Consider the following 72,089-nt stretch of genomic DNA (forward strand, 5'->3'; position numbering starts at 1 on the left):
GAACGTGAACTGAACGTGCTGTATTAATGCCTGATGAACGTTACTGTGAGCTCATTCATTCTGGTGTCTGTGAACGGCACGCTCTCTCAGGTTAACTTCGTTCAATAGGGTGCCAGATTTCTATAGAGCCTTCCAGGCGAAAATCCGGCTAAAACACACCTTAAACGGGTCTTAATATGTAGCGGAAAAACACCCAATCTGGCAACACCAGCCACCAGTGTCGCACCGCCGTCCGCCGCATGCGTGACGCATGATCAAAAAAAAAAACAGCAAACGACAGCAGCATGTAGCAAGAAGGCGTATGATCATTTGAAAGAATTTTATGATGTTTATGACAAGGTCGGTGAGAATGGGAGACAAAGCATTAAAGCAACAATGGGGAAATGCTGTCCCCTCAATGCTAATGTAAACCCTGGTTGGATAAGGATTCAAAATTGGATATGAAGATGAAATCTGACGCATAGCTTCATTGTTAAAACTGATAAAATAATTGTTGTCTGTGATTCTATATGGGCTGTAGCAATAATTTTGAAAAATGATAGCTCGCAGCAACGTATGGAAAAAAAGAACTATGAACTAGTTCATTTTTGGAACTGTGAACTTTAGTTCAAAATTTTGTAGTTTGAACTATGAACTGAACTAGTTCATTTTAAAATTTGTGAATTGAACTTTGAACTAGTTCATGTAGAAAGTGAACTTTCCCAACACTGAAAGTAATTCAGTCAAGAGCAGTGAGTGACTTTCATTTTGTTCAAACTGTGATTTGTATTTGTTCGTTCAGGTGCAGGAGGGACTTCGAGGAGAACTTCGCAGAAGAGAGCTCGGTTCAGTGTCGCTGTCCGTGACACGCGGCTCTCTCTCTCTCTCTCTCGTGCGCACCGAACACAGCGCGCGAGTTACCATCCACTCTGTTCAGCTTTTCCGCATCTTGTTTTTGGATGCTTTAATGTTCAAATCGACAAGCGGTAAAGCTTAAAAACACGTGAAAAAGATAAGCTTTCGTGACGATGCGCAGCAGTGGCCCGTCAACTGTCCTGAGCATCTTTTTAGGCTGGCCTCAGTCAGTCAGTTATATAAAATATCAAGGTGAAAGTCATCATAGCTTTCTTAGTGTAGACCCAGCTCCCAACCCAACTTTGAGAATAGATTAACTATTATATTTTTTTTATCGCCCGATAAGAGTCTCATGTTAACACAGCACGTTAACGCCGATAACGGCCCACCACTAATATATATATATATATATATATATATATATATATATATATATATATATATATATATATATATATATATATATATATATTTATTCCGTAACTGAAATAAAATATATAAATATTAGAAGAAAAACTTAGAAAATGTTTCCTTGGCAAAATACAATAAGTGTAAGCTAAAGTACTGCAATTGATAAAAACTGAAATTAAAAAAATATATATTACATATAATATAAAATAAAAATAAAAACTTATACAGTTGGCTAAAGTACATGCAATTGCTAAAATTTTAATTAAATATAAAAGTAAAAGATAATAAAAAATATTAATGCTACAAATAGTATATAAATGAAACTAAAATAAGTCAAAAATGTCATCATGTCATAATGTGTGGCTTAAAGTTTGTTTAAATTTTATTTATTTTTTTTATAACCACAAACTAACATTTTCAGATCATTGCAGGAATATTTCTTTGCAAAAGCCTAATAGAAACTATAGAACATAAAGAATGTTGTCTTTAGGTTATTTTTAGGTTTACTTTTTGTCAATAACGAACTAACATTAAACGAGCAACAGGAAATGTTGTTGGACTCTTGCTTATTTTGTTTTGTTTCTGCACCGTAAGGAAGCTCCGCCTACAGTGAAATCGCATTGGTTCAAAACTACGCTCCACATACAGTAGTGATGAAACAAAAGTAGCGACGAATCTTTTATCATTTTGTATTGTGATGTACATCTGAGTGAAACGGATTTACGGAGTAGAAAAATTCTTGAGTGGGGACTTGGTTCTGTCTATCAGATTTTGATTGGATGGTGGATCTGAACGTGAGCTTGCCGTTGACTGTAAGAAAGGGGCGGGTTTTATGCACACTAAATGACTGGAGAAGTCCACGTTTGACCACAAGATGAATAATAATGAGGTCCAAAAACAATTCTAATTAAAACATGCACAAATAAAGGTTCACAGTACAACCTTATGCAACATTTTCGCTCTCAGTTTGAAAACAAATTAGATTACTTTGTTGATGTTTAACCTCACTTAGTGAATGCATACTCCAAAGTTATTTAAGAGGTTTGTCACCCAAATCCTTTGATTTCAGGCAAACAAACGTCATAAAGTGCTAAAGAAACACTTCTTAAAGAAAAGCCAACTGTCAAGCATTGAAGGCAAGTATGCAGTCTTCCTCTCAGTATCACACTTTGTACATGTGACTCAAATTAAACCATTGATCTGTGTGATAGGCTTTACATGGAGCATGTATCTGTGTTAATGGATAAAGATGTTTGCTGCAGCGCATCACACAGTGGCAAACTTGTGGCTTCCCATGATTGATTCTTTATCACTGTACTGTTGTCATGTTTGCTTTCCTCCTAGACAGACAGCATGCTTCATGAAGTGAGAAAATCAATGAAGACGGACCGCTTACCTGTTGTGGAGGTGTCGACACGCAGATGCTGCAAGTTTGAGTCAGCTATCCACCGTCCTGCGTGTGAACAGCAAGAGTGACGGTAGGATTCCTGTTGGATGTGACAGCACAATAATAACAAGAAGCGAGGATCCCGAGCGGATCAGTCCTCCTGCGGCAGGCAGCTAGTGGAGCGCAGAAAACACACTTTGCATGCTGCCGTTAGGTCATGCTCAAAGTATGTCTGTGCAATGTTCTGCAAGCTCAGGGAAACCACATCCTCTGACATACCTCCTGTATCCTGCCGTCTATCTCTCGCGTACGGTCTTGCTCTCTCTGACTGTCTGAGATGACAGACCGAGCTGACCCAGACAGTTCTCTCCCCCGCCCTGTCTCTCTGCTTCTTCAGAAGACACAGTTCCTGCCCACCGACTGAAGAATCCAACTGAGGAGAAGGAGGAGGTGCTGAGTACTAGAGAGAGAGAGAGAGAGAGAGAGAGAGAGAGAGAGAGAAGGGAAGGGAGACCAATAAAAGGGAGAACCAGAGAGTGGGAGCAGATATTTTAGAAATTACAGGGACATAATAAAGCAATGACAAGTGCTCAGCATACGTGAGGACTGAAAGAGCAAAAGAATGAAAAGAGATCTCTCTATCTCAGTTGTTTCTCAAAGACCACAATGAGATGAAATGGAGAGTAAATTCGTTTTAAATCTACAGACCTTTATGCTGTTATTTTGTGACATGCTTCTTTTTTTAATTAATTGTTTTAAATAAAATAATATCTTACAATATTACTAATTTTATTGTATTTTTGATCACAAATGCAGCCTTGGTGATAATAAAATGCTTGAAAAATTATATATATATATATATATATATATATATATATATATATATATATATATATATATATATATATATATATATATATATATATTTTTTATATATATATATATATATATATATATATATATATATATATATATATATATATATATATATATATATTGTTACGTCCCCAGAGTTCTGGGTTCGTTTTATAATTATTTTGTTCAGGTATTTTGTGGTTTGTGTATGTTTTTGTTTTTTTTACCAGGTAAGATGACTTCTGTGATTTGTTCCGGCAGCTGATTGGTGGTTAAATGGCTGATTGGGACTTGGAACTCCACCCACTCATCAGTGGCTGCAGCAGGCTGGGCTCTTTAAAAAGCTCAGTCTTGGATGAGTTTGGTGTCTCTGTTCCTGTTTTAGGTTTGGTTTGTACCCTGTGCGTGTTTTGGTTTTCTGACTTGATTTTTGCTTGAAATGTTTGAGAATAGGTTTAAACAAATCTGTGTGTTAGTAAATCTAACTTGTGTTACATTTTTTTTTTTTGTAACTTGTAGTTGCAGACCAGAGCACATGTGTGTTTGGTTTCTGACAACTTTGATTTTAATTATGAGAATAGTTTTAAACTATTTCTGTGTGTTAGTAAATCTAACTTGTGTTCCTTGATTGGAACTTGTAGTAGCAGGACAGAGCACTTGTGTTTGTGGATTCTTATAATTTGTATTAACTTGGTTTTTCTTTTCTTTGTGTTATAGGGAGTTTGGGAGTAGATTTGGAGCAACCCCGGGGTATACATGTATCACCCGTAGGTATATTTCTGTCTAGAAACACCAGCTAGACCTGGGCGGACCACCAGATGTAAGTTTGGTTAAGGCACCTTGATCGTGTGCCAGATAGGGATTGTATTTATGTGTGCTTTAGTATAGGTTAGGGGTGGGGTCCTTTTTGTTTATTTCTTTGCTTTGGTCCGTCCAGTCCTCCCCTTTTCCCAGGATATTGTTTATTATTTATAATATATGGTTTATTTACAATATTACCGTGCTTAAGTAAAGCTTTGTTTTATACGGTATTTGGTGTTTGTGTCCTTTTCTCACACCGCAACTCCATACCTCCTTTGTTGGCATCGGTGGGCCCGAGCAGTGGGTTGTCAGAACCCCCTCCCTTTGGGGAGCTAGAACCTAACATGTACATATATTAGGGGGGGGCCCCGACTAAGGATTTTCATAGTCGAATTGGAATTTTCGAATCTTGCTGATATTCGACTGATAGTCGAATCATATGTTTGGGGGCGGGGCAAAATACATTGAGTCAAGTCAGACTTTCGACAATCATAATTACTGATGTTAACACACAGGGAAAATATGCAACAAATGCCTTGCAGATACAAACGGGGTGAATAATCATTTCGTGTTTTGATTAACACTAAACGTCAGCGAAACCCTAACAATTCACAATTTTTACAATAGTGCTCTCATTATAAAGTGAGCCTATATGAGTAGTAGTTATTAATGTTCTGCATTTCTGTTTTGAGCTGCGCGCGCTGAAGATGACCAGTAGAGTGACGCATTTGATAGCACGTTTTTAATCAATGGGATTAAATTCATAATTTCATGTAGAATACGCTTCGTTATTTATACAACATAGCGTTAATATTAGGACTTCCCATGATAGGCTATCTGCAAAAAGAGCCCTTAATGCAAATGAACATATCTGCGTGGCTCTTTATGAACTCCTTTTGAGGGCGCCTTCACGAAACAATGTGCAGAAACACGGCGGCTAAACTCTTAAAAATTCACAGAGTTTTATTATAATGGTGTTCTCGTCTGGATGTGACAGTCCAGTCATAGTTTTTAATATTCTGCTTTGTTGTTTGTCCTGCTCGCGCTGTGCACTGAAGAGATAATCACCGTAGTACTACAATGAAGCGCTTGACTCAACCAAACTCATTTTATATCAGGTAAATAATCTATTCACAATGTATATACACGCGTACCCTACCTGTTAGAAAAAATCCAGTCTCTGCCCGTGTCAGTTTGAGTCTTGGTAAAGTTTTAAATCCCTGCCGCCAAAAATGCTCCTCTGTCGGTCACGGATTATGGAAAGTGAAACATAAATCTATAGGGGTGGTTGGATTTATTCACTCACTTTAAAATATTTATTTGAAGTTTCTTTCTTTTCAGATTCTTATTCACGGCTTTATCATAACATGCTATATATTAACTTATTGGGAGAAAACCGCAAGTTCTATGTGAAATCAGACATTTGAGTGTTCACATATAGACAGAATGGCATAATCATAACTGAATAATATTCGACTGTGAGATTGGTGGTCGAAACAGGCTCCTCGAATCGAAGCATCGAATCGTCGACTATTTGGGGTCACCCCTAATATATATATATATATATATATATATATATATATATATATATATATATATATATATATATAGATACACACACACACACACACACACACAAAGAGTGTTGGGGAAAGTTATTTTTAAAAGAAATGCAATATTGCGCTACTCCCTTAAAAAGTAACTTGTGTTTAGTTATTTTTATGGAAATTAATGCATTGTTGCTTCTGTGCTCTTAAATCGTTTTTTTTAATAGGCTCATTCCTTCACATTTGGTTTGAAAGGGCTTTTACATTTGCCAATATTAGAATTATATACATAAGTAATAAGTTCTATATATAAATTCTATTTTTGCACCAAATGTCAAATGAATAATCCTCAGGTTGGAGGACATGTAAATTCACATCTGTATGGTAGAGGGCGCAAATCTTTTAGCTATGCAGCTATTGTGGATTGCATGAAGAATAGGATGCAGGAGAAGAAAGTTCAACACTTTTCAGCAAAAATAAATAAATAAAATAAAAAAAGGGAAACGCAATTTTTTTGTTGTTTTGATTTGATTTGAATTGATTTCTGTCAACACAGGGGCAGGAGAGCTGTCAGTCGATAAATGGGAAAACAAAGTACTGTATTCTTACTGTATGAAAACACTTTTAAGAGTTTTATGAGAAACAAAGCTGGCTCCAGTGAAACGTAACTGAGGACTGTCTCCTGAGCAATGAAAGAGTGACCTCTGAGTGCTGCCTTTCTCCTCTGAGGAGGTTTTGTGGCGGTGGCTCGTTCAAGGCGGAGAGGGTCTGTGTCTGCCGCCCCCAGTAGAGAGATGTATTTTTCATAAACCCCAGACGTGGCCCCCTATGGCTGTGAATCCATTATTCAGACCAGTCTGAGAGAGAGGGGACAGATTAAAAACACAATGGCCTTGTCCGAATCACACATAATCACTGTAATTTCATCCATAAAACGATAAAAATTACACACCAGCGTTTCATCAGAAGATCAAGTGTTTTAATGGGAAATATTGTCTTTAAGGCACCCGGGATGATTGACGTTCCTGTTTCAAAGGCTGTTGATAGTGATTTTATGCACAGCAGAGGACACAACTGACCCTAGGACACAAATTAATGACATGAGCCAAGATGAAAGAATATGAATCTTTCTGAAACAGGAAATCCTTGTGATGCCTGTCCTTATCTCAAGTACAGTCGCTGATAGCAACTCATCATGAGGTATGAGGTGTTTTTATGTATATTTGGGGTGGTGTTGGCGCAGTGGACAAGGCACATGCCTTTGGTGTGAGAGACATGGGTTCGAATCCACTGTGAGACATCAATGTGTCCCTGAGCAAGACGCCTAACCCCTAGTTGCTCCAGAGGTGTGCGACCTCTGACATATATATATATATATATATATATAGCAATTGTGAGTTGCTTTGGATAAAAGCATAAGCTAAATGAATAAATGTAAATATTCATGGATAAACAATATGTATGTAATATATATATTTCCATAGGTATATATATATATATATATATATATATATATATATATATATATATATATATATATATGAACAATGGTAATTTTGGTAATATATATATTGAGTAAATTTTTGCCACATTTCTAGGTCACTAATCAAAGCAAATTATCACGTGATGAAACATTTTGTACTAATTCGATTTCGCACCACACCGTGCTTCAAAAAACAAAACAAAACAAAACACATCTCTTTCACTGAAGCTTGAAGAGGAAGGAGAGATGGTGGAAAATGAGATCTCCCACTGTGTAATTACCATTGCGTTTATTGCGAACTAATCACTGCGTAATCTCTGTGAAAATAAAGATCACTGAACACTTCACTAACTGCATTGTGAGAGGAAAACAAAAAGTGTGCAGTGCAGCAGAAGACGAGTAAACGCTGCTCCTTCCACAGCGCTGAAGCACTCACTGGACCATAACAACCATTACACACAGAAGACACCCACTGCATGACCTCTAATGGCATTTTGTCTGATGCTGAGGTCATCTGAACCCATATTTCAGACAGTCTCATAAATCAGCCAGTGTTTTGAGGCATCTCGCTGATAAATGTCTTCCAAAACCAAAATGTCAATGGATGATACAGTTCATTAACATTAAAGTTTTAGTTTTTTAGATTAATAAATAGTTTCATAATATAAATTGTTAGTAAATATTGCATAAAAATTGAGACTAGCAACATCAGCCTCACATCAGCAATCAGCCACCTTGCTTTTTTAGTTAACAGCTTTGAAAACCACTGAAATGACAGATCGCTTTGAAATCCAAAAGAAGTAAGGGTTGTGTAGAGCACAAAACATTAAAACCTTTTAATTCGTATTGATTTTAAAGCTATATATAAACATAACTCTCAGTGTAAGACATCCTGAAGAAAGTTTGTGTCTGTGAAATCCTGATATTGGTGCCACTGCGCCTCCTACTGGTCAGACTGTCCTGTGTCGTTTAAACTCGGTTTAAAACAAACTTTTTGCAAAACTCTAAACACAGTTCTATACATTACATTCGTCATTCAAAACGAACAGCTTTTTTGTTTCATTTGGGAAACACTACCATTTAAATGCCACACTTATTTATTGATGACATGCACCCAGTGTTCATGTGTGAAAACACTTACACATAATTTGTTCACTAGAAAATCAAAACACACACACGGTTGTTTTCGTGAAAAGTGGGTTCATCCCATAGGCATAATGGTTTTATACTGTACAAACTGTATATTCTCTGGCCCTACACCAACCCTACACCTAACCCTAACCCTCACAGGAAACTTTGTGCATTTTTACTTTCTCAAAAAAACTCATTCTGTGTGATTTATAAGCGTTTTGAAAAATAGGGACATGGGTTATGTCCTCATAAGTCACCCTCTCCTTGTAATACATGTGTCATACCCATGTCATTATACAGAGGTGTGTCCTGATATGTCACAAAAACATGCACGTATGATTATATGTGTGTAAAAAACACACTCAGTGAATATGCATACAAGCCAATTCAGAAAGTCAACTTTATTTCAAAAGTGCTTTATATAACAGATTGTTTCACATCAGCTTCACAATAGTTTCAGTGTCATTATATAGCTCAAGTCAGTTCAGTATTGATTCAGGTCTGTTGCATAACTGTGTAAAATACATCTTACACACAGTACTTTATATACTTTGTATGTATGTGCGAGTATATGACAAACTCCTGTGCACTCCACTGCACTCTGAACAGGCAAAAGACACACGGGAGTAGTGTTCTACATTTTTCTAATTTGTGTGTAGTTTGGAACGTATGCGGCTAATTATTTTATTCTTGTGTGTAGCGTTAATACGCTTAAATTATGGAGTTCAAATAGTTTTGAATGAAGTGTTTTCTTTTGCAAGATATGTGTTACGTTTTGCGTGTTATGTGTGTGTTTTGTGGTTTTGTGTGTAGAGTTTTGAGTTTTTTTGCAAAAACCTGGTATGCGTAGCACCTGCTACCTTATTTATTTTAATGCTCACACAGTGATCAGTGGCAGCTGAATGCAGTCATCACATGCCAATGTGCTTTGGCTCATTTAGTTACACTCGAAGTAGATCACAATTCGACAGACACAACGTGACTCGTAGAGACCGACTGAAAGGGAACTTCTTTCTTGTAAAACATACCCCAGTACTCTGTTTTATTTACTTTGAAAAAAATATTTTTACAGTGTATAAATCACATGTAAATATATATATAACATATTACAAACGCATTTCATAATTATATGGCTCATTGTAAATGATTTGCCTTTACCAGTCATCTTAATATTGCGCCTGAACGTTGTGATCTTTATGGCAGATTTGCACAGCCTGCTGTAAATATGTAATATATCATTCAGCGATTGTATTTACTACCTGCAGGAATATAAACCTGACACTCCTTCTGCAGAAGGGTCAAGCCATCAAATACATCAAATGATCATGTTAAGACAAGGGAATGAATAGTTAAACTTATATCTAAAGGTCTACAATGATGTAAAAAGATTTAAATGCTTTGAAAGGCGGCCAGATTACATCCTATTGCATTATAACCCTGTGAAAAACCACAGTAAAAGCCCTGGAGACACAGCTGATATGACAGAATGTTTTAAGCTTTAATGATTTTTATCTGATGTAACTTTAATGTATCTGTTTGTTAATTAACCAGGTCAAATGGACAGTCATTTTGCAAGTAAGACTGAAACTGGTGTCAAAAATCCCTTGTTTGCTTGATGAAAATACACAATAGCAAATGTCACACTGTAATAGTTTGCATGCCTGAGGGTGATTGAGTGAAAGTAAAGTCTACAGTTTCTATGTAATTCTGCCTATTATAGCCCTCTATAAGAAGACTGATGTGTTTTCTTTAACTATACGCTCTGGTCCATTGCCACGTTGTCTATTCGATTTATCATTGTTGCTTTGTTTGCCGGTTATTTGGATATCTCGGCTCATTCTTCTGTGGGTTAATTCACTGTGTTCTTTAAACTAAACCTAGACCCTCGTGTTTACACTCGCATGTTTGCTTCTGCCTCTCAGGTTTTGTATTGTTTTGTGAACATATTGCTCAAGTGGTGTCACATGTCACTGCAGACAAGGGAACATGTTCCTGAGATCATTAAGATGCTGGGAATATAAAAGGAAATAGTGGGGGAGTAACATCTCAGACTCCTATACTCAGGTGGGAAGGTGAGGAGCAGAATTAATAATGCAGATCAGTTTGTTATAAATGATATCATTTTAGCCATAAGCAAGCAAAATAAAAAAGCCTACAAAATTTAAATTTGAGTTTCTGCTTAACATTTTAACAATGATTGAAGTGTATTAGTATCTGTTGTGTATATTTAAAAGTATTCTAAATAATTTTTTTCTACTTACAGTATTTTTACAATTTATATTTTAAATTCTGAATGTATTTGTCTGAAAAAAGGACTACAAAGTGAGCTTTCAAACTTGAAATCTTAGCTTCTTTTTGACATTTTTTCTCTTATGCTTGTGTAAAATTATTATTTTAATTTATAAATTATATTTTAAATGAATTTTCTTATAATTTATATTTGACATTGAAAAAATCTTAATAAGTTTTTAAATTTAAAAAATATTGTAATTATTATTATTATTACAATTTATGATATTTGAAATTGTGTTTTATAATATTTTAAATTATGTGTGTGTGTGTGTGTGTGTGTATGTATGCATGTACCTACACCTGTTTTTAAATAATATTTTTAAATCATACATTTTTACTTTTGTTTATTTATTTTAAAATGCTGCCTTTGCAATCTGCTGGACAGAAGAACGCAACATGTTTGCAGTAACAGTTTGTATCCTGGGATTGCTCCATTTGAGCGCTGCCTGCAACTTGGTGAGTTTGAATTTAATACATTTTTTATTTATGATACTTATAACAGAGTTTTAACATTTGAACACATTTGACTAAATATATGTTTCTAATGATTTAAAAAATTAAAGGCTTCTGTTTAAATGCTTGGAATGAGTTCTGTAGTCAAATATATATAAACCATGAACATTTATTATAGATGTGGTTTTGATATCAACAAGCAATAATAATAATAATCTTTCATATTTGTCTCTTTTCATGTGGTGGGATTTCCAGCCAGGTGACATATATTACCATATTGCCTATTATAAATTTGGTTAATATGCATCATCTGAAAATGCTTCATACTGACTGTTTTGCTTTTGACTCTCACAGGCGTCTGTACAGACCTGACTTCTGTTCAGCAGGAGATCGTGGATCTACACAACGCCTACCGAAGGGCTGTGGAGCCGACTGCCAGCAACATGCTGAAAATGGTAAATCACACTTTTACATTTTAATCATGCATCATACATCAAAAATGTTTTGTGTCATTTGTAGCGTTGGAGCGATGCAGTGGCAGAGTCAGCTCAAGGCTGGATTGATCAGTGTAACATGACACATGGACCACCGAGCAGCCGCCTGATTGACAGTATGTTACACAGTTACAGTCAGTACTTTTATCTGTAGCACACTTTTCATAGTACATACTGTCCTGAGCAGCTTTAAAAACAATAGTGTTTATAAAACCCTCAAACAGCAAGCCAAAGAACAAACCCTGAAGTACTTCAATATTGAAATACTTTAATATTTAGAATTTTTAATGCAAAGATAGCTTTTATGTATGTGTGTGTTTTTGTGTTTTAAATTGTACCTGTATAAATATTCTGCAGCAGGTCACTAATCTAATGGAAACCCATTACTGGCAAAAAATTAAATTAAATTAAGACTTCAAAAAAAAATTCAAATTTTAATTGTGAGAATTGCAATATATGAGAAAAAAATCTTGTGATACGAGTACAGTGACAGTTTTTACAAATATATTTTGAGGGCACAGCATATGCAACCAATTAATTAGAAAACAGAAGATTTCTTTCATCAACTCACATGCATATAGACCTAATATTTATACATGAGGATTGTGCAAGTGTGTGTTGACATGCTGACTAGTACATATAGATGAAGGAGGAAATGACAGTGTGTGTCACAGTCACATGCAGTGCATTCTAGATGAGTGATTCTCAGTGGGTTTCACTTCACGATTTGATACTGGATCAACCATTACACCACCAGAGTTTATTACTCGACACTGTAAGAAACATTTACTGAAAAACAGAAAAGTTTATAATGCATACTTCAAAATACAGGTAAAAACACTTCTGAAAATCAATACAGAAAATTCCTTTGTATTAACATTGTACATCAGGGCCTATTTTTTATAGGCTTTGGTGTACAAAATCATAAAAAAACTAAAAAACACATAAATTAATCTCTGCAACCAGCCTGCAGAGGCCACCAGATGCAGTGCTGAAATTCTCTCATCGAATGTTTTCTCTCTAATGGACAGGATATGAAATGGGTGAAAATCTCTTCAAGGGCTCTGCGCTTTATTCATGGACTGATGTGATAAATGCCTGGCACAGCGAAGTCAACAATTATGAATATCCCACCGGATCCACCAACGGTCAGCCGATTGGACATTACACACAGGTGATTATTTACAAAAATGAGAATTCTGTCATCATTTACTCACCCTCATGGTCTTTCAAACCTGTAAGATTTACTTTCTTCTGCTGAACACACACACACACACACACAAAGGATATTTAAAAAAAAATGTTGATAACCAAACAAGTCGCTGGTATCCATTGACTTCCATAGTAGGGAAAAATACCATGGAAACCAATGGCTACCAGCAACTGTTCGGTTTCTATTTCTGTGCCACATATGCACCGCCTAGTTAAAAGGAAGTACACTTTAACATACTTTTAAAAAGACGGCTACTTATTACAAAAAAATTATAATAATAATTTAAAAGAATATACTTGAGTGCAAACTGAATATAATGTTTTGGACCCTTAATTGCATGTTATTTACAATTAAATGAAAATGTATAATAGTTCTATTTAGTCAGTCATGTAACAAGAAGAGGAGTAGTATGAGAAGTAGGGCCCTTGATATAATTCTATTGTCTTTGAAATATGATTAAAGTGCACTGCTGAATGTATTGACAAGCATCTATGGTAATTAAAATATACATTAATGTAATGAAAATAATGCAACTTGTATGTCATGTATTTAAATATATTTGCAATTACACATTTGTAACAATGAAGATGCAGTTTAGTACATTTACTCTACTGTACCTTACACGTGAGGTTTAGTACAGTGAACACATCAAAAAGTATATTTTTTAAAGCATGCCAAAACATTATTAAAACATGATTTAAAAGGTAAAGTATTTTTTTCTATTTGTTAAAGGGTACTTAAAGCTGTTAAGAAACAGGCATGAAAGTGTACTCTTAAGTATTATTTCTTCTGTAAGTAGCTTTTTTTTTTTTTTTTTTTTGAAAATACACTTTTAAGATGTGTATAACAACCAGTACAATTAAGCACACTTATTTTCCAGCAGAAAAGCAATGCATTTGTTTGTAGTGTCATTAAGTGATTTTAAGATGGAGGCATCTCAAACTAAAGCAGTGCTTGTGTTTAGGTGGTGTGGTACAGCTCATATGAGGTCGGTTGTGCCGTGGCTCAGTGTGGAAGCTCCTACTTCTACGGATGCCATTACTACAGAGCGTATGTTCCTGTTCACTATGATAGTTTAATGTTTTATTGCCAAATTAAACACAGTTGCAATGCATTTGTTTGTATTATCATTAAATGCCACATTGTAAGATGGAGGCATCGCAAACTAATGTGGTCTCTTGTGTTCATCCATGACTCTTCCTCCATTTCAGAGGGAATTTCAGAGGAGTCCCGCCGTACTCGCTGGGTGATCCGTGTGCTGCCTGTCCGGATGACTGTGAAGATGATCTGTGCAGTAAGTGCATTCCTGTTTTTGGTTGCAAAATGATCCTAAACGATGAGTTTGCATGGCTGAATGCATCTCTAAGAAGAGTTTATTGCTCCATTGACTTTCAATTCTCTCTTCTTCTTCTAGCCAATCCCTGTCCGTACATCAACACGTTCACCAATTGCGATGAACTGAAAGAGATGGCCACTTGTGACCACTCCCTGGTGAGCCAGTGGTGTCCAGCCAGTTGTCAATGTGAAGACAAAATCATCCCCATTGCGAGGAAATGAAATCTACCATGACCATATATCAAATGAAGCATGGCCTTTTTTTGGATAGTTGAAGCCCATCTTACCTATAATGTGAAATACATATTCTAACTTCTTTCTATGTCTGTTCTTTCTATGTGGAATACCTCAAATAGGCTGATTATTAAAAATCAAGGGTACTGTACTAATAATATGATGGAAAAGGCCAGTCTGCAACTTTTTTTGGTAAAGCTTATACAATCACATATAAGTAAAGTCATTTGTGTTTCAAAGCCTTGTAAATCCATATACTGAAAACAAAAGCTGGAGAAGGCACAACTTAAAACAGAAAACCGGATACATCTCAAATGACAGACTGCTGGCAGTAAAGAGTTTGGTCACAAAGTACTGTATATTGTGCTGAAATGTTCATGTAATGATCTTTTCTACAACTCTGCACCATAATCCTGCAGTTTATATAACCACATCACTTGATTAAAATCATTCAAATGATTTTAGACCATGTCATTATGCTTCACAGATTCACGTATGTGCATATTAAATCATTAAGCCACGAGAAGCTGTAGATTCAGTGTTTTCACTCCGGTTTTAATCTAGTGTTTACTAATTATTATTAAAACAATTGCACTTTATACATTTTTATTTCATTTATTATTCTTACAGACTGCACAGTTTAGAGTAAAAACTATATATACACACACATAAAGTAAATGTGAATTGAAATTAGAATGTAATTATAATTAGACAAAGGCACATTTTGTTAATTACATTGCAAAAGTACATGTTGTTTCCTGATATTCACAAATCAGGAAACATCACGTACTTTTGCACTGTAATTTTTGTAATAGCCCAAGGGTCCAGCAGGTGACTCTGTTGCACACTATATGTGAACACAATGACACAAATGTTTCATGCTTCCTGTCAGAAATGATTAGAATACTCGTCTTGTCCTTTCAGCTGATGGCCTGTGTTAGATGTGCTAAGAGTGTGTATGACCGCACATCCGTATCTGCCGTGTTCCTTGAGCATGTGCTGCTTTCACCTGCTTGAAAGCTACTTGTTGAAATGTGCATGTCACATGCATGAAAACACAATGTGAGGAGGCGGGCTAACTGCTCAGGGTTCTCAAATAACAAGTATGCTTTCATGTGTCACAAGCTCTTTGGGGAAATTTTGCATTACATCAATTTCTCACCAATGGATGCTCTGCAGTTAATGGGTGCCGTCAGAATGAGAGTCCAAACAACTGATAAAAACATCACAATAATCCACACCACTCCGGTCCATCATTTAACATCTTGTAAAGCAAAAAGCTGTGATTGTATGAAACAAATCCAGCATTAAGACATTTCCCAACCCTTCAAGTCATCACTTCAGGCCAAAATGGGTTCATAATCCATAATAGCGCTTTTTCTAGTGAATAGGTCACATCAAAATCCACATACATATTTGTTTAGAATGTGTTTCTATTGTATTTGCAGTTTTACACAAACATTTATATTTGTCTACCAATCTACAGGTTATTATACTAATCTGTACCAAATTTGGCATATATCTAGTCTGGAGTTTCATTACTAATAATCATCATAAACTCTGAATTCAGTATGGCCACCAGTACGAAACCCTATGAACATTTCCTTTATGAATTGTATGAATCCTTAATGGCTGGTGACTCAGTGACTTGATAATGATATACTGTTGGAAAATGTAAACTTTGCTGTGCCTGTGCAGCTGATAACACTGATACTCACTTAAATAGCCCACAAACCTATTTAAAACTACAGTGTGTATTCCTGCATCTCCAGTGTCACCAAAACGTATTGCAAAAATAATAGTAATAAATGCACTTTTTTTTATTGAGTATTTAACTGAACTAACAGCTTCTTAACATCCTGGCTAACTCACATTAACTACTAGATGTCATCGTTTCATATTTGTTGAGATGATTTCCTTCACAAAGAACAGATTTTTTCAGCACATTTTTGACTTGCAACAGCAGCAAGTTATTAAAAGCCATCTGTCTAGACATGCCTCTAAAAACATTTTTAATTGTTGTTATGATTATTAAGCAATCTGTATAAATTAAACTACCTTACTGAAGCTTAATTCGATTACTTAGAAGCAAAGCATCTCTAACAATACTGGTTAACTTTACATCAAACCTTATTTTGCACAGCTAATGTCACTAATATTTTCTAGGATGCAGAGGTTTATCAATGCATTGTCAAACGGTGCGATTTTTTAAATTTATAGCTGTTGAAACAACTTGCTCAAATACAATGATAAACACTTCTCTGGAGAATCCACCTTCATTGCCTTTTGTCTGAACGTATGAAAGAAATCACACAAATTATCTTCATCAAGTTATACTGTGTAATAAAAACGTTTTACCCCTACAGCTACTGAGATAAAGTAAATTAGAAGCGAGTTTCCTGAATTTCCCCGCGTGACAACTTGCCCCGGTCTCCCTGCAGCATATGTTCTGACACGTACAGTAAATGCACTTCCATGTAAAGCCTTAGGCTATCTGATCGTGGAGCTGCTGCGCGCGCTGTTTCAGAGCAGCAGGTTATTGTACCGATGTGAAGTTAATTCGGCAGATGGCAGTATCTGTAAGACGCGTGAGCGCCTCCACAATGACACTCGCAACACTGTAACACACTGAAACATTCGAACGCGGTGCGCGCAGATACAATGTATCGAGCCCCACAGATGCTGGCGAGCCGAAGCAGAAACGCCGACGAGAATTAAACCTGCGATGGCTCTCCATTTCTCTCTCACGTCTCTCGGGGAGCTCCAATCGCTCGCTACTCGAACCGACAGCTAATACTACCAGGCACAGGCTGCTGCGTGCGTTACACGGGGCTCATGGCGGAGTTTGTCACTGAGAACTGCGGGGTCTCATCGCCGAGCGGTGGTTGGAAATCCACCCAGCCCGGCGATGAGGCGGACGGCAGAGCTGCGAGCGAGTTGTCGGTCTCGAACGGGGACTGTGGACAGTGTGCACCCGAGAACCAGGGGCTCGAGACGGCCAACGCGTCTGTGGCTCTGGACGGCAAAACTGGAATACCACGGAAAGCCAGTATTATTAAGGTAAACGATCAATGCATCGGGGTTTTTCTCATTTGTGGGCTCTTTTTGTGCCAAACCTCGCCCTGATACACGGCTACATCCACAGGTTTGTGGGGGCTTATGGCACGGATGCACAGAAAACACAACCCACTGTGACCATACCATTGCTGCTTCCTCCAGATCATGTGTTCTTTTCAAGCGTTTTCGTGATGTACATCAGTCAAGATGAAGTCACGTGCATTTATTCCTTTCAAACTAACTAGCATCTGTGTGTCTTATATGACTAGTTAAGCAACCGGCTGTATCTTTTCAGGGATCTGTGGTTCATAGGTCAACTGATCAGTCTAGTTGTTGCTTCTAATCCAATTTTAGTTAAAACTGCTCATTATTTCCTCTGTTAACAATCCCATTAGCTACTGGTATCTGTTGCAGCTTTACTAATACTTGTTAATGAGACAAATTGCATCTAACCCAACTGATATATTTTCTTATGTCACTATTAATTATTTTTTGTGCGTGTCATCATGAACAGTAAAAGTGGAATAAGCATCAGCAGCTAGTTGAGTCAAAAGTGGATTTCGAAACCACATGGCAAGTTTTGGTTAATTTGTTGTTATCAGTAGCATTTCAACAGCTAGTAGTTATCAATAGTTAGCAAAGGAATATGTGCTTATGACTGTACTACTAACTAACTACTGTATGTAGTTCACTGTAATGAATGTTGAAATGACCTCACACATCACTTTTTATGCCAACACATGTCGAAATGGACTCATAGGTCGCATTTTATGCCATATCTTAATGCCAGTGCTGTTCCAGATTAGTTTAGTTCAGACCATGTCTGTGATCTTGAATGAGAATGTTTGACATATTAGTTGTGTGTATGCCATGATTATGGGTAAAAATACTGTTTAACTATATGAATTTATGAGCTTTTTATTGCTTTTTATTGTTCATTGAGAAGTTCTTCCTCTTCAAGGCCGCTACTGCTGTAGTTTAAACATGTTTTTACAGTCTAGAGAGTGAGACTCTAGTGAATCTTCCAGTGGCCTCTAGCGAATTTGTTGTATGTTATTGGGAAATTTTGACCGTTTGCTGTAGAAAGCTGTGACAGGAAATATTGCTCTACTTCCCCATGCCGACTGCTGTGGCACCATTTTGTCAGTTCAGTTTAAAGATAAAGACTCTAAGCGGCACAAGTTTGCCCAAACAGATGGACAGATGACATTTATATGTAGGTCATACGGTTGTCGAACAGAAGCAGTCGGCCATTGTCGCTCGGTAGCTTCGAAACCGCTTCTTTTCCTCTGATTTAGTTTTGGTTGCTCAGTAACGTTTATATTCATGCCATCTGTGGTCAAAGTTCTGTGCTGAAGCTGGCTGAAGGCAAGAATGTGACAAACGTCGGACGGCTTGCAGAGAAGAAAGTTTACACGTAGATGAGGAAATGCTTTCCCTAAGCTAAATTTGTTTCACTCTGTGTTGCTTTTAGTTCCTGTACCAACTACAGTGTTTCCTGTGGAAAGATTTTAGTGCGTTTCTCAGCTTATTCAAATCATGTGGTTAGAAGAACGATCATCTCAGGTGAACCACAGAGACGTGAACAACCTTCTATAAGCATCATCGTACTCACAGTTTCCTTCAGTTTGCACAACAGGAGGCCTATTTTGGGTGTGACAACATGCTTAACAGAGACAGTTATACAGTGTGTATATATATATATATATATATATATAATATTGTTATTTGTTATATATTTCAGTATACAGTTTTGTAAAAATTATAATACTCATATTTATGACTGTCTTCATTTCATCTTCAAAAGCAAAACTATCAAGCTTTTACTGTTGGCAGAAAATCAAACTCTTTTGTTGACAACAGACAGTTTTTTTAAGCCATTTACTACTTCAGTTTAATGTTAGTTGTGCAGCACTAAATTTATTTTAGAAAAACGTTCAAATTTTATTGTGTCATGGAAAACCAGTATGATTTTAGTTATTCTAACTGGGCAAATTTAAATTTTTAACCAGTTCTTAATTTAAAAAAGGAAACATAATGGTTCTTGATGTAAAAGAATAGTATTGAAGCCTGTGCTCTTTTGTCACTGTTGGCGCTGAACTTTGAATCTCAGTCCTCCAGCAGATAGATAGTGAAGCTATTGACATTTGTGTCTTGTAGAGTTCACGAAAGCTCTGACTGATCTTTAAACTTACAATAGCCTGTCACTATGAAGAGAACAAAGTATAGCCTATATCATTCTCCTGCAAGTTCCTGTGGAGTTCACCCTTCTTGACACTTCCTGCTTTCCTGTCTCAGTTGAAAGGCTTGAACATTCACACTAGTGCAAGACATACCAATACTATATATATTTATATATTATTTGATGTACACTCACCGTACACTTTATTAGGTACACCTGTTCAATTGCTTGGTAACACAAATTGCCAATCAGCCAATCACATGGCAGCGACTCAATGCATTTAGGCATCTAGATGTGGTGAAGACTTGCTGAAGTTCAAATTGTGCATCAGAAAGGGGATTTAAGAGACTTTGAACGTGGAATGGTTGTTGGTGCCAGACGGGCTGGTCTGAGTATTTCAAAAACTGCTGATCTACTGGGATTTTCACACACAACCATCTCTAGGGTTTACAGAGAATGATCTGAAAAAGAGAAAATATCCAGTGAGTGGCAGTTGTGTGGACGTAAATGCCTTGATGTCAGAGGAGAATGGGCAGACTGGTTAGAGATGATAGAAAGGCAACTGTAACTCAAATAAACACTTATTACAACCATGGTATGCAGAAAACCATCTCTGAACGCACAACACATCAAACCATCAGAAGATGGTCTAAGGCAGCAGAAGACCACACCGGGTGCCGCTCCTGTCAGCTAAGAACAGGAAACTGAGGCTACATTTCACACAGGCTCACAATAGAAAAATGAAAAGCGTTGCCTGGTCTGATGAGTCTCAATTTCTGCTGGAACATTCAGATGGAAGGGTCAGAATTTGGCGTAAAGAACATGAAAGCATGGATTCATCCTGCTGCATTCAGGCTGGTGGTGTAATGCTGTGGGCCATATTTTCTTGGCACACTTTGGGCCCCTTAGTACCAACTGAGCATCGTTTAAACACCACAGCCTACCTGAGTATTGTTGCTGACCACGTCCATCCCTTTATTAATACAGTGTACTCATCTTCTGATGGCTACTTCCAGCAGGATCATGCACCATGTCACCAAGCTCAAATCATCTCAGACTGGTTTCTTGAACATGACAATGAGTTCACTTTACTCAAATGGCCTCCACAGTCACCAGATCTCAACCCAATAGATGTGCATCTGACAAATCTGCAGCAACTGTGTGATGCTGTCATGACAATACGGACCAAAATCTCTGAGGAATGTTTCCAACAGAATTAAGGCACTTCTGAAGGCATACCCGGTACTAGCAAGGTGTACCTAGTAAAGTGGCCAGAGAGTGTTTATTATCCAGCAATAACACACTTTATAAATTTAGCAAAATAACCTGAAGATTTTCTCATCTAGTTTAGTAGTCTTCGTAGTAATCATTATTGTTAATATTCAAAGAATCCCAGAGAAAAAAGCTTAAGCAAAGCTGCTGATTGATTTGTGTCATCATCATCAACATAGGATGATTCAATGTCATGTTGTCTACAGTTATTGTCAAACTTGCACAGATCTGTCCTGTTGTTCTTTTTGCCATTTTAATGAAAGAGATAGTTAGAGAGCAGACAGGAAATGACATGAAGAAAAGAAGGAGGCAGGAATTGAATGGCACAAGCCAGATTCAAACTTGTGTTGCCTACATAAGCAGCACCACTGACATTACTGTGTCTCTCAGTATTGTTCGTTTATTTGTATATAAGGCTGTTTTATATATATATATATATATATATGTATAAATATGCTGCATTTATTTGATAAACAATATAATAAAAACAGTAATATTATGAAAAAGTTGCAATTTAAAAAGTTTTCTATTTCCATTTATATTATTATTTTATTATTATAAGTGTCTGTGACGAGTGGGGCGGGGCCGAGGGATGGAGCGACGACAGTGAAGGACGAGAGAGGACCAGGCCTGGGATTTTAGTTGTGTTTTGGTTTTTATTTGAGCGCACCAGTCGTCCGTGAGGGGCTGGTGCGCTGTTTTGTGTTTATTTTGTATTATTAAAATGTTATTGGATTGTCCGCCGGTTCCCGCCTCCTTCTTCCGGATGAATAGGAAGTTTTAATGCATTACAGTGTCATTTATTGTTGCGATCAAAGTTGAATTTTCAGCATCATCACTCCAGTCTTCAGTGTCACATGATCTTCAGAAATCATTCTGATATACTGATTTGTCACTCAAGGAACATTTCTGATTATTATCAATGTCAAGAACGGTATTTTTTTTTTTTTTGGAAACTTTTCCCAGTGTTTTTGGTTGATTAGAATGCTCAAGAGAACAGCATTTATTTGAAAATTGAAATGACAATAATAAATTTAAAGTTTTTTTTTTTATAGCTCAAGAGAAGTTGTTTTGTCAAGATATATTTTGCTATATCAAGATTAAGTGAAAAATATGTCTAGATCTTAAAGAAAATAAGACTACATTTTTTTTTCTACTAGATTCACTTTGAACAAAGAATCAAAACTAAGTGGAATTTCCACCAGAGGCAGAAAGCGAATGAAAACGTCCAGTTGCATGTATTTCTGTGGTGCAGGTAGCAGATCGGATTACCCGTGAGTAATTGCTTGTTGAAACATCGTTGATGTCCTAATCGGCGGTTTGGTATAGCATGTTTTCTTCATTGCTGTCAGAGGATGTGGTTTGGTTGTTAACAGGCATGTTCACTTCAGTCTGTGAAAGGAGGTCTCTGAGGGGTGTAGACAGCATTAAGGCTAGGTCTGAGTTCAGGTTTAGAAACTAACAGCATTGAACAAGTGAAAGGTTATGATGATATTAGTGTAAATCACTTATTTGAGATGAAAACGATGACCTGACAGTAATTTGAGGGCAGCCCTGTTACAATAATGAGTTGCTATTTTTATACTTGAGCAGTAAACACCCTCGTCCTTAATTTAAAATCTACTGACTGATAGCAGGTGCTGATATGAGTGTTGTTCTTACACACAATCCCTGCTGTGTTCTGTAGAGCCATTATTCTCTTTTATTTGACTAAAACAGCAGTTTTTAATGGCTGATACTGTTGAGGTGGGGATTGTGAAAAAGAGACAATTCAGCCCAGTCTATGCCCTTAAAACACCGTCCGTCAGCCTTTTTCTCTTGCGCTCAGCAGAATGCAGTTGTAAAGTTGGAGACGGTCTCTGATCAGCGGCTGAGATAAGTCACGATCCAGCATCAGCACAACACAGAGGACAATATTTATCACACTGAAACTTTCCAGGCATGCTGCAAGAATAAATTAGTCTAAATTGAGCTTTCAGGAGTCATTTGAATTTTCAGAACAAATATTTTACATTAGAAATGAGCCTGGATGGGCAGTGGCATGTTTATAGAGAACTCTATGGAATATAAGATTATATAAGTTTGGGGTTGATGAGATTTTTAAAATGGTTTTGAAAGAAATGCTAGGGTATGACTACTAGTACTACCACTCAGTTTTAAGGTTTTTTTTTTTTTTTATAATTCTCTTCTGCTCACCTAGCCTGCATTTATGTGATCCAACATAATCCAGCAAAAACAGCAGTAATATTGTGAAATATTTTTACTATTTAAAATAACTGCTTTCTATTTGAATATATTTTAAAATGTAATTTATTCCTGTGATTTCACAGCTGATTTTTCAGCTTCATTACTCCAGTCTTCAGTGTCACATGATCCTTCAGAAATCAGTATAATATTCTGATTTGCTGTTCAAAAAGGCCTCAGGTTTTAAATGAACATTACCAAAATTATCCACAAATACAGCTTTTTTCTCTCAAAAAGGTGAGGTGCATAAGCTCAAACCAGTGAGGCATACGATCAATCAGTTCCAAAATGAAATGCAAAACCTGTGCTAATTGAAAGAAAACAAATCGACAAAAAGATTCAATCCAAGATTCAGTGATGAATATAGCGTAATGAGAGATTTCCATGCAATTTTTGAAAGGCCGTTAATTTTTGGCCAGGAACACCAGATTAGGCAAAGGATTTCAGCACAGCTCAGGGGTTAGAGTTATAGTAAAAACATTAATATTGTGTAATATTTTTACATTTAAATTTAAAATAACTATTTTTCATTTCAACGTTAAAACTTAATTTATTCCTGTGAGGCACAGCTGAATTTTCAGCATCATTACTCCAGTCTTCAGTGCCACATGATCCTTCTAAAATACTGATTTGCTGCTCAAAAAACATTTCTGATTATTATCAGTTGAAAACAGTTTTCTTTTTCAGCTACTTTTTTGTGGAAAGTTTGAATGAACAGCATTTATTTGAAATGGAGATCTTTAGTTACTTTATAAATGTCATTAGCATCACTTTTGATCAATGTAAGTCTTCCTTGCTGACCCCAAATATAGTAATCATGTAGTGAATTTGGTCATCCCATCCCCCTGAGTGTTGTAGCTCAAGTTGACATCACTAGTAGTGTTGTGATGAAAGCAGCGCTGTGTCCACTAATAGGTGTGGTGCGCATTAAAAAGGTCAATGTGCACTTTGTGCTAAACACTTGTGTGTTAAGCGAGTGAATTCAGTGCTAGCTCCGCCACGTTGTTCATGGTCTATTCATCAGATGTGGCGTCATTCAGTCTCGCGCTTTATATAAGCCACTTGATATGGATTAGATAGAAACCAGGCCTAATAGACATTGCAGAGACGGATAGCAGTTGGGTTCGACTCTGCATTCACCGAATGCTTCATATGCATGCTCATCTGTCTATAGAGCAGAGATCTTAACTGGGTGCTGGTGTGAACTGAGGTCACACATCCAGTGCTTCAAAACGAACGCCTCTTGCTGTAGGCTATGTGAATAACTCTATATGAATAGCTTGAACTGCTGTTTATATATTAGACACATTTGTAGACTGACCACTTTCCTTACAGTAAATGAAACATTTCTATACTGTATGTGCTGCAAATAACTGTCCAGATCTTTTTCTCCATATGTCTTAAACCGGTTCTGAAGGTAGTTTTTCATTTTTTATTAGAAAGTACTTGTAAGACTTCTCTTTTATTTTTAAAGATTTCACGCAAATGCATAGACTGTGAAAATAGGGCGAATCTCATGCTAAAAGTAATTGCACTTAAATGTTAATTAAAAAAAGCTTTATTTTTAATGCAATACATATAGGCCTATGCTTCCTAATGCTTTCTGGGGTGGAAAATGACACGTTCTTGACAGGTTTTGTCAGATTAAATCCCTAAATGTTTCTTTACACTGATTAAAAGCATACATTTTAAAAGCCTGCGTCAGTTCACAGGATAAAGAAGATGCACCGCCATGGTGCATTCAGAATTGATTTTCATATTCATCAGAGAACACTTTAATTGGACGCTTTCTTCACAGGGAAAGCGCTTGTGTGTGAAAGGGACAGCCGTGATTGAAGTGCAATAGCCACCCTGTCAATTCTTTACTCTGTAATGCAGGACTTAATTAGCAATCCATGCCGCCATTATTGAGCTGAGAGGAACACTTCACATGTTTTATGAGCATCTTGAGAAGATCCAACTGCTTTGTGGTGTGCGTAGGAGGTTAAAGCCGGATCATGATTCATAAAATAAAACAAAATATCGATAAAATAGATTTGTTTAGATAGCAACTTCTTGATTCTCTAATCTTAAATTGTATTTATTTTATATCTTAAATTAGAAATAAATGTCTGTTAGATATTCAGAGACGTTTTGCTGAATACTGATGGCAGATGAATGTTGTAGCATTTACCTTTAGTTTTTCCTCATAATAGAGAAGCAAATTTGAATAATTTGTCACATACAGTTTGCTTATTTTATTATTTATTTAGTATTAAAACTATTAAACAGAGTCAATAAAGACAGAGAATGGGAGCTCAGTGAGTAAAATCACTTCTGACACGTCAGCTAAACTTATTGGTGATATGGATAATTAAAAACATGACAGATACATTCAAATGTTAATGTCTACTTAGGCAGCTCACTTAGTTTTGGTACATAGCTGTAGATGTTTTACAGTTTATACCGCACTGACATGTCTTGCATAGCCAGTTGCAGAAAAAGTGAAGTAGGTTCTGAGAAAAGCTTGTGCAGCATTTGTTTTCTCATGCTGCTTTATTATTATCTAATGCATAGTTAATTGTGGCTTAGGTGTCCAAAAACTTTTCAGGGTCACTGTATTTCATGCCCACATCGCTGGAGAGGCTTTTGAAGTGCTATTACCCGGATGGTTAGGTGTTATTAATGTGTGGAGTGTATTCATATCCAGCAGATGTCAGCCCCTTTTCTCAGTAAAGCTTTACAATCTGTACAGCAGTGTAATCACAAAAAGTCACATATTGAAGACTACCCGGTGGATATCTGCGAGGGACATACAGTTCACAATGGTGCAGTTAGCCAGAAAAAAGGCTTTCAATCCATTAGGGACTTTAATCAGGTGGGAACACCGAATGGTCCCTTATTAGTCAAACACAGATGAAATTCTGAGACAAAAATACACAGGAAATCCCTCTGTTTTTATTATCTTAATGACTTTGTCCCTCCTCGTTCTCTTAAATCCCTCAATTAACGTGTGCGCTTTTATCGCACCAAAACTTTCAGTCGCATGTGTTTCAGGCAACTGAGGAGCTGGCAACCAAAAGAGCCACAACAAGCTGCTTGTGCATCATTTGTGATTTGAAACTTAATTGAATTACAAATTACCTCATTGTTGTTTTCCTCTAAAGGTTTTGTTTATTTGATGCTGTTTTAAATGTTAATATTTTATTGCATGGTTAACACAAGAATAATATAAATGATACATTTTTTTATGGCAAGAAGTTACAGATGAATAGGGAAAATATTTTAGTAAATAAAATGATATCATCATACTTTCCCCAGTTTATTAGTCACAGTGCATTGAGACAGTTGTTTACTGAAATATGTTTACTTATGCAAATAATTCTTTATCTAATTAAATATTACACACATTTGCATACCAGATTATATGACCAGAACAGAAATCTCAATATATTGGATATAAAGCCAGGTTCAAATTTCTTGTTTCATCTTGTGGACATGTTAGAGCTAAAGGATTTTAGGGTTTTTAATTTTTTTATTATAATTCTATACATCAGAAAATAAACCAGAAAAGTTTTTAGCAATGGCATGTTATACAAATGAACAAACCTTCAGAATATAGATAAATAAAATTTGCAAAGTTTGGTGTACGTAAGTGAAGTGGAGCTTTCTGACTGAAACTCATTTTGAGAAAACATCCTTTAAACATATGTGCTGTAATTGACATCCACAGATGCAAATAGATAAACTGCAATTAAATAACTAATAATTGTGTATTTTGGAAGAACATAGACAAATTAGAAGCAAAATTAGCCATAATGTCTCAACAATAAAAGCCCTGAGTTATTAATATGATACTATTAAATTCACATGAATTAAAGTATTTAAATGATACTTATTTCAAAACACAGTATTCTTGAGTACTCTTACTTCAATCTTTATTATGATAATGTCATTTGAACATTGGCTTTCATGTGAACCATAGCCAATTGTGTGTATTAAAACAATGAAACGGCTGGCCTGATCCCAGCAGGCCTGAAAACGAGCTCATGATATAACTGGCCAGAAATAGACTCTTTAACGGAAATAATAAAACAGCTGTTGTACGCTGAGGGGTTTTTACTGCATTGTTTTTCTAGCCCGGGGATGTGAGGGCGTCCCCTTCGTCGTAAGGAAATCCTCAGGAAGGACAGTCTGCCTGGAAGACAGAAACCTTCTCCTGTGTGTGGGCTACACCTAAAGGTCAACGTGTGTCAAACCTCTTCCCAGACAGGCCTTCCGCATTTTTCCCCAGACCAGGCGGATTATATTTAGTCATGCGGTTCAGCTTTTCCCGTGAATGTTTAGGTAAGACCACAGTAGGTGGTTAGTCAGGGAGATTCCTTCATGTTCTCTATTACATTAGTTCAGTTTGTTTACACTGTTTTCACTTTCAGTGCTGCTTGGAAAGGGGAATTTTATAGACCTGTCAAACAGTTACGAAGTGCCAACCAAATACCATGTGACTAGCCGCTCTAGAGCCGCAGGAAAAATGACATCATGATTGGCTGATGGCAGCAGAAGAACGCACACAGTCCCAAGTCTTTCACTAGTCACTGTCCTGAGCTGTCAAAGACAGCAGACATGGAAAATGTCATGGTTTTAAGAGCCCTCCGAAAAACTGGTTAAACATCTAATATAATATCAAATATTATGTATTCAGAGTGGTTGTTTACTGGCCCAAGTGAAAAGTGTATGTGATGTACTGTTCAAAAGTTTGGGGTCAGTAAGATTTTTATTGATTTATTCAGCAAAGCTGCATTAATTTAATGACCGTGAAGACACAGAATGATTTCTGAAGGATCATGTGACCCTGAAGACTGGAGCAATGATGCTGAAAATTCAGCTTCGATCACAAGAATGTCTTAGAGTTTAAAAATATATTCAAATAGAAACCAGTTATTTTGAATTATAATTATATTTCACAAAATTACTCTTATTTTTATTGCACTTTTCATCAAATAAATGCAACCTTGGTAAGTCAAAACATTTAAAAATCACACCAACCCCAAACTTTTGAATGTTAGTGTACCTTATTTAGTCTTTGATTTTACCTAACTGAAAAGAATTTCAACAAACAGAGAGAAAAAAAAAGTGGATAAGATAATCTTAGTTCTGAGCTGAGTGCTGTTTGAAGAGACCTGAAGCGAGATCAACCTCAGATGTTGGTCTGTTTCTCATGATTGATCTTGCCAAATGCTGTTATTGGTTGAAGATGTGGTGAGCTGTGCGGTTATTTTTGTCACTGTCTAAAAAAACTGCGTATTTTTCCTAATCAGCCATTTCCTGGACGTGTTTAATTAGTGTTTAATAAGATTTGACGAATGTACATTATGTAACAGCTGACCACTGTTTTTCCAGGCCCTCACACAATAACCCGTCAAGTCTAGCAGAAAACACACTTTAGTGTTGGATAATTAACTACATACACATAGATTTTCTGACTAAATATTCGCTAAAATGGCAGACAAATTGTTTTCTGGTGCTTTGAGTGGTGTTAGTGAATTAGCCCACACAGACACACACATACACACACACACACACACACACACACACACACACACACACACACACACACACATATATATATATATATATATAATATGTAATCATGTTTTTCATTTAAATATATATTGCATTAGGAAATGTCGACTTTAAATAGACTTTTTTTAAATGCAAGAATCTACTTTTGAAATGTGATTTTTTTAAAATTATATATATATATATATATATATATATATATATATATATATATATATATATATATATATAAAATATGTAAAATGATTACAAATATATGAAAAATATTGCGCTTGGAAAAATGTTTAGAAAGCTGATTTTTAAGTATTGACCTTGATGTTTTCTGATTACTTTGGGCTTATTCCCCCCTGCCAGAATTAGGTTAACCTCCAAAGCTCAGTTGTTTTCAACAGGGAAGCACATTTCCTTTGACCAAGCTAGAATAAATTTCCAGTGGACCAAAGCCATTGACATTCGCATGGGCCATTACTCTCAGTGCTACTGCTCCAGCGCTAGTGCAGCATCATATTGAGAGATGGTCATATGGATGGGGTCCAGTTTTTGGCCTGACCTCTCAAGGGACAAGAGGTTACCATGGGACAGTGTTTGTTGATGGGTAAAAATCCACTGAAGTTGTGGTGTTTAGGAGCAGGTAGAGTGGAGAACTACTGGAGAAGACTGTTGCCAGAATGTAATTGTAAACAAACAGATTATGGACCAATGGAGCTCATAAGTTTTTTTACATTATTTTATGTGTAGATTCAGCTCTGAGTTCTCTAATTAAAATGAATTAATGTCTGTTAATTGATGTGCCTGTCACAGCTGATGCAATCTGTTATATAAGAGACTCGTGAAACTCATACCGTCTGTGTCGTGTCTCCATGTCTCTTGAGATCATGGTCCCTGGAGCAAACTGTACAGTTTCTGCTCAACCAAATATTATTTTGCGTGTTCTGAGCATTTCACATGCTTAAAGATGGGTGATATGACCAAAACCTTCTCAGTATTATTTTGTGCATTAACTACTGTATATTAATATAATTTTAATATTTTTTTATTTTATTTATTCATATTTTACCAATCTGACTCCATAGTAGTATGCAACGTCCAATTTTCATGATCCAGTCAAATTCAAATAGATCATACAACCTTAATTTTTCCTCATTGATCATCTTTTTTTTCACCTGGAAACAAGTCAGATTATGGAAGTTTTGTTTTAAATAACCATGTGAAGCCTGAATGGCTGTTTACATAATTTATTCAGCTTTATTCACTTTATTCAAGTGTGCAGGTTTTGTTTTACAGTTTAGCATACTGCTGATTCCTTTGGAAACTAACATTTTTCAAACAAATTTTAGACATTTGGCACTTTTTTGTGTAATTTTTTGTGTACATTTTCACTCAAAATGCTTTTATGTAATTAGACGTGCGGGTATTCGGTAATGCTATGCTCTGATGTAAACAAGCACGCATGAGAAGCACATGGAGGAACACTTGAGACGTGCTGAATGAAAGCACATTCACTCTCTGACAGCAGATGGCGCTAAACTGCAGAAAATGCAGCTGTCACCCTGGAAACCTCATAAATAAAGCAGATGCTGTACTTTCTAAAACATATTTAAATAGCCATTTAGATTTGTGGATTTGCTATGCTGTTCATCACAGCGCCAAATACTTAAATATTTAGACTTAATAGGCTATTTAATTTCAAACTTTTTGAACATTTTAATCTAGACTACAACATACCCTAGATATTGTTTAAAAGTGTTTTGATTCTTTATTGTTCGATCACCCTTCACATTAGTTAATTCATTAGTTAACATAAACTGCCAATGATAAATTCTTCTGAACATTCATTAATGTTAGGTATTCCAATATATAAAATGTTGTTAAAATCAAAAAAATTTTTTTTTAAGTTTAACGTCTGTAGCAAATACAGTATTTCTCATTGTGAATGTAATGCATTAACTAAGGTTAACTAATGAGATCTAATTGTAAAGTAATACCTATTGGTCTTTATAGTTCTTCTGCACTTTAATCTGTCTAAAACTATGGATGCACAATAAATTGGAAGCAATATTTAATGCGCATCTTGTCATTAAATCCGGTTTAAGCTGACAAGCTGCCAAAACCACGATCATATTTTGCACGTTTTGCGCAGCTTGTAAGTGAATAACGACTCTGTGTAGTTGATGCAGCTCCATATGAAAGTGCGCAGGTGATGGAGATTTACCGCTGATTATAGAACCGGCTTCACTGACGCATTATGCGCATTAAATATTGTATGCGATTTATCGTGCAGCCCTAAATGTAAATGTAAAACTTATTGCTTTATTGTATAGTTATTTTTGTTATAAGAAAAAAGTTATTAAACCTGTTATACTGTATTACGGTAATTTCAATACCGTGATAATGCTGTAGTCCATGATAAAAGCATTAGCAATTCATCGCAACATGAATATTTAAAACCGCCATATCCCTGTAATTACAATTATTCATTCATGAATAAGTGTTTTTCCCAAAATACATATATATGCATGTAATAAAGTGATATTTCTATTTGTGTGGTGTATTTGTCAGCAATGTTATGAGTTTATCAAGTCTGAAAGAACTTTGCAGTACAAAATGTTATTTAAAATCTGAAAGTGAAAAGAAAGTGAAGTGACATTCAGCCAAGTATGGTGACCCATACTCAGAATTTGTGCTCTGCATTTAACCCATCCGAAATGCACACACACAGAGCAGTGAACACACACACACACTGTGAACACACACCCGGAGCAGTGGGCAGCCATTTATGCTGCGGCGCCCGGGGAGCAGTTGGGGGTTCGATGCCTTGCTCAAGGCCACCTAAGTCGTGGTATTGAAGGTGGAGAGAGAACTGTACATGCACTCCCCCCACCCACAATTCCTGCCGGCCCGGGACTCGAACTCACAACCTTTCGATTGGGAGTCCGACTCTCTAACCATTAGGCCACGACTTCCCTATATATGTATGCTATATATATATGTATGCTATATATATATATATATTAGGGCTGGGACAACGCGTCGAGCAAAAAATACGTAGACGCAAAATATGCGCATCAATTCGTCGACCTGTTTTTATTTCTCTAAAAAACGTTTGCAAAACGTTTACCTTATGTGCCCTGAATATACGCGATTAGTGCCACCTAATGGTCAACATTCTGTCCAACATTATATAACCAATCCAGGGGTTTTTCTGCATTGATCTTTTTTTTTTGGCGGCTGTCAAAGCCTTATTCGATCAGTGAGTGATGTAGAATAGAATGACTGCGGCGCCCATAGACATATAAATATGGCGGCACCTGACAGGGCGCGTACGAGAGAGAGCCCGATGCGCGCGTGCACTCACAGTCTTCAAACAGCATGAGCGCTTCTTGCTCTCTCTCTCCCTCGTGCATATTAATCAAAATCATTAAACACGATAGAAAAAGGGCGAAACACCCAAGTTTCACGCGCGCTCGCGCACTCACAGTCTTCAAACTACACGAGCGCTGTCTTGCTCTCTCTCTCTCTCTCCCTCGTGCATATTAACCAAAATCATTAGACACGATAGAAAAAGGGCGGAACGCCAAAGTTTCACGTGGAGCATTCGGAGATTTTTTTCTTTTCTCCATGACAGGCTGCTGGCTCCCACTGTTATTTTTTTTAGTTTTTATTTTTTCTTGGAAAAGCACTCTCTGTATTAGCCTAAAGCCCTCAAGTTTACATTGGTTACTGTATTCTTTCAATTGCTCTAAACAAGTATTTTGGGTGACCTTTTTTATTGAATGCTAGACATCAAGTTGTTGTTATTTTCATCTGAAAGAAGAACTTTTTTTCAGTAAGCTAGGCCCTATGTGTTCAGTAAGCTTGTTTCAGTAAGCCATGTGTTTTCAAGGCTTCGAGGTTTTATTGAATGCTATCTCTATACAAGTGCAAAGTAATGCATTCTTAGTCAGTCTTTTATTTTGTAATTTTAAGAGCAATAAACATATATTGCAATGTTAAGGAATTCATGTTTTTTTCATTCAGATATGTAAATCAACATGTATAAATTGTTATTAGTCAATTAATGGGGAGATAATCGAAATCGAATTGGTCTGAAAAATTAATCGTTAGATTAATCGATGCATCGAAAAAATAATCGCTAGATTAAGCGTTTAAAAAATAATCGTTTATCCCAGCCCTAATATATATATACTGTATTTAATAATTCAGTTTGTTTTTTTAATAAACGGGCAAAAAACTGGTTGGCCTATTCTGCTGTAAACAGATAGGTGATAGAACTAGTGGCAAGAAAATGTAAACTTATATTGCATTTTTCTTAGCCCATAAACACCCCATTGAAGACTTAAGTGCTCTCTCGTGATGAAACTGTTGCAATTATTTTCTTAATTAAGCCTGGTTTAGCTCAATATTTTTCTGCCTGTAGGCTCAGGGTGGTATAAAAGTAAAGGACACATTGATGCTCTGGTCACAACACCAGCGGTGATTACAGCACACACCAGCAGAGATGATGCAACAGGAAAACTCTTGTTTGTATTGTCATTTTGTCCCTTTTATGTTGTTCCTTTAACATATCTGAATATGCAGATTCAGTAGTTTGTATTTTAAAGTCAACATGACATTACTGTAATGCACATTACTGGTCTTAAATATGCAAATGATGTGCTTAATAAATATGCAAATCTCCAATGATGTAAATCTATAGGGTATCCATATAATTTTTTTTTAAAACGAGTTATAAACCTTACTGATGATAAATTGCTTTATTTTCCAGGATGGTTCCAGGCGATACAAGGAAAGGAAAAAGACTGTGTCGTTCAGTAGCATGCCAACAGAAAAGAAGATCAGCAGTGCAAGTGACTGCATTAATTCAATGGTGGACGGGTCTGAACTAAGGAAAGTACGCTCCAACTCCAGAGTCTACCACCGTTACTTCCTACTAGATGCCGACATGCAGTCTTTGCGATGGGAACCATCCAAAAAAGAGTCGGACAAGGCCAAGATTGATGTAAAATCAATTAAAGAGGTCCGAACTGGTAAAAACACAGACACTTTTAGGACCAATGGGAATTCAGATCAGATTTCAGAGGATTGTGCGTTCTCAATAATCTATGGGGAGAACTATGAATCACTTGATTTAGTGGCAAATTCAGCCGATGTAGCAAATATATGGGTGACTGGACTCAGGTACTTAATATCATACGGAAAACACACTCTTAACATGATTCAGAGCAGTCAGGACAACATGCGTGCATCCTGGCTGGGTGACCTCTTTGACGAAGCGAACGTCATTGGTGGAAAAAGCATTCGTCTTTGTGCAGCTGTACAGCTGATCAAGAAGTTAAGTCCTGGGTTGAAAAATGTCAAGATAGAGCTGAGGTTCAAAGAGTTGCACAAAGCGAAAGAAAAAATCGGTTCCGACGTGACCAAGGAGGAGTTCATCGAAGTCTTTCACGACCTTTGCACAAGACCAGAAATCTATTTTTTGTTGGTGCAGTTCTCTAGCAACAAGGAATTCCTTGACACCAAGGACCTGATGATCTTTTTGGAGGCAGAGCAGGGCATGGCCAAGGTTAGCGAAGACATCAGTGTGGGAATTATTCAGAAGTATGAACCTTCGAAGGAGGGGCAACTCAAGGGATGGCTCTCCCTCGATGGGTTTATCAATTACCTCATGTCACCAGACTGCCACATCTTTGATCCTGAACAAAAAACAGTATGCCAAGACATGAACCAACCCCTTTCTCACTATTACATAAACTCTTCCCACAATACCTACCTGATTGAGGACCAGTTCAGGGGTCCATCAGACATCACGGGCTACATCCGTGCCCTAAAGATGGGCTGCAGGAGCGTGGAACTTGATGTATGGGATGGGCCGGATAATGAACCGGTCATTTACACGGGCCATACAATGACCTCGCATATTGTCTTCCGCAGTGTCATTGACATCATCAACAAGTACGCTTTCGTAGCCTCAGAATTTCCTCTGATCCTTTGTTTAGAGAACCACTGTTCCTTGAAGCAACAGAAGGTATTGTTTCAGCACCTTAAGAAAATACTCGGAGACAAAATCCACATGCATCCTCCCAACCTTGAGGACAACTACCTTCCATCTCCTTCGGACATAAAAGGAAAGATTCTTGTGAAAGGAAAGAAACTTGCGAGCAACTGCACCGGCTCAGAAGGCGAGGTGACGGATGAGGATGAGGGTGCAGAAATGTCTCAACGGATGAACAGCGAGGGTGGCGAGCAGCAGACGGTTGTTCAGCCCGAAAAGTTCCAGCTTTCCAAGGATCTATCTGACTTGGTAACCTTATGTAAGTCTGTTCGGTTTAAGGATTTCCAGACGGCTTTCCAGAACCAGAAGCACTGGGAGCTCTGCTCCTTCAATGAGGTCTTTGCCAATCGGTGTGCCACTGACCACCCTGGTGAGTTTGTTAACTACAACAAGAAGTTTCTAGCAAGGGTTTACCCAAGTCCAATGCGTATTGATTCTAGCAACATGAACCCGCAGGACTTTTGGAAATGTGGCTGTCAAATAGTAGCAATGAACTATCAAACACCGGGTCTCATGATGGACCTCAACATCGCCTGGTTTAGACAAAACGGGAACTGTGGGTATGTTTTACGCCCAGCGATCATGAGGGAGCAGGTGTCTTATTTCAGTGCCAATACTAAAGACTCTGTTCCAGGAGTGTCTCCACAGCTCCTTCACATAAAAATCATTAGCGGACAAAATCTTCCTAAACCCAAGGGCTCAGGCGCCAAAGGCGATGTGGTAGATCCATATGTTTATGTTGAAATTCATGGCATCCCTGCGGATTGTGCAGAACAAAGGACTAAAACGGTCCATCAGAATGGCGACAACCCCATCTTTGACGAAAGTTTCGAGTTTCAGATTAATCTTCCAGAATTAGCAATGGTGCGCTTTGTTGTTCTGGATGATGACTACATTGGGGATGAGTTTATTGCTCAGTACACAATTCCGTTTGAATGCATTCAGCCAGGTTTCCGCCACATTCCCCTCCAGTCGCTGACGGGTGAAGTCCTTCCACACGCCTGGATCTTTGTCCATGTGGCCATTACTAACCGTCGTGGTGGTGGTAAACCTCACAAAAGGGGGCTTTCGGTTCGCAAGGGTAAAAAGGGTCGGGAGTATGCCACTATGAGGATACTTCTCATCAAGACTGTAGATGAAGTCTTTAAAACTGCTGCACAGCCACTTCGGGAGGCCACTGATCTCAGAGAGAACATGCAGGTGAGATAACACTTACTTCATTGAGAAACAAAGTTGTGACTTGTTTTTTACATGAATGCCATAAAGGCTCAGTGTGAATGCAAAGATCAAGGTAAATATTTTCAAATCAGTTCTAGTTGACATTTCTCCCCAAAATCTAAAATCTTAGAATAAATAAATGAGATATTTAAAAAAATATTTTGATTTGGCATAATAACTAAAACATCCAAATGCAAAAAACTATTTCTAGGTTTTTTAGGGAAAATATAATGTTTAATAAAAAATATTATGTAAATAATATTATAATTTTTAGATGACATATGACCTGGACAGGTTTTGAGAGATTCACCCCATTCAAGTTATGTAAATGTCTCGAATCAGCAAATGTTTAGTTTGCAGCTTGCCAGAACGGCTTGCCCAACTGTATTTCAGTGTGGCAAAATTCTTCTAGCGTGAGAAAGTTTTCTCGAATGAAGCTTCAGAAAGTCGACCCTGAGAAGGAAGCACAGCTTACAGGATGTTTCTCTTCACAAGGCCAGGAGCACTTGAACGAAATCTCTCTGGCACTGATAAACAAAAATGCTGATTTTAATCTGCTGCAGTTCCTCGATGTTGCACAACTTGTTGAACTGGTACAAAAAGCACCTTGAAGATTGACCACAGACGCTTTTTTAGACACAAGAACTGAAAATATACTCATACATAGGCTACAGGTAGGAGATCAGCCTAATTCCTTTTAATATTTGATGTGGAAAATGTTACATAACACAGGGTTTGTCCTGAGGCATGTGTTGATTATATCCCTTTAAGAAGAGATTAGGTGGTCTCATGGATATAAGGGTTGGCACTACTATAACAAGAAAGCACTGAGAAGATTTTGAAGTCACGAAACAAGTTTTTTGTATTTTTTATTTGTTTATTTTTTTTATTTTTATTTTCTGCGGTTGCCTTTAGAACTCACATCACTAATGCCTCAGTTATTTTACATTTAAAGGTTTAAGATCAGAGAATGGAGCAGCTATATATATATATATATATGTGTGTGTGTGTATAATATATATATATATATATATATATATATCCTTCTTTGGTGTTTGCTATATTTCATCATAAGCTATTCTATTCATAACTCATTAGAGGAGCCTTCAAAAAATTACATCTTCCTCCTACATTCAGAGCAGTACTTTTGTAGAAGAAACACTTACAAAAACCACTTCCTATCACATTTTCATATAAGTCGGAACATTGCTTCCATTGGCTTGGTTTTTGTTTTCTCGAAACCTCCCACAATTAGGTCACTGGTTATGTTCAGAATAGCATGCTCATGCTCTTGCTGTTTCTGCTGTGTGTTATATGCACATGCATACACCGTATATTAGGTGTAGCATGTGGTATGCATACTGTATGACATAAAGATGCTCTGATCGTTTGGCCAGGGATCGGAATAAGCTGATTTTTACTTATGATTGGCCCAGATACAACTTCTTACCGATTTCGAGCTAATCCGTTTTGTTACCAGTGGTACAGGAAATAACATCAGTCGCACATTCTCTCTCTCTCTCGCTCTTTTCTCTCTGATGAACCCTTCTCTCTCACACATCTCATTCTCTCCAGTTAAATCGTACTCATACTGCGCATTATTTTAGTAATTCCCGCAGGGTTCGCGCTTACACCAAAAGCACACGCACCACCACTGATCTATATTAGTGGAGCACACAAGCCGTGCTCAGTCTAAAACAGCTTGTGAGTAACAAATACCAAAATGAGCGACTAACTGCACTAAGGCGTTCAATTACATACAAAATTATGTCAAAATGTCCGTCTTGGCAAGTATCCAGTTAAACACAGTCAGTTTTGGAACGTTAAATAGTTGAGAAAGAGAACACTTTAATGGTAAGCATTAATTTGTATTTAATTTTTACAATGAAGACTACTGAAATTAAATGTAAAAAAAGAAATTCATTTGATTACTTAAATTTTTGTAGTATTTCTTATCTGAATTAAAACTTACTTAACCTGAAAAAAAATATTTTATAGCTTTCTTTATTCTATTGCATTTATTTGTGCTGTTTGCAATTTTTTTTATTTGTTCTTATTTTATTACTGACTTTTTACTTGTGTTTTTTTATAAAAAAAAAATTTGCGTTGAAGAATTTTTGTAATTGCTGTCAATTATAGTTTGTAGAAAAAAACGGAATCAGCAAAAATTGGTATCGACAGATGACACTAACAAAAAAAATCGGAAATCGGAATCCTCCTCCAAAAAAAAAAAAATCGCAATCTCTAGTATCACATGATGCAATGCTCTCAACATTTCTAATAAACTGTAAGTGATATTGTTATTATTGATATTAAGCCCTTGATTTTTATTATTGTTATTATTATTATTAATTGATTGTGAGAGTTTAAATTTGCTAAATGTATTTTTGAGATTATATCTATTGAGGGTTTGCGGAATTAAGCATGCAACCTGATGAGTTCATGTAACAAAAAAATGTAAATTGCATTTTAGCTAATTATATGCACAGTATGTTAGTATTCCATTCCAAACATAACAGTAGCTAGCCGCTATTGTACTTTGTCATAGAATTATATAAGCATCCAGGTTAGTTGTTGTTCTTTAAATTGTTACACAATTTGGCCAAAATTCTGTGATTTATATATCAATATGACTATAAAATAATAATAATAGGAAACCTATTGAAAATTATAGAAATTACTGCAATTTTAAGTAAAAACAAAACATAATTAAAATGTTAATTATGATTAAAGTAAATTTTTAATAATAATTATTATTATTTCTACTAATAATACTAAATAAAAATAGAAAAATTTAATGTAAGAACATTTTTATTTTTATATAAATGTCAAAAAATATTTTTGATGGAGCACCACATGTAAGAAAAATATTATAGCAATTTAATTTTAAAATTGCAATATTTATATTTGTGGCTGTATGAATTTCTTCCTTTTTTTAAACATCAAACCTTTGAAGACCTTTTGACAGAAGACCACAGGGTTTCTGTTTAGTTGATAAGCTCTGCTAATTTCAAGTATAGGAAGATGCAAACACATCAGATAATGAGCTGCTCGTGTGTAAAAGAACACAGTGCCACGCTTCACTCTGAAGCTCACAGGGTATATAGATATTTAATCAGGCGAAGCCATATTGCAATTTCGCTTTCATTTTGATTAACCGTGCAGCCCTACATTTGTTGGTAGATATTATCATAAACATAACAATGTGTTAGGTGCTGCAAAAAAATTATGTGCAGGCTCACTCTTTGATCTACATGTCCTCCACAGAATGCCATTGTGCCGTTTAAAGAGCTCTGCGGTCTGTCTGCAGTGGCCAACCTGAAGCAGTGTATACTAGCACTGTCCCCACGCCTCATCGGGCCGGACAGCAGCCCGCTTCTGCTGTTTAACCTCAGAGATCAGTACCCCACCATGGAGGCCCAGGGCCTGCTGCCTGAAGTCCTGAAGAAAGTGGTCACCGCTTATGAGATGGTGAGTACATTTCTAAGAATATGTCCTCCAAAACTATGAAAAACTCCAAAAAAATGAAAATGCAGTCTGAATTCACTCACTCTCCTCTTTCTAGATCCTTTTTTTCTAAGGAACACAAATTTGGATTATTTACGTAGCTTGCAACAGCAGTGAAAATGACACCGTATTCAAAGTGTTCAGATGCCACAGAATAGATTTGTGTGGCTAAAATGTTCTTCCTTAATATTCTTGTCTTGTTTTCCAGAACAAGCTATCTAAACATTGTTTACATTTAGATAAATTTACTTGAAAAGTAAAATGACTTTCAGATTTTTTCAAAATTAAGTGAGTTTTTGCTTAAAACAAGAACAGATATCTTGTGTAAGAAAATTATTTTTTATTTTTTTAATTAAGATTATTTTTTCTAAACGCATTGGCAGATATTTTGTTGTTGTTGTTTTGTTGTTGTGAACACGATTCAAGTAAAAAAAAAGGATTTCAAGGATTCAAAAATATATATATTTCATCTGTTTGAAAATACTATTTTATCTATTAAGATTAGTTATTACGATTATTTTTCTAACTCCATTGGCAGATATTTTTTCTTGTTTTAAGCATAAACTTTTTAATTTTGATAAATTTTTCAGAAAACAAAACTTGTGTCTTGATTTATGAATGTTTAGATATTTGTACTGGAAAACAAGAAGAAAGAGAAATTCTGTAGGAACACATTTAGTTTGCATGATTTCATGTAGCCTTAAGTGAAATAAATTATTTTTGAATGCATGTTGACTCAGATTTGATGAGTTGCAATGATGCAACCATGAATAAAGCAGGTCTGAATCCATGGGTCATGATAATGAGTCGCAACAGTTTTAGTTTTTGCTCGTGTTTGAATAATTCACCATCATAAATTGTAAATTCAAACTTCTAAGAAAACTGCCCAGAGAATAGCTGTGTTTTGCAGTTTGATGAGCAGGAACAGAATCAAAGTCTCCAAGCTCTCAATTCAGGAAGAACACTACTGGTCTATATGAGAACAAATCCCTCATATCAGCATGTCAAAACTACATCATCTTTTTTTGGCTGTTACTGTTTCCGAAATCTAAGTGTTTATTGTCCGGGGACTTGCATGTATGTATGAATGAGCTGAACGATTTGCACATCCGTGAGGACGTTGTTTGTGCACCAGTTGAACAAGGGGTTGCTGGTCCCCTGCTCTATAAATAGCCTTTATAGTGGTTTGTCTGCCACCAAGGCTGCAATTTCTTCAGCCATTAGTAATGTAATGACAGTGGGCATGATGATGATGATGATGATGAAACAGCTGCTGCATCTGTGTGTGCATCTCTGTCACTGCTACAACCAAAAAGCTGTTGTGTGGGCTAGTGATTAAAGATCCAGTCACTGAAAATCAGAAAATATCAAGGGATTTTAAAATGGAATTTTCTATAGTGCATACATTTTTCTAGTTCAGTCTCTGAAATACAATTCTATTTTGAAGTAAGATTTTTGTTTTTGAAAGAAGTTCATGCAAAAATGCAATAAATAAACTGTATGTATGTATATATATATATATATATATATATATATATATATATATAATTAAACTAGACCATGTTTTTTTTACTATTTAATGTGGCCTTGCTGTATACATTTTTTTTTTTATTTTATTTTTTTTTTTTTAAGAAAATGTATTAAATATACCAGATCGTCTGAGTCGGCTCGTGTCAATAAATGTGTCTGAATGATTTCCTAGTGAACTAATCCAAATAGATTTTTGGATGACTTGGTTGTAGGGCTAGTTTGATAGATTGATTAAAATGCATTAATTTGACAGACTGATTAAAATGCATTCATGAACACTCAGCCTTAAGTTACCCCAAATAGGATGTGTGTACTGTAAGTCGCATTATAACAGTAAGCATGCATATTTCTAGCATATTGGCTTTTTATTAGTACTTAAAAAACACATGCCTTATTTTGCATGACCATATTTTATATCTCTTAATCCTAACTCATTCCTAAATGTAAAAGCTAGCTTGCTAACTATTAACAAGCACCAAAGTAGGAGTTTAGTAAGGCAGATGTCATGGTTCTTAAAATGAAGTGTGACTGATCTGTAGATTTTCTGTAGAGAGTGTGAGTGGTGGTGGCCCGTGCAAGCCCAAATCTAGGTTCTTTCAGCGATTGTTTTGGTTGCAGATGAAGGCAGACTCTTCATGTGTCTCAGAGTACAATGGTGTGAAGAAATAGTTTTGACACTTGCGTACTGTTAGCTTTCCTGTTTGCATATGTCAGGTCTGAGCCACTGTCAGCACGTGGTGAGGCCATCAGAAAGTGTGCTCTCCGACCGACTTCCTGGAAAGTTTCCACAGCCTCATGACTGATCGCAGTGAGAGGTTTCTGAGCTCGAGCCATTGGAAAAAGATGCTGGCATGAAACTAAAGCAGCTGTTCTCCTCTTTGTTGGCATGGAAAGATAATCTGGCCATGACAAGTGACCCTGCAATGCTTTTTGGCCGCTATAGGGATGTACAATTCAATTAGACTGACCTGCGGTTCATAAAGACCTGTGCCACTGGCAGTGCATTCAATTAAAGTTTCAGCTTATCCTTTGTTTCTTCATCACAAGAGCCAATAATTGCTCAAGACGACGAGGTCAGCGGATTCATTTTCATAGAAATGATACCACAAACGGGTTGCGAAAATCATCCTTTTGTAACTTTTTTTTTTCAGACACACATTTCTGTACTTCCAAACAAGGTTGTTTACAAACAAAAAATACCTGTACTCCAGAATTACATTACATTTAATTCAAAATGGACAGTAAAGGCATTTACTGTAAAATGAAGCAAAATATTATTTTTCAAATAAAAAGTTTTTCTATGAATCAAATAAAAATGTATCAGTTTCCAAAAAAAGAGAGAGAGAGCATAAGAAACTTCTTAAAAAAAAAAAAAAAAAAATCTACAAAACAGCCATTGTTACCAAATAGATTCAACACGTTAACTGCAGGAAGTTTCAACAATTAAAGCATGACTTCACATTTCCCACCCCATTAGGTTTTTAAGTGTAAACTCTTCCCAGAGGTCTTTGTTTTTATGATACTGTACATGCAAGCATTTCAAGAGTCTGAAGGTCAGAACAAACATGTGCATAATCTGCATTAATAAACTTAAACAGATGCTTGAGACTGAGATGAACTATGCTGGTAAATCATAGCACAGCTCATTTACATAGAGACACATTAAATATACAGTAGCCAAAACATGCATTAGCATTATTAAAATTGTGATTATTTCTAATGGTCAGAGAGAGGGTACAAAATGAACATGAAAAACAAACAAGGTGTAAGAAACCTAGACTAGCCTTATAAATTAACTTCAGCAAATAAAAAAAGGATATAAAGTTGCCTTTAATAAACGCATCTTTACTTTGTCTGTCTTGACAGCAAGTTGAGTCTCATAAGAGAGGTTTTTGAGCTAGTCTCTGGTTTTCTGATGTGGTTGGTGTTAAGGCGCTGCAGGAACTGAGATGTCTGTCTGAATTAGATTTAGTGTGTGTCTGAATAGTCTGGCGTAATTAAATATAGGAATCTGTTCACTTCATTAGAAGGGTGTGGGTCCTTGTTGAACAAAAGAGCATATCTATTACATAATCTGTCCCACTTTCTGTCCTGCTATGACTTTCCTCATTAGACAAGCTGTGCACAACCAATTCAGCAAACATGTACTTCCTGTTTTATATTGTTTCTGCTAATCTTACGTTGTTCAAAATGTCAAAAATAGATTTTTGTTCTTCAGACTCCATCATGCCAATCGTCGCCCTCTCCTTGGGATGGATGGATAGATAAATAAATGACATTTTTAAATTGTTTTACATAAGACAAATGTATAACTTTTATAAAGATTTAGAATTGTAAATATCTGTTATATCTGAGTTATACCGCTCCTAGCTACTGTATATTTTACAGGACCCATATTCAGGCTTAAATTCGTAAAATCATATCTAAACTCCTAAAATCTAAATTCTTCTTAAACTCAACTTATCTTCTTGCCTTTCATACTAAAGTACCACAGGATAATACTTAATTTTATTTTGTTTCATTTTTATTTCATTTTTTGAGTGATTGCAATGCATTTTGTAATATTTCAAGTCACCTCTGATATACTTTGTAATAATAGCTCAATTAAACAGCTACTGTATGAGCCATATTCAGGCACAAATTCAGTGCATTCCTGCCATTTTATACAACACTAGTGCATAATGCTATTTTAAATACTCATTTTTAGTACTCTTTTTTTTTCAGTAAGGTATGTAAATTATACAGCTACTGTATGACCCATATTCAGGCACAAATTCATAAACGTCTTCTTGTCATTTACACAAACGTAGTACAGAATACTTAATTTTAAGCTATTATATTATTTCTGTCTGCTTATTTTTTTATTTTATTGTGTTTTTTATTATTATTACATTTTATTATGTATGTATGTTTGGTAATGTATTTATGTTTTATATGACCTCTGTTATAATTTTTAATAATATCTATAATTATACACCTACTATATGACCCATATTCAGGAATAATTTATAAACATGAAAAGTCTTCTCATCATTTACACACAAAGAGAAAACAATGCTACTTATTTATTTATTTTAATACTACTTAGTTATATATTTTATTTTATTACTATTTATTTTATTTTTTTTAACTTGACTGGAATGTTTTTTTTATGTTTCTTATGACCAAATTCATGAACATTCCTGCCATTTCTACACAAGTAGGGTGGAATTGTATATTTTTTAATTATTATTATTTTATCACTACCAAATTTTTTGCTTTTTTTTATTTCTGTGTGACTTGAACGTAGTGCCTGCAGGGTTCAGGCAACTGTGGCACACTACAACTGAGCTGTCATCCGAGTGTTACAGTAACCGCACAGATGCTCATCATGTGTCCCTTTCTCCCGTGTTCACAGATGATCCAGACCAGCCGAACGCTGCTGGAGAGCTCAGACGGCGTGTACGAGCGAATGCTGCAAGTCCAGAAATCAGGTGAGAATGAAAAACCACGCAAGAGAACAAAAGCAGACAAGACGAGCGAGAGAAAAAGAAAGACGCAGTGTTCCACAAGGGATGGACGTTTCTTGGAACACAGTCGATCGACGCGGCCTTTCGATCGCAGCTCCCTCTGAAATAGAATGCATTCATACTAAAAAAGCTCAAAGAGAACGATTTAATTATGCCACGCTGTGTTATATAAGACTCATTGTGCGTTTCTCTTCACCTGTGTGATGTCCTGGTTTTCAAACACCGTTCAAGTAGGGTTTTTTGACTCTCAATAGTGTCATTCGCTCTGTTCTCTAATTAACAGGGCACTAAAAGGGTAAACATCTATGGCCTATCATAGCCATGCAATCAAAGTGACGCAAACAGCTGCACATTGCAATCAGCCAAGATCGGCCTCAGTTGCATTCACTCCGAAATGAAAGAAAAAGCCAGAATGCAAGAGAAATTAAGCATTCATATATTTTGAAGGTGCATCTGTGCATTGCATTGATTTTTTTCTGAAGTGCACAATGTAGCTTCACTTCTGATCTCACAAATCAAATCAGACGGAGGAATCCAAATTGAATCTAGAAAACAGACAAAATTAAATCTAGCCAGGCAAAGTTTCACTTTTTTATTAGTGAGGCAAAGCATGAAGTGAAAAAAGAGATCCTTCCATCATTCCTGCTGTGATTGACATTTCATCATTTTCCTGTTGCCTTCTATCTATGTCCTATTGCATTCATAAAACCTTGTGATGCGGAGTGGAAACATTGATAATCATTTAGTTGCTGGGGGACAGTGATTGGCAGGTGATCGATGCGGGAGGCTGGCAGTGTGTTTCATTGATCGCAGCTGATGGAGTCTTGGCACAGGAAGCTGTTCGAGTTCATTAGATGTTCTCTCAATGAATAATTATCAAAGCCCCGTCCAAACACACACACTACCATTCTGTTTTGTCGAGCCAACACTAAATCAATAAGCTTACCAATTGCTTTAATACCACATGTGTCATTTTCTATCCTGTTCGGCTTTAATAATGGACAAATAAACCTTGTTTCACAGAGGTTGTTAATGCTTGCTAAAGCAAGTAACACAATTACTGTTGCTCATACTTTATTAAGTACCCCAAAATTAAAATGTGCTATTAATTTACCCACTCTCAAGCCATTAAAAATGTAGGTGAATTTTATTTTATATTACCCCGGCGAACTTTTACACCACTCTTGCTTCCTTCAGAAAATCTGAAGATGTAGTTCATCATCAAACTATCACTCAGCTGCTTCCATCTTTGATTTCTTCTGCTTAACACTGTCATTTCTCACCACTTTTAATGCAGTTTAATATACTGCGTCAGAAGTGAAACAAAACCACAACGCTTTTATTGATTTCCAGAGTCTGTGGCCACAAGAAATATCCATCCTCTTTTGTTCCAGCACGAACGCTGGAGATCTGCAGTAAACACTGTAAATCAATCTCTGTGGTTTCGTGCCTCTCTTAAGAAGCCCATCTCCGCCTGGTGCACTTCAGAGTCCCGCATGAACACATAAGTTAATGTGGATGAACGGCCCACCGGCAGCAGCTTTACTTCTCTTGAGGTTTGGCAGAGATGGACAGATGGAGCTGTAAGAGGAGCTGTGACTAGGAAAAGTGGGTCAATACTTGCCCATTCCCCCATGGAATCCAGTGGAACACTCCTGCATTGACAGCCCTGATTAAATAAAACTGGCCACTGTAAAGTGGTATTGCAGGTACAGCATGTATCGATCTACAGCCAGAGTAAATAACATGCTGCCTTTTGAGTAAAGTATTGCCGGGCAGTGCTCCAAGCATCTAATTTACAATATACTTTTGCTGTAAATATTGGAAAATTTGTGCACTAACAATCACCCTGATGCCAGTGGGAAATGGTTGCATGTAAGGCACTGCACTTATGTGCTTTTGATTTGATAAACTAGTAAAGCAAATGCATGGCTTTCATGCAGACCAAGACAAATTTTTTTAATAATTTCTGGCAACAGATGGACATACACAAGTACATTTTCAAGAGCCATCCATATTTTATATATTGCATTGCATCGTTTTTTTTTTTCAGCACCTCAAAAAAAAGTATAGATGCATTTTTCATTTTCATTTTCATTTTTTTTTTTATAAGCTAGATGGAAAGCAACAGAATGCAGGTTCTTGAGAGGGTCTCAGCTTGACACAATGTAATAAAAACATCACACTAAGTGATGAACTGAAAATACCGGGTCAAAGCAGCTGACAAAAACAGAGGTGTGCGCTTATTATGATAATTACAATAATCTGCAGAGAGAGCACTTTAAGAGAGTGTTCTTTAATTTAGTTGGCCAGTGAGTCTACACATACTGTACATACTTCACATGATGCTTTATGTTTTGAATTTGCTTTTTTTGTATTTTTGTAAAAAAAAAAAAAATAAAAAAAAAATTGAGTATACAAGTTGTTGATGCTACAGTGTATTTTGCAACATGGAAATGAGCTATTTTCTGTTAATGTGTGAGACTTCTGATTCATTATCTGTTATCGATAAATAATCTTCATTCTTAGTATTGTATCAGTTACTCACCAGTGGATCCTCTGCAGTGAATGGTTTCCGTCAGAATGAGAGTCTAAACATCACAATAATCCACAAGTAATCCACAGCACTCCAGTCCATCAGACAACATCTTGTGAAGCTACGTGTTCATAAAAAAACAAGGAGTTTTTAACTTCAAACCACTGCGTCAATAATATGACTGTCTCCAGATCAAGGACTATTTACAAGCAAAAACAGTCCAGAAAAGGTTCTTAACAAATATGTTCTTAACCTCTCATTCTGACGGCACCCATTCACTGCAGAGCATCCATTGGTGAGCAAGTGATGGAATGCTACTATTTCTCCAAATCTGTTTCGATGAATAAGCAAACTCATTCTGGGTTGCCTGATGGTGTGTACATTTTCAGCAAGGGTGATCTATTCCTTTAATCTTGTGTGTGAAGGTCTATTGGTGCACCTAAAAGTCAATGTAAAAGTTTGCACGAGAATGTTTTGATGCACTGATCATGCTGCTATTATAACGGTTGACAGGCGGTGCATGAGGCATAGCTGTGCGGTGTGCCAGACTACAGGTATTTCTGTCAAATTAAATCATTTAAAGCACATAAAAGACTATGCATAGATGAGCACGTGTCTTAGAAGCATGCTGTGGCGTTCTTTCATGCTGTCTGTGCAGTGTCACAGAGCTTGCATCCTCAGAGATGCCGGGCTTTCCCACTCTTCCTACAGTATGTTGCTAGGCAACCCCTGCCAGGAAGAACCGTCGGAGCGCCATTGGCCCCCGCCTTCAGCACGATCATGCATCATTAACCCGACAGCACCTCTCCTTGCTTACCGCCCGTCAAATCAAATGCAGATGCAAGAGCCCACCGCCACTGAGGTTACCAGAGTGTGAAAGAATGAATACAGATCATCTTGAAATATCCTCACACGGCTCGCAGTAATGGCTTCCCCCTCTTGAGCATCATTGCTCTATTTGTACGAAGTCAAACACTGTCTCCTCAGGCTTGTGTGCCGCCTCATTGGCCAGCGATCTGCATCTAGAGACAGTCGTCTAAGCCGTGGTCTCCTTTTAGAGAGGGCTCACAGCTGTGGGAGCGTTTGCACACTTAGATGTCATCGCTGAGAATGCGAGACGGAGAGCAACAGATGTGCGTTTATAGGTGGATTAACTCTCACACGCCGTTGCTAAAGTACACAGAAAGACAGAAACAGAGCAGGGTGTGATGGATGTTCCTATTGTTAGTCAATCTGGGGTTTGGGAGTAATACTAAAACTATACAAATTCCTCCTCATTTCTTAACTGGGCTTTGCCAAGTTGCTGAACACCAAATAGCTATGCAAGTTGATGCATGTAAATACACTGCCATGTGCAGTATTCTGATGTTGTTGCTGTTTAGTTTAGTGTTCCTGTGAAAGAATTTAAGAACTTAATCCACAAAAGGGACAATAATAAGCACAATATTAGCCTAGTTGTCTTCTAAAGTCTGTTGATATCTTTGTGTAAAATTAAAGTTTATATGATCATTCTTTAGAATTAATTAGTTAATATTATTATTTAATATATTATTTTATTTTATTAATATAGTATTATTATTTAGTTTGGTAGATTATGGTCTTACTTACAGAATATAGTTTTGAATTAATGTTTTAAATTAGCTTTTATGTTTCTGTTTTAATTTTAATTAGTTTAATTTTAAATAATTTTATTTTCATTCAACATTTTTGTATTATACGTTTAACATAACAACAATTAAAAATTTCTGTTTAAAAGTTTGTTCCTCACAGTTATTTTATTATGCAGTATTATTTTTCCTTTTTTAATTTAAGTTTTCGTTTCAGTATAATTTAGTGTTTTTATGTGCTTTTAACATGTTTTGTAAAACATTTTTAAACCATTTTAAATTTCAGTCTGTTTTGTTGGTATTAATTAAATATGATGACAGTTTTTATTAATAAATTGAATTGCCATTTATTTATAGTTAAAATTTATATTTTAGTTTCCTTTGTAGAAATTTTGTTTATTTCTAAGGTTTATATTTATGTCTAGGTTTAATTTATTTCCGTTTTAGCTTAGTTTTAGGTCTTTTGTTTTAGCTAGTAATTTAAATTTTAATTGCCATTTTTTTGGGTAAATGTTAATAAACCTGCACAAAAAATTTTTTTTTAAAAAAGCATATGACTTCAGAATATTACCATGCAGAATTTAATGGTTCTTTTATAGGAATTTTTTGTTTTTTTTCAGAATTGTTGTTATTGTTAATTCAAAGGCAACAAGCCTGACAAACTTTGGCAAATCCTGTGCTTATTTCTTCCTCAAGTGCTCATTGTAGATTTGTTTCTGAATTGTGATTGAAACCAGCCAGTCAGTTTGAAACGTTGCATTTTCACCAATATCGTGTCAAATTTGTGCATGACGTGCATAATATTCTCTTTCAGTTTTAAATATGTATTAAACACCTGTTTTCTGATTGCGTCACAAGCGTTTACTGTCCTTATTTGCACTGTAAAGGCCCCGTCCTCACGTCTCCAAAGAGGCTTTAATCCTAGCCAACCGAATAAAGTCGCCTTGTGCTGTTGTGTGTTGAGATGACAGGAATTGAACCCACATCCCATAGTTTCTTTGATAACTAAAGTTGTCAAAGCTTATGAATGCATGAAAGGATTGAGTAGTTGCAGTGATTTTGTTGCCAGCTGGAGATCAGATGGCTTGAAACTCTCTCAAATTGGCCACGAGCCATCCTTATTGTTTAGCCCGATGGGGGAGTTGTGCATGTTGAGGTGGGACGTAATGGAAACATATATTTTTCTTTGTTCATAGATTTTTGCTGATTTAGTTCTTAAATGAACATTTTAAATCTTTGTCACAATTGCTTGGTTGAAGGAATATTTTTTTCAGATATTATTTTTTATTGCAAACTGCAAATAAATAAATGTTGAAATGTACACTATTGTTCAGAAGTTTATGGTCATGGTACAGTTTTTTTAAAGAAATCAATTATAGTATTAGATTATAATAAATTATAATAATATTTTGAAGTAGTCAAGTGCGGCATCTATAATGTTACAAAATATTTTTATTTCAAATAAATGCTGTTCCTTTGAACTTTTTATTCATCAAAGAATCAAAAATTAAAAAGTAGCAGTTTCCAAAAAATGTAAGCAGCACAACTGTTTTCAACACTGTTAATAATCAGAAGTGTTTCTTCAGCAGCAAATCAGCATATCAGAATGATTTCTGAAGATCATGTGACACTGAAGACTGGAGTGAAGATGCTGAAAATTTTATACAATATAGTCAAATAGAAAACATTAACATTTTAATACTGTTGCACAAAATTAAAAAAGGTAATCTACATTGAATATCCACAAAAACCTATTAAGATATTGACCTAATTTTTGTGGCTATAACTCCTGAATCTGTCATTTCAGCGATGGAGTTCCATGAGAAACTACACGACATGGCGGTGAAGGAAGGACTGAAGGGAAGAAAACTCCACAAATCTGTAGAGAGCTTCACCTGGAACATCACGATTCTGAAGGTGATCACAGCTGTTTAACACCTGTGAACAATTCTGCTCCCATTTGAGATGACGAAATGCATATATTTGACCATAAGAAGATTCTAACATTCAGATGTGCTCCTTGTGATTTAAGATGCTGTGATGTATTACAGTTAGCAATCTTGAATTTATGATGAGTATTAATCATTTCTCGACCAATGTGGCAGTTTTGGGACACTGACTGTTTAATTCGGGGCTTGCACAGCCTCTTGTGGAATAAAAAGCAAATAGCCTGTAATAGAATTCAGAACAGCATCGTTAACTAGATTTGTATTTCCTGAAGGAAATACCTCAGTGCTTACGCAAGGAAACCAAAGAGAAGTGTAAAAGCTTGACTATGTTTAGGTGTTAAACATTTGGTTCGGCAAAAATAAAATCCTGCAGCATAACGACATATGTTGATTATTAAATAGATACAATAAGAGAATCACCATTTAGTATGCAAATACATGCAAGGAAGACAACCAATCACAATTACTGAAAATGCAAATATTCTTTCATCATATTAAATTCATCAAAGCAAATGTTCATCATTAGAACTGGATCTTAGATTTTGCTTATTGCCACAATCATTCACAAAACTAAGAAGCAACGGTATTTATAAAAAAAATTATTATTTATATATTAAAAGTAGTAGCAAGACAATCATACTGGTCAGAATGACATGAGGGTGAATAAATGATTTCATAAAAAATATATTTTTAACTTGTGCTGTGCTGAACACCTTTTACGTAATTTGGTGTTCCCAGTAAAAACGACCGATTACCCATTCAAAAGTTGGTTCTGAATACTGTGTGTGGTTACCTGGATGATCCACGACGTGATGGTTGTTCATGAGTCCCTTGTTTGTTCTGAACAGTTAAACTGAGCTCTGTTCTTCAGAAAAATCCTCCAGCCCCTGCAGATTCTTCCGTTTTCCGTCATCTTATGCATATTTGGACCCTTTCCAGCAGTCACTGTATGATTTTGAGATCAATCTTTTCACACTGAGGACAATTGAGGGACTCAAACACAACTATTAAAAAAGGTTCAAACATTCACTGATGCATTCACCGATGCATTCAGAGCCGGGGGGTGAAAACTTTTGAACATGATGAAGATGTCCAAATTGTTCTTATTTTGTTGAAATATCATGTTTTTCAATTTAATACTGTCCTTTGGAAGCAACAGAAGATACTTGCATGTTTTTCCGGAGGACAAATTAAGTACAATTTACCTTGATCTTCAAATTCCAAAAGTTTTCACCCCCAGCTCTGAATGCATCGTGTTTCCTTCTGGAGCATCAGTGAATGTTTGAACCTTTTTTAATAGTTGTGTTTGAGTTTGATCTTTGATGTAAAATATCTTACAGGACTAAATAAGAAAATAACATGCATTTTGTATGATCTCTCTTATTTTGTTAAAAATATTCACATTTTCACAGATTCTGCAAAGGGTTCCCAAACTATCGCATGCCACTGTATATAACAATAAAAGACCATTGAACATTTTTTTTAAAACAACCAATCCTTATGATTAATCTGCAATAGATTCCACATAAAAATACAGCTGATTATATGTGTTACAACAGGAAAAATCGTTTTCTGTGCACGAATATGAGAATATTGTCTGCAAGAATCCTTGTATCCAGTTATTAGTGAGTGAAACCACTTGTCTCTGCTTGTGTGTTTTTAGGGCCAGGCTGATCTGCTGAAACACGCTCGGGCAGAAGTGCTGGAAAATCTGAGACAGATCCACTACGCCGCCCTCACCTGTAACCTGGCCAAGGGAGGAGCGGGACCCTCATCGGGGTCCGAGTCCAGGGGGTGCCGCAGCCTGGAGGCCATCCCGGAAAAGGCTGTCAGGGAGGACAACATCACGAAAGAGGAGAACTGAGGGTGCCAAAGCATCCCGCCAAATCCCATAAATCCTCTCCCAGGGTCGGCATGTACCGAGAGCCGCGTGTGGACAAAAACATTTCAAAAGATCTCCGCACGACTCCGAGCAAAGCCAAGGCCTCCTCTACTTTGCGTTCCTGTCTCCGTCCCCCATCCGTGTCTCTCCGCAGTGCTCCCGGTATCCGAGGTCAGGTGGGTGTCCATGAGGCTGAACTTCACTCCAGGTCTCTCTACAAGCACAAACTTTGAGTATTAGGAGGAGATAGAACTGAAGCCATGAATGTAACGAGACGTTGTGTGTGTGAATGTGTTCGAGGAAAGAAGAAAGCTGTTTACAATAAAGAACTACTTTGCGTTCTGTCTGCCAAAATAGTATGTGTGTGTGTATATACAGTATAAATATATATGGAGATCTGTTACCTTTTTTGCTATGTGCACTTTTAATGGATCAGATTATTTTGTTATGAGAAATGGATGTTTTAAAGAGCTCTTATTTTATTTGCTTGTACAGAACTTGGATGTGGATCTGATGAGACGGCCCCGGCCCTTTATGGGCTTTTTAAAAATGATTTGTATAAATGCAGGAGGATTTTAAGGATGTGGTTTGAGAGAGAATCTAGTTTGAGACATTACCAAGCAGCTACTGTACATGTGAATAGGTGAGTCTCTGGGCTACTCTTTGGCAATGTGCACATTGCAAAGTTTAATTTAATTTAGATTTAATCATTTAGCAGATGATTTATCTAAAGCAACTTACAAATGCAATTCCTTAAATTGCCATTCTGTGTACATTTAAAATTTTTAACATTTTGCATAATGTGTTTCTAAAAAAGAAAGATGAAAGCCAACAGTTTAACCCAGCGGTTCTCTTTTTAACTCCAAGGTCCTAGATTGTGCACAACAATATTTAATGTTCCCTTAATTTGAAGGATTAATGTATGTGTATAATATATATACATTTTTATAATGAATATATATTAATTATAAAAATGCTCTAAATGTTTCAAGGTTGCATTGATTTACATGACTTGTCTGGATCTATCAATTAAAATGTATTAAAATTTAAATCATTTGAAGGCCCCCCCTGAATTTGACGTATTGAGAAAAAAATATATATTTTAAAATTTTTACTGAAGTATGGCATGCCTAATATATATATATATATATATATATATATATATATATATATATATATATATAATAAAAATGGCATAAATGTTTTAAGATTGCATTCATTTACATGACTTTCCCAGGTCCAGAAATGTAAAATTAATGAAAATTGAAATTTGAAGTAACCTTGGACATTTTGCCAAAGCTGAGAACCATTGGTTTGACGTTTTATTATATATATATATATATATATATATATATATATATATATATATATATATATATATATGATTCCAGGCTTTCTACCTTTAAATTTCACATTGAATCCAATGCATTTGCCATGTATTTGTAATAATGTCAAAGTTATTTATGAGTGAAAATGTGAATTCCCTGCAGTGTGCACACGGTCTTTGAGAGCGGACTAAATACTGTACGTCAAGTGTTGTGATTAAAGCTTCTCGAGCATTCCTGAAAACTAAGTACCGTATTTTTCGGACTATAAGTCGCACCTGAGTATAAGTCGCACCAGTCCAAAAATACGTCATGATGAGGAAAAAAAACATATATAAGTCGCACTGGACTACAAGTCGCATTTATTTAGAACCAAGAACCAAGAGAAAACATTACCGTCTCCAGCCGCTAGAGGGCGCTCTATGTGTTCAGTGTAGACTACAGGAGCACTGAGCAGTATAGAGCGCCCTCTCGCGGCTGTAGATGGTAATGTTTTCTATTGGTTCATATCTCTTGGTTCATTTCTCTCGGTTCATGTCAAATTAATTTGGATAAATAAGTCGCACCTGACTATAAGTCGCAGGACCAGCCAAACTATGAAAAAAAGTGCAACTTATAGTCCGGAAAATACGGTAGTCCATTTCTAAATGGCTATGATTCTGCCTTGTTGCTAAAGTTCTGTCTTGCATTGCCTTTTTTCACCCAACTTCTTGTTGCTTCTAGTTTGTGTTTGTTTCCGGCTCATTTCGTTGGTCTTCTCATTGTGCCCTCTACCGTTGGACCCTGTGAACCTCCTCCATTGGATTTTACACATGCTCAGAGATTAAACTGGACCTAAAATGAAACAAGTTTGTTTAAACATTTCAGTGCTGTTATTGTGTATTTATAATTCTAGTTAACCATTTATACCCGTACAGAGAGGATGATAGTTTCTAAGAGAATATTGTTTAACTCTGTTAAGACCCAATGCTCTGAAATAAACCGTTAATTACATTAACTTTTTCTAGTTTGTTATGATACACAAAATCGTGTGTGTGTGTGTGTGTATATATATATATATATATATATATATATATATATATATATATATATATATGTATATATATATATATATATGTATATATATATATAGCTTGGGTTCAGTTTTAAATGCTTTTGAGAGAAGTCTCTTCAGCTTACCATTTATTTTATAATATAGTAAATACAGTAAAATATTACAATTTAAAATAACTGTTTTCTATGTGAATATCTGTTAAAATTTAGCATCAAAAAATGAAGATGAGAAAAAGTAAGAATAGCAAAATATAGACAAAGAATTCTTACTTTTTTTCGCAGTTATGAGAAAAAAAGTTTATATCTTGCAATAGATTTCTTTTTTTAAGAATAAAAATAAAATAAGGGAATCGATATTTTAGATAAATAAGGCTTATCTCACAGTTTTCTCAAAAAAAAAGGTTGAATCAGAATTGTGTGATAACTCATATTTGCGAGAAAAAGTTTGAGATAAAAGATAAAAAGTTGCTTTTACTTATTTTTTTAACCTCTAGTGGGAACAAGCTTCCATAATTGAATGCATTCTTGCTGAATAAAAACATTTGGACACATTTTAGTTTAGGGTCTCTTAACTAGTTCCTTATTAACATGCATATTACTAGAATATTAACCATTTATTAGTACTTATTAAGCACATATTAATGCCTTATTCTACATCCCTAATCCTACCCAATACCTAAACTTAACAACTACTTTACTCTGTATTAATAAACAGCAAAATAGGAATTTATTGAAGGAAAAGTCATAGTTAATTGTGAATAAGTGTTCCCTATTCTGTTACCAAACATAAAAAAAAAAAAAAACTTACTGACACCAGTCTTTTGAAGGATATATATAACCGAGGATTTGCAGAAAAGGTTTTATAAGATACCAGTTACATTGGATTTACAGTTATTCTATTAAACTAAATCTGGTTATCTAGACTTCATCAGATACATTTTTGTCCTTTCAGCATAAAAATGCATTCAGGTAAGACCAACAAAGAGTCAGTGAAAGCAGCGTCTGTCCTGTACATGAGAAGTCATTAAATCACGGCCCTCTGGCACTCGCTGGACTCTAAAGTACACAGTAATGACACCTGAAAGAGACGGTATACACTCTTTATCTCTGTTTACCTTCCAGCCATTAGATGAATCACACTTGGCTCTTGCTCATGAGCTTGCGTAACAGCAATCGTAATAATGATTGTGACGAGAGTCTCTGGTGTTATTACCCAATAGATCTCTCTCAGACGGCTGCGTTTGAACATGGCCCATCCTGAGAGATCTATAGCAACCCCAGAGAGCCAGTACAGATATTTCATTCAATGACATGATGCTTGAGGACTGAAGGCATTACTATTGATTACATTACAATTTGTGGAAAGCGGTGGAAAACCCTCAGTGACATCTGGGACTGTTGCAGGGGACACCTGGGAAGGTTTGACTCAAAAAGGGACATGGAGAATCACCACTCAACATCATTTGGCTTTATAATATCTATTCTATTATGTGGAAATGCTTTCATAAGACCTGATGTGTTTGTTTTCTAGATTTTTTGAAACATCCGTGAAAAATGTGTCTCCCACTCACAATACAACACACATAAAAACGTTCAGAGGTTACCTATAAAAACATTTATCAGTTGTCTTTTCTTACAAATTATAATAGCCACTATTTTTTATACAAAAAAAAAAAGAATTTTAAATTAATATTCATGTTTGGTAGAATAATTAAATTTTTCATGGGAACAGATTTGGAAAAATGTAATATTCCATCACTTGCTCACCATTGGATGCTCTGCAGTGAATGGGTGCCATCAGAATGAGAGTCCAATAGTTAATAAAAACAAAGACTTAACTTCAAATTGTTGCTTCTGGCCAAAATACCTGTTTATGATCTTTAATAATGCTTCTTCCAGTGAAACAGTCCTGGCTTGTGAATGGTGCTTGAACTGAGCATTTGTGTCAGATTCAGACGAGATAACCTTCTGACAGGAGAAAGCAATGTTGCTTTTATGACTCGACTATTCATATTTTGGCTGCAAGCAATGGCAACATTTAATTTGATGGACTGGAGTGGTGTGGATTATTGTGATGTTTTTTTTCTCTCTCATTCTGATGGCACCCATTCATACAGAGGATCCACTGGTGAGCAAGTGATGTAATACATTTCACCAAATCTGTTCTGATGGAGAAACAAACTCTTCGACATCTTGGAAAACTTGAGGGTGAGTACATTTTCATTTTTGTGTGAACTATTCCTTTAATGACAACCTTATGATCATGGTCATGATTTTGAATGATCAAAAGAGTATAATGAGCTTCAATGTAAGCAAGAACATCGGAATGTCTGTACATAGAGTCACATGATTAATGTTGCTCATATATTTAATTACAAAATACTAAAATGTATTTATTTTGTGTATTCAGTTTAAATGACAAAATCATCTGTACAACAAACCAACATCATATCATAAATATCATGGAAACATCCACCGAATGTCACCCTAATGTTTGATATTTTTATAACTACAATAAATTAATAAATAAATGGTGACGGTCATGTGCACTAACCTAATAAATATATGATCATTGCTTGAATGCAGAAGAAGCCGTAACATGCACGCTGACAGTAAACTACTGCACTCGGACCTACAGTCATGCCATCAGAGATTCATGATCCTCTTATTTAGGTTTGTAGTTTTAAAGAAGGTTAGAATTTTATTTTACTTTTGCTACCTCACAGAAGTGTCTACAGTAGATTAGTTTACTTTCAATTTCATTGGAGTTGATGCCTACCACGGGGTACAAGATTTGTGTTGGATCATGGCATTGAGTGAACAGGACGTGTAACAGAACAAGTCAACAATCACAGAACAAGATATACAAGCCCTGCTGAGGACATCAGCCCACGTCTGAGCCAAATACCTGAGTTTAATTGGTTAGTTAAAAACAGTCAAAGTGTTGGTGTGTGAAGCCCTTGTTTGATTTCAATCATCTACGAAATCAAATTAAACAGAGTGGTTTTAGATTTTATGTTGTTATATTGCTCTCTGGACAGCTGCAACAAAGCACTAAAGCACAAAATGAGGCGATCAAATGGAAGCCAAGCTAAATGCATTTACTCACATGCCCGTATAACAGCCATTTCTGCAAAGCAATCAATCTTTTCCCTGTAAAACAACTGAGTTCATAGAGTTCTCTTGCACAATGGATACAATATCATTTTCCTGGCATGTTTCATTCTGAGTGAATCTGAAGCTGGTGTACTGACTCCATCACTGATCTCTAATTCACTGCAACTTTGATCTACATTCACGATCAGAAAAAAAAACCCTCTCTGAAATCTGTTTTGACCTGCCAGATGAAAATTTTATTGCTTAGAGGTTCTTCTTTCATGAGCTCTCAGTTGTTTAAATTTTTTTTTATCATAAGTATCCCCTAAAATTAATTAGAAGAAATAAACTAAAATTAAACAATTATACACATCCAGTAAAGACATTTAAAATGAATTTGAAAAACAGCTCAGATCTTATGGCCTGAAGTTTATTGATTTTAAAATTCGTAATTAAAAGTCAGGTGCATTCAAGTCACTTTGGTCAGAACAAAACTTTGAGATGGCCTTTTCTACCAAAAATAAACAAATAAATAAAATGATTAAGAATAATAAATCAGCAAGATGTTTAGGCTGTGCTTCAACAAAATGACTGAATTGCTATATATTATATTGTAATTGAATAAGATTGGCAAGAGCGGCTTCCAATCTTGCTGAATCTGTCAGCTGCTTTTGATACGATGAACCACCAGATTCTCCTGTCAACCTTATTGGAAAATGGCATCTCAGAAAACACACTCCAGTGGTTTGAGTCTTACCTCTCAGATAGGTCCTTTGAGGTATCTTGGAGAAATGAGGTGTCCAAGTAGCAACATCTAGCTACTGGGGTGCCTCAGGGCTCAGTTCTTGGACCACTTCTCTTCTCTGTCTACATGGCATCACTAGGTTCTGTCATTCAGAAACATGCTGATGGCATTCAACTCTACCTCTTATTCCATCCTGATGATCCAACCATAGCTGCTCACATATCAGCATGTCTAACACATTTCTTGTTGGATGACAGACCATTACCTTCAACTCAACCTTGCCAAGACAGAACTGCTTGTGGTTTAAACAAACCCATCACTTTATCAAAATTTCATCATCCACTTAGGCTCATTAACCATAACTCTTTCAAAAACAGCTAGAAACCTTGGTGTTGTGATCAATGATTTTCTCAGACCACATTGCTAAAACTGCCCCGTCCTGCAGATTTGCTTTATACAACATAAGGAACATCAGGATCTTTCTTTCAGAACATCCAACACAGCTTCTTGTTCAAGCTCTTGTTCTATCCAGGTTGGACTATTGCAATGCTCTCTTGGCAGGTCTTACAGCCACTTCTATCAGACCTCTACAATTAATCCAAAATGCTGCTGCAAGATTAATCTTAAATTAGCTGAGAACAATGTATGTCACACCTCTGTTCATCAAAATCAACGTGGCTCAGAAATCTGAGCGGGCACGTGCCCCTTCGGTTTGAATGGACATCAGCCCTCTGACTTTGCCCATCGGCCATTATAAATCAACTAACATGATCTATAAAGGTGCAAAATGCATTTGCTTACACATATTTGAGAATCAAGATATTTCATGGTATAGGCCTAAAACGTTAGAAAATATTTCGAATAAAAAGGAGAAATTAAATAAAATCATAAGTCTACATCAGTTATACAGCCATTGTGGCTTTTGTGTGTCACATGACCAGCATGAAGAGGCCTGTAATTTCAATACAAAAAATACAAATAAATACTATGCTCTGTCAGTCTGATTAGAGATCTATTGGATAATAAAATAAAAAGTGAATTACTCAATTTACAACATGTAAGCTCAGAGTTCATAGAAAAACATAAATTCACAATTGTTAGATGCAAAATCAGAATTCTGAGGAATAAGTCGCAGTTATCTTACCTTTTTTCATGCCAGAAACGGGCTTGCATCTAATAAGGAGTGAAAACGCTTTCAGCTCTGTGATGTTCACAGCCATAGCAAATCTGAGCAGAGTTTGGCATTGTTGTAATCTCTTCTGAAGCTCTAATGGAGACATTTAGAATCACAAGAAAATAATAACGAGTATCATTGGCATGTTATTTAAAAGCCGCCTCTTCTCAGCGGCAGTGACCGACAGCCAGAAGGCTTTGGCGTGTTTTCCTTCTCTTTTCACTTGTCAAGTCAAGCATTCAACGCTTCATGCTTGGCTTGCTTCTTAACTAACCCCTCCAAGTGACTCTGTCCTATTATGGGCTGTTTTGTTGTGGCACCTCCTGCACTTCAGACACAGATTGTGTCCCTGCTGGGATCATGACCGGGACATAGACCTCGAGGCTGCACAAAACAGCCAGCAAATAGCTTCCATAAACACATTCGAGCTGCTTAGATGGCGAATGGTGGCCTATTTCTCCCGTGTTAAATCTTCTCTCCTCACATAAAGGCCACTGAGAATACAACTGCCCTCTACTGAGAAGAGAGAGAGACGAGATAAAGTCCAAAGACTCTGTAAGTGACAGTTTATCACAAACACCTTGCTTTCTTTCAGAAAGATTGTTTGTTCTACTGTCTTGTTAAAGCATCATATGCTATACTCATATTCTGGTATTTTGTCCATGAAGCACAAAAGCTGAATTTGTAAAGAGATTTTATGAATAAAAAAAATCTCTTTTTTTTTGTCCCACAGACAAAAACTAACCTCATATGGGTTTGAAACAGTGTGGACTTTAGATTAAAGAGGTAAACTAATTCCAGTAGACGATAAGAAACTGTAATATTTAGGCTCTTAATTCTGGTTTTGTTTGAAGGATATCGAAGATGCATATTTTCAGTTTCTGAATTAAATGTGCTGTAAACCCAGCTGTCGTGATTTAGTTTCCTCTTAATCATGAGGAAGTGTTTATGTAAAAGCATACCTCCAAGATTAAAACATCACCTGACACCAAATCCACTGTGTCGTGCTGAGATGAGCCTACTCTACTAAATACACTGGTCAGTGAGGACTTCCAGTTAAAAAGCTTTATTCAATTACCTTCATTATAGGACTCCGAGTTAAACAAATGTGAAAAAACAACTTCAAACTATTTTATCTGATGTAAGAAAATCACATATCAACTGTTTCCCTAGACATAATACATTAAGACCGAACTGAGACTTTTACTCTAAGAAAAACTTTTTAAGATTCCAATTTGCAATCAAGTCAAAACAGATCTCAAGATATAAACTCACAACTGTGAGAAAAGTGAGATCTGTTATTTTTTTTGAATTCTGTGTCAAAAACAAAAATACTGAACTGCAAGAGATAAACTCATAATTCAGAAAAAAAGTCAGAATTGAGATTTAAACTAATTTGTGAGAAAAATGAAAACAGAACTGTGAGATAAAAAGTCGCATTTACTATTTTTATTTAAAAAAATAAATTAATAAATAAAACAGAATTACATGATATAAACAGAAATTTCAAGAGGGGAAATCAGAATTGCAAGATGTACGTAAAAAAAAAAATTCTGAATTGTGAGATGTAAATTCAGAAATGGAAGAAAAAAGGTCTTCTGAATTAATATCTTGTACTTCTTTTTTCTCCAAATTGCGAGTTTATATTTCACAAATCTTGAGTTTTTGTTTTTGCAATTCCTAGTTTATATCCTGCAATTCTGAAAAGTTAGAACAGTTAGATAAAAAGTTGCATTTTTTTTTTCTTATAGCAGAAACAATCTTTAATATAACCTGCTTCTCCGATTTTTTCGGAGAATTAAACTAGTTTCAGAGATCTAAAAAAAAAGTCTAAAAAAGATCTGACAAAAACAGGTTATGCTTTTCTGCTCGTTTAATTATCCCTCTTTTGAGGGCTCTTGTTCGGCGGTTTCTACGTTTTCCCACAGGTCGAGGGGAGGGCTGAGGTTTCTTAAGGTCGCCCATTAACCAAATCACAAGACCTTCACAAAACGAACAGAATTTCTCATTCATTGACACAATGAGTGCTTGTTCTGGTCAACCAACAGTGTGGCCTTTTCTTCTGCGAGGAACTTTAGTCTGAGTGTGTGTATGAGTTTGTGCCGCTCCCCAGTAATGATGTGTTAGAAAACACATAGAAACATTTGACCCCAAAGCACCTAGTGTTTTGTACCTTTTATGGAGCATGACTGCATAATTACGAATTTAATGTGCCTCTCAAAATGCTCATCAATTGTGCGTGCTACTGTAAATCACGCTTGAGGGGCTTGTGTTTGAATGGCTTTGCTAGAACTCACTAATATCAGAGAAAGTCTGTTTAATACATGCGGTGCAATACATTGAGCCCTTCTCTCACTATTAGAATAACCACTGTACACTAGTGTTTCATTAGTGGTGTGTACTAAATCAAGTTTCACTCTTTAGTATCACTGTTGCATTGAGTTTTGCACAATTATCACTCATTTTATTCAGAAAGTGTACAAATCTAGGCATTAGTCAACCTTACGTTCTCATAAACAACACAATGTTCAGAATCCTTCCAATTTGTTGCAGCTTCTCATAACATTTATGATGGTTTTAATAGTCATCAGTGGTTCTCTTAAGCATAACTGTAGACATTAAAAACCTCACCGTTAGTTAGATTCGCTGGTTTGTTTCAGATAAACTCTTAATGACTAAACATGAAAAACGGCAATATTTATCCTTTCCTGCAGGAATCCATGGTTCCCCTCAAGTAGCTTATATACAGTATGCATGCTGTAAATATAACGCAAAACAAATGAAAATCAGAAATGGTGCTCTGGCAACTAAATGAAATAAGTTTAAGTTGAAATATTACAATTACTTAAACTGAAATAAAAATAAATTAATGCATAAATCAGCACAAAAAAACTAAACAAAAACAAAACAAACAAAAAAAAACTCTAAAACTTAAAAGTAAAAATTAAAACCGAAATTCTAAAAATGAAAGATAATATACTGTAGTAAACGATACTACAATAACACTGTGTGCCTGGCAGTTATTCAGCTTAAATGATAAATGACTCCGTGTTTGAGGACAGGAAGTAACAGGCACTTTCATTTGCTTCATAAACATTTGTCCAGCTCACAATTGCTTATCATCTAGAGAGGTCAGTGATTAACTGTTTATTTTCTATCTATCTATCTATCTATCTATCTATCTATCTATCTATCTATCTATCTATCTATCTATCTATCTATCTATCTATCTATCTATCTATCTATCATATATAGCTACATCTATTTTACTTAGGATTATCTAGTTATTATAGCACATGTTTGCTTACAGATAAGTTTGTCCTTCTTCTGCAACCGTTTTTGTTGAATCAATGTGAGGTGGGGGACGTTTTTTGAGTCAGTATAGTGTCACAGAAATTTACACTTGTCTTTACACATACAGATACAAAACCTGTTTGTATCAGTTCACAAGAATACAATTTCATGAATAGATTTTGATCTGCCCTCATTTGAAAAAGCAAGTTGAGCAGCATTTAGAATGACCATGCATTCCAATTTGCATGCTAAGAATCCTAAATAGTGCACGATTACAAAATGTGCATATTGAATTATTGCACCTTGAAAAGAGTAATCCTAACGTACTTTATGTGTATCTCTAAAGTATTCATCTATTACTTTAGCTATATGCTCAGGCTAACATGCATTGTACAGTACAGTATGGTCTCCCAATGCTGAGATGCTCTCATTCTACGTCCTCAAATCTATTGAGAAGCAGCCTTAGGCTACTGTATGATCATGATTGTTTCTCTGAATACTGGTCAATATATTCCATATGCTGCCTACTACTTTTTTAAATAGTATGTGTACTGTTGCATTATGCAACGATTGTAGTATACAGCCACATTTTATCATTACATTTTTATGTTTAATTCAGTGAGTGACATCCAGCTTTCATGTGAATAATATGCATTCTGTGCACAGTATATATACTATATATATAGTATGTTAGCATGTACTGTATTCAGAACATATCAGCCTTACAGTGTGCCAGTGACATGCTGCTTCAGTTCACACGGCTCATCTGATCTTATACTGCACTCTGGTGCTCATTGAGGGTTCTGCAACATAAGAAACACATTTCAAAAGAAAGGTTAGGCACGCCTCAGTATATAATTACAGAAATACTGAATAATCTGTATAAATACAGAGGCTGAATATATCTGAATATTTGCACAATAAATTGGCCATTAAGATGTTAGCATTACAGAAATGACGCTTTTGCACTACTGTCTTCTAATGACAGCATTTTAACTCTAACTGGTCCATAACCCTGTTGGAAAGAGAGAGAAAAACATCACAGGTGAGTTATATTGATTTATATTTCAGTTGTTTTCCTTTCCACAAATGAGATTAAATGAAGCAGAAATTTGTTGAAGTCTCGTATTTCTCAGGTTTTTTTTCACAAGTAAAATTTTCTCACATCTCTAAAATTTATGATAAAGGTAGCAAACCTACATTTTGGAGGCTAACGATCGGTCAAATTGTTTTCAGATTTGCCTGACCTTAAGGTCTTCAGGGTCTGCAAAATTGATTAATTCAACATTAATTACGTAGGCTACTCAAATGTAACCTTTTCCATGCAAGGCCAAATCATCTGAACTAGGCTATCCACATGGAAATATTTAAACTATATGAAAAAAAAACACAACAAAATTATGTTATAGATAGATATAATACTATTGTCTCACATGTTTTAATAATTTTGTTGTGTTGCGTTTTTTTTCATATAGTTTAAATATTTCCATATAGTATTATCTTTGGTATATATTTTTGATAAACTATAACAAACCCAGGGAAATACAACACTACATGCAAATAATAAAGTGGACAGTTAGGATAGCAGAATAAACAGACGTAACCGTAAAAGGAGAAGTGAAAATATTTCCAATTTCCTTTATTGTCACATATCAGAAACGCCCAAACAAATGCCAATAAGAACAGATTGTGTGACATGCCCTCATCCTCAAACATGATTAAAAACAACACAAGAAAGATCATGTGATGCAGTTCAAATACAGCTACATTTGCAAAAAAAAAAAAAAAAAGATTGTGCTGAACACAACCATTGTTTTAGCATCAATGAGATACTGTCATAACTTTTATTAACAATTAGATTTTTATTTTATTTTAATTTTAGTTAAAGTTTTAGTAATTTAGTGCTGTGTTTTTGGAATTGTAATATCTTTTTAATTGGCTATTGTTTATACTGATTCTTACAGTTTTAGTTATATTTAGTTATAGATATTTATATAGATATTATAGATATATAGTAATACATTTCTGTATCTTTCATTTTATTTCACTTAACATTTATTTCAAGTAATGAAAATTAGCAGAACATTAGCTTCAAAAGTTAATGAAGACAACTTCATTATGTCTGCTGAGCCATGGAAGATCAACCAATGAGCAATACAATTTTGGAATAAATTATTATTCTTTTAAATTTTAGAATAAAACCTAAACAATTAAATGACATACTAACTTGAAAATTCACTCTATTGTGCACTAGAAGGATGCAGAGAGTTTGTTTAGTTCATGCTCCACTAGAGGGCAGGTGAAGCTCAAGAAACCATGTGTGTATTGTGTGCATGTGTGTGTGCATCTGAGTGTTTAATTATGGCTCCGGACCCCGGAGGGCCAGCAGAGGGAGCTTGAGAGTACCTGACACCTGTCTGTGCTCATTCTCAAATCATTCCCAGCCCGGATCTCCATTTATGAGCTCCCTTTTATGCAACGTCTGCAAAAAACCAACACCATCCCTCATAGAGTAACCTTTCCCATAATTCCCTCAGGCTATGTGTGCGCCACTCGACGGAGCGTTTAACAGCTAGTGGCATCTCTGAGGACAAACATCATCTCGCTTTTTATTGTGACCTTTCACCTTTCAGTGTGGATTCTGACTTGAGGTCCTGGGATTGTAAGAGCCGCTTGATTCTGTCTGGAAAATAAAAGAGATGTGAGATCTTCACTTTTATAACCAGGCGGGAAGGAAGTCGACCGGAAGTTGAAGTCGGCCGTGTGCCGCCATCTTGTAGCAGAACTTCACTTGCGTTAGCATCCCATTGACTCCCATTCATTTTGGCGTCACTTTGACTGCGAATAACTTTACATCTAAGGCATTTAAAGACTCCATTTGTCCATTATTTATTTCTAAAGATACACGACAATGTATCAAGCTTAGTTTGAGTCTGCGCGTCAGAAACGGAAGTGCTAAAAATCGCTAAAAATGGGCTTCACTTGTCTCAATTGAGTTCCAATGGGGTCGCTGTGTCCATTTCTTTTACTGTCTATGCCCTGTACATGTGTCTTTTTAAGATTAGGAACAGGAATTTAGACCAGGCCTTAAGAACTGCTTGGTTTTCCGTCGTTTGGCTGCTGATGCAAGTGCTTGGCTGTTTACTCGGATAAAAAAAAACTAAAAAAAAAAAAAACAGCCCACTAAGTACATTAAAATGGAAGGCAGCATCGAGGTGACTTTAGCGGCTAATTAAAAACAGATGTGACCATTTAATATTCTTAATACTTGGAGGGAGAGAGACAATCACTGCAGAAATATCTATTTGCCTCATTAAATTGAGAAGCTTGATCATGATGAGGGATGAAATAATGAATGAAGACAGGCATGTTTACCAGGTTGTTTAAATAGAGTTTGCCAGAAGAGACGAGGAGAACAAAACCTGCTGGCTGTGGGAGCGTTCGCCTCGGCGGAGAGACACACTGACGCTTATTATGACTGACGTGAGCAAAACCGAGCATGGTGGTGCAAACAGAAAGGACAGGTTTAGATAAATCACACGGCTGTCAACACAGCGTCAAACGCCTACTGCTTATTTTACCCACAGTGACCATTAATAGACACAGAGGAGTGCGGCAACAGATAGGTTCTGCCTTGCAACGTTTACATCAAAAAACAGTCAATATCTGAGGAGCTGGGTAAAACACTCAAATATACAGATGCTTTATGATGACATCATTTGCAAGTATCTATCTATCTATCTATCTATCTATCTATCTATCTATCTATCTATCTATCTATCTATCTATCTATCCATCCATCCATCCATCCATCCATCCATCCATCCATCCATCCACCCACCCACCCATCCATCCAACCACCCACCCACCCATCCACCCACCCACCCATCCATCCATCCACCCACCCACCCATCCATCCATCCATCCATCCATCCATCCTCCCTTTTCAACTCTTACATGACACTTTTGTCTCAGTTTGACAAAGGCCTGAGTATTAATGAGACTAATCACTAATCTATTATGAGGGATAATTAGTCCATAATAGTGACACATATTCATTTCCATGCCTTCCCAGGTGGTCTGCCTCTCTTTCAGGCACAAAAGAGCACACGACTGTTGTGCTTTGTGTCTAAACGGGCGTCTCACAGAAGCTCAAACGTCGTCCTGTCACACCTGATTTGATCAATCCAATTGGAACAGGCCTGTTTAAAGCACTATTAAACTATGAGGACTGAACAGGTAATTTCACATTACCAAAACCCACTTCTGGTGTCAGGATGAGCAATCCCAACACCACTACAGTGATAAAATCATCAAACTATCACTATCACTCAAACTGTCAGTCAGTAATCCTAAAACACAATGTTTTAAAGAGTCATGTGGAAATTTGGATTTGAATAATTGGAAGTGATCTAAAGTAAAGGCCTTGATGTCTGTTATACTATGACAACTATATATCCATAAACGATTAGTTCTCCATTAGAAGTAACTTGCTGGAAGCCATTGACAGCAGAGACAACTGATACTAATAATAAACCAGTAACAACCTACACATTGTAAAAAAAAAAAAAGGTTCTGACTTTCCTAGTCATTTCAGCAATGCAAATTTGACTGCACCTTTATTTTGCTTTGCTGAGAATGCAATGCACATACTGGCTTTGCTTTCCAAATGGTTTTGACATAAATAGAAATGAACAAACTTTCCTCCCCACTATTTGAAATTCTTGCAAACTCCTCCAAATAAAGCAAAGTGGGCGGGGTTTGCTGTTCACAGAATTCCAGCGGGAAGAGAGCGAGGTAAGATGGACAACATGAAAAATATTTGATAACTGTTGTAATGACGGAAATGTTCAATGACAAAATACCTTGCAAAAGGCAGTGAAACATAATATTTATGTATTGTAGTAGCATAACCATAATAACTATAAATAGAGGCAAATTATTAAATTAAAAACTGGTTTTATTCCTACAGTTCTGCTGTATTTCTGCACTATAGATTTACTTAGTAGATTTAAAATTTACCTTGGTATCATCAACTCCTTTATGATAAATCTTGTTTTCCTCATTTCAAATTTTTTGAAATGAATAAGGCTAATATATGTACACATATTGATTACAGATGAACAATAAAACCATTAACATTGATGATAATAATGGATTTTCCTATTTCTTTTCTCCTGACTGGAAACAAAACCTGAAAGATGGGGAGAATGTTTCTCCCAGAGGAGAGTTTCAAGCTCTCACTCAAAGGAGTCCTACAGGACGGTGTGTGTCCCTTGAGCCGAATCCACCAGCACAGGGGTCCCTCGATGGGACTGCTTCATTAGCGAGCCAGTGTTAGGGGAGTTATTACCAGCGCTCCTTCTCTCTAATACAGTATATAGAGACTCTGTGTTTGACACCAGGTGGGCTAGCCTGTTAATACCAGTGTTAATATTCAACAGCCACATGAGCTAATGTCCACAGAGAGAGAAGCTGAGACAGGAGAGGGGAGTAATATCAGAGAGCAGGGCCGCAGGGTCGAGGTGGTCTGGAGAGACACTGAACTGCAGCGCCTCCGGCTGTACTTAGTAGCCAGAGACAACACGGCTCTCCAGAGAGAGAGATTCAGCACGGTAAACAGAGACATCAGCACTTGAGACACAACAATAATTATCAATCATGAAAACAATCATCACTGCATTTACTTTTCTATTAGGAAGCAAACTGAGTGACCAAAGAACTTCAGCTAGAGTTCAGGCCTAATTTCAATTTGACTGCAAAAATCATAAATCAGGCTTATGTTTCTTAAGTATCTGAACTTTTTCTGAAAAATTATTCAGTTTACAAATATTTACTTTTCTATTATGGAGGAAACTATTATTTTATCATGCATGCAGTTGGTTTTAAAGGCCTAGTCACACCAAGTTTTGATTTTTAACTTAAAAAAACATGCATGACAAAATATTTTTAATAGATACTATTATTTATTGGGTGACTATGTCTATTTAAAAAAAAAAAAAAAAACAATATTGTCAAAGTAATGATTTTGAATAAATAGTTTAGACTGAAAAAAACATGCATGACAAAATATTATTTACTGGATGGCTAGGTCAGTTTTTTCATAAAGAAGTAGAACAATTAAGTCAGAAAATGTTCAGTCGATAGCATAAATTCAGCATTGTACTTAATGTGGATTTAATTAAATATTACATTTATGAATATATATACATATATATATATTTCTGTTTAAAAGGTAAACAAAGTAGGCAGGGATTGTCACTGGTTTTAAAAACCTTGAAAACATTTTAAACAGAAGTCTGTCATGCAAAACCTGCACAAGGACAGAAATACTATACAGTTCAAAATAAGTTCAAAATATCATACAATAATGATATGTTGTTCTATTATTTTGGCTTGAGAATCATGATGATTCAGCACTGGACTCTGTGAGACTTTTTATAGTTTTGTATTACCGGTATATAGTTGCATCAGACATGGTGCGAACAGGCCTTTAAATCTCTAGAGCACATAAACAGGTAGTTTTTGATATTTGTAAACAAAATTACAATTACAATATCTAAAAGGGTTTGCTTTATAATCATTTATGCCACCTATACACCCACAATGTGGACTGAAACACAATTTAGTGTAAATGATGGAACAAAAGCTCCCTGTTAATCACCAAACAAAACTCAGGCAGAGATAGACAGCGAATCTCGTTCTGAGTGACTGCAACACAGTATCAAACACTGAACCCTCGGTGCGCTGTGCCATGGGGCTGATGGGATAACTCTGGGGAGCCATTAGTGCTTCGATCTGCAGTAAAGAGCTGGGGATCCAGCACAAGTCATGAGAGAGCAGAAAACCTCACAACACACTAACAACACCTGTCACCCCTGCGCCTAATGAGAGACACAATAAGCAATTAACAGTGTGATCTGTCAGCACTGATACCTGCTCCCCGCGCTCACCTCGGCCCGGCTGGGACCCACGGCGAGAGGGAAACATCCCGAACTCTTAATCAGAAGAGAAACACACCCAAAGAATTATTCCCAGACAAAAGGTGGTTACAAATCACTGACTTCAGGCCTGATATATTATAAACTTCAACTGCTTTAATATGTAATCGCAGTGACCATAAAAAAATAAAAAGAAAAAAATCTATGTTTTCAAATATCTACATATATTTTAATATAAAAGTTTCAATGAATTCTTCACACACACACTATATATATATATATATATATATATATATATTAGAAAAAAAACAGAAGGTAATTATTTGTTTTTTGGTCATTCATTCCCATACTTCTAATTAGGTCATAAAAAATTGGCAGTAAATTTCACAAATAAATTTCTAAAAACAGCATCACATTTATAAATAATTTCAAAGTAGTAAGTGAAATAGTTCAACAAGGTCACCACCATTAAGCTTTGAACTCTTTCAGTCTTTCTTTTCCCCGAGTTAGAATAGTTTGCAAGACTGTCATTAGAAACACAACATGGCTGTGAAAGCAGATAAGTTTACCTGTTTAGTTTGATGGCATTTAATGGCCCAGACAACCTTTACAGTCATACTCAGACAATTATTAGTAACCTCCTTTTTTAAAACAATAAAGCCTTTGGGGTATTACTGATTTATTTTATGTTGTGAAATAAAACTATATTGTGCTTGTGTTCTCCACAGACCTTATTTCCGTAACTTAACCAAAAATCCATTGACTTGAGAGTGATGAAACCATTAAAACCCATTGCTGCTTTTAGGACTCATTCCTGCAGCATTATATACATGCACAAAGTATGTTTTGGATCAAAAACGACGTTCCCAATTCTCCTGTCATCAACAATCCTCACAAACTTGCTGTCATCTTACAATCCGCAAAAATCGCTGTCACCTAACAAAACCAGGTTTTCATAGAAGGAGCTGTTCAAAGAAGGTTTAAACATATGCAAAGACACCGAAACAACATCAGCTGTTCTTGTAAAACACTTCAGCATCGGGGGAAGAGCTGCTATATCTTTATGCTGCAAAAAGTCCAGACAGGGACGGATGTGCGTTTGGAAGCGTCACGTGTGGATCACAGCTATTGTAATAAGATTAGACCTGCCTGATACACCTCCAGGATTGTAATTGTGTCAGCCCATGAGGTCAGAGGGGAACTGGAGTGTTAAATCCAATTTTGAACTTGTCTCTCTCGTTCAGGGGGGGATGTACAGGAGTACCAGCCACAGTCCCTGATTTCACAAGATGAATATGGATGAGAGCCAAGCACAAGTCAAATCTATCTGTAGGACTGTGAATAACCCTTTGACCTTTTTTACAGTCAGGCTAGGTGTATGATAACATACCGTTGTGTACAGTGGCTCATTCCATGTCTATGAAGGGCATCGCTCTATTGTCAACGGAAAAATTAATAAATGATAATGGCTGACAGGCAGATTAGAGTCTTAACAGACATTGTTAGCAGACGGCCATTGTTGAAGCTAAATAAGTTTTCTTTAACACTGAAATTAATGGAGTATGAAGAGTAAACTATAATAGCGTAAATATTAGTACATAAATACATATGAACAATTAATCATTATGACCATGAATTCATTTGGACCGTCAGGCACGCAACTGAATTAGCACATATTTTTAATTTGAGTAATTTACATGACTTTTCCAGCGATGATTAATTTTTTTTTTTAATATAATAATTGTATAAATATCACACCAGTGTTATTTTAGAATAATTGATATACGATTGCAGTTTTTGTCAATATTTTGTTGTATAACATTTTTCATTTTTAACTGCATTTATTAAAAAAATAATTGTACTTTTTTTTTCTGTTATAACAAAAAT

General features: G+C 36.1%; 3 protein-coding genes across 4 annotated transcripts in view; 2 read left to right on the forward strand and 1 right to left on the reverse strand.

Annotated features, from left to right (window-relative positions):
* The window catches only part of LOC132103420 (raftlin-like), a 93,134-nt gene extending 90,084 nt beyond the window's left edge, over positions 1-3,050 (reverse strand). For both annotated transcript variants that reach the window (XM_059508511.1, XM_059508510.1), the window contains exon 1: positions 2,642-3,050. The gene's annotated coding sequence lies outside the window, so the exon portion shown is untranslated. The remainder of the gene's footprint in view (positions 1-2,641) is intronic.
* Positions 3,051-11,120: 8,070 nt separating this feature from the next.
* LOC132103738 (cysteine-rich venom protein ENH1-like) lies at positions 11,121-14,552 on the forward strand. The gene is made up of 7 exons (XM_059508827.1): positions 11,121-11,201; positions 11,549-11,649; positions 11,714-11,804; positions 12,720-12,862; positions 13,866-13,951; positions 14,113-14,195; positions 14,316-14,552. Exons 1-7 carry the CDS (start codon positions 11,138-11,140, stop codon positions 14,456-14,458), a joined length of 711 nt encoding a protein of 236 aa, XP_059364810.1. The 5' UTR covers positions 11,121-11,137; the 3' UTR covers positions 14,459-14,552.
* Positions 14,553-16,816: 2,264 nt separating this feature from the next.
* Positions 16,817-52,928, forward strand: LOC132103421 (inactive phospholipase C-like protein 2). The gene is made up of 6 exons (XM_059508512.1): positions 16,817-17,530; positions 33,550-36,036; positions 39,322-39,525; positions 44,489-44,564; positions 50,551-50,660; positions 52,356-52,928. The coding sequence occupies exons 1-6, from the start codon at positions 17,306-17,308 to the stop codon at positions 52,554-52,556; spliced, it is 3,303 nt and encodes a 1,100-aa protein (XP_059364495.1). The 5' UTR covers positions 16,817-17,305; the 3' UTR covers positions 52,557-52,928.
* The last annotated feature ends 19,161 nt before the right edge of the window (positions 52,929-72,089 follow it).

Source organism: Carassius carassius, chromosome 24, assembly GCF_963082965.1.
Source record: "Carassius carassius chromosome 24, fCarCar2.1, whole genome shotgun sequence".
Classification (NCBI taxonomy): Eukaryota; Metazoa; Chordata; class Actinopteri; order Cypriniformes; family Cyprinidae; genus Carassius; species Carassius carassius.

What these genes read in the sequence shown, in the direction of transcription:
- LOC132103738 (XM_059508827.1), top strand. Translation starts at nt 11,138, where the DNA reads ATGTTTGCAGTAACAGTTTGTATCCTGGGATTGCTCCATTTGAGCGCT. An exon ending in CGCTGCCTGCAACTTGGTGA is followed by an intron (nt 11,202 to 11,548) that starts GTTTGAATTTAA and finishes TGACTCTCACAG; the next exon opens with GCGTCTGTACAGACCTGACT. An exon ending in CTGTGAAGATGATCTGTGCA is followed by an intron (nt 14,196 to 14,315) that starts GTAAGTGCATTC and finishes TTCTTCTTCTAG; the next exon opens with CCAATCCCTGTCCGTACATC.
- LOC132103421 (XM_059508512.1), top strand. Translation starts at nt 17,306, where the DNA reads ATGGCGGAGTTTGTCACTGAGAACTGCGGGGTCTCATCGCCGAGCGGT. An exon ending in GGAAAGCCAGTATTATTAAG is followed by an intron (nt 17,531 to 33,549) that starts GTAAACGATCAA and finishes TTTATTTTCCAG; the next exon opens with GATGGTTCCAGGCGATACAA. An exon ending in TGGTCACCGCTTATGAGATG is followed by an intron (nt 39,526 to 44,488) that starts GTGAGTACATTT and finishes CCGTGTTCACAG; the next exon opens with ATGATCCAGACCAGCCGAAC.